The 60,948-nt window shown below is 43.5% G+C and overlaps 2 protein-coding genes and 1 non-coding gene across 5 annotated transcripts; 1 reads left to right on the top strand and 2 right to left on the bottom strand.

Annotated features, from left to right (window-relative positions):
- Positions 1-4,088: 4,088 nt before the first annotated feature.
- On the bottom strand, positions 4,089-16,646 carry ATP5F1A (ATP synthase F1 subunit alpha). The gene is made up of 12 exons (XM_033177850.1): positions 16,470-16,646; positions 13,324-13,402; positions 11,132-11,301; positions 8,952-9,125; positions 8,692-8,858; positions 8,354-8,502; positions 7,573-7,724; positions 7,240-7,464; positions 6,621-6,728; positions 6,347-6,491; positions 4,443-4,593; positions 4,089-4,305 (listed from the first exon to the last, which is right to left on the bottom strand). Exons 1-12 carry the CDS (start codon positions 16,527-16,529, stop codon positions 4,224-4,226), a joined length of 1,662 nt encoding a protein of 553 aa, XP_033033741.1. The 5' UTR covers positions 16,530-16,646; the 3' UTR covers positions 4,089-4,223.
- A 5,835-nt stretch (positions 16,647-22,481) lies between these two features.
- HAUS1 (HAUS augmin like complex subunit 1) lies at positions 22,482-47,618 on the top strand. 3 transcript variants are annotated; one of them, XM_033177848.1, is made up of 9 exons: positions 22,482-22,613; positions 23,359-23,533; positions 37,318-37,453; positions 39,392-39,499; positions 41,952-42,075; positions 42,472-42,537; positions 44,417-44,488; positions 45,054-45,101; positions 47,360-47,618. In XM_033177848.1, exons 1-9 carry the CDS (start codon positions 22,584-22,586, stop codon positions 47,408-47,410), a joined length of 810 nt encoding a protein of 269 aa, XP_033033739.1. In that variant the 5' UTR covers positions 22,482-22,583; the 3' UTR covers positions 47,411-47,618. The 3 variants fall into 3 exon arrangements, with proteins under 3 accessions (XP_033033739.1, XP_033033738.1, XP_033033740.1); XM_033177847.1 differs by having other exon boundaries at positions 39,392-39,526; XM_033177849.1 differs by lacking the exon at positions 39,392-39,499.
- LOC117064319 lies at positions 41,099-41,205 on the bottom strand. The gene has a single exon (XR_004429382.1). It is a non-coding gene; the product is annotated as a U6 spliceosomal RNA (small nuclear RNA).
- Positions 47,619-60,948: the final 13,330 nt, after the last annotated feature.

The raw sequence follows: 60,948 nt of genomic DNA, 5'->3' as shown, positions 1-60,948 counted from the left end.
AATCCTTTTAAAGTGTTCATCTCATAGGTAATGCTCAATTAATAGCTGAACTAAGTACTACTTTAGATATGCTTACCTTAATATTCTTGGAATCATAGATTATAGAGCTGAGCCGCTATAATCTAAAAGAGACTTTCAGGAGAGCAAAAAAGACAAGACCTTATAGTTAACAGTTTTTAAAAAACAAGTCTGAGGCCGGGCGCGGTGGCTCAAGCCTGTAATCCCAGCACTTTGGGAGGCCGAGACGGGTGGATCACGAGGTCAGGAGATCGAGACCATCCTGGCTAACACGGTGAAACCCCGTCTCTACTAAAAATACAAAAAACTAGCCGGGCGAGGTGGCGGGCGCCTGTAGTCCCAGCTACTCCGGAGGCTGAGGCAGGAGAATGGCGTGAACCCGGGAGGCGGAGCTTGTAGTGAGCTGAGATCCGGCCACTGCACTCCAGCCCGGGCGACAGAGCAAGACTCCGGCTCAAAAAAAAAAAAAAAAAAAAAAACAAGTCTGAAAGCCATAAAACTTCATATTTCAAAGGTTAAGAGCCTTCTCAAATGTTCACCACCCCCAGTGATAAGATAAATGCACACAGACACAATTTTATAACAGTCACTTGGCTGCCACATAGAAGGACCATTTGGCAGTGTATTTAGGCCTGCCTGGTAAAAACAGCCAGGTGCCTATGAGGTCTTCTATGTCATTAGTCTCTAAGTACTTAGTAAAAAGCAGTATTTGAATCTCACGGTTCGTTGCTGTAACAGAAAGGGCTGGATTCTATAGCTCAGCAAAGGCACCGGGGAAAGGACTATGCCGTTTTTTTGTTTTGTTTTTTGAGACGGAGTCTTGCTCTGTCACCCAGGCTGGAGTGCAGTGGCCGGATCTCAGCTCACTGCAAGCTCCGCCTCCCGGGTTTACACCATTCTCCTGCCTCAGCCTCCCGAGTAGCTGGGACTACAGGCGCCCGCCACCTCGCCCGGCTAGTTTTAGGGGAGATCTTGAAGTCTTCCAGCACAACTTTTTTTAAGAGTCAAGGTCTCACTCTGTCACCTAGGCTGGAATGCAGTGGTATGATCATAGCTCACTGCAACCTGTTTCAAACCCCTGGGCTCAAGTGATCCTCCCAAAGTGCTGAGATTACAGGAGCAAACCACTGCACCTGGGCTATCATATTTTTTTAAAATATCACATCGAGGCCAGGCGCAGTGGCTCACATCTGTAATCCCAGCACTTTGGGAGGCTGAGGCAGGTGGTTCATCTGAGGTCAGGACTTCGAAACCAGCCTGACCAATATGGTGAAACCCTGTCTCTACTAAAAATACAAAACTTAGCCAGGTATGGTGGTGCACACCTATAATCACAGCTACTCAGGAGGCTGAGGTAGGAGAATCGCTTGAACCCAGGAGGCGGAGGTTGCAGTGAACCAAGATCACGCCATTGCACTCCAGCCTGGGCGACAAAAAGCGAAACTCCGTCTCAAAAAAAAAAAAAAAAAAAAAAAAAAATCACATCAGACCGGACCAGTAGTTAACATTTGGAATTTGATTTATAATAGACAAACATGGTTATCTTCATTTGAGAAGTTTATTGAGCATTTACGTGCCAGGAGTGGGCTAGGAGATACAGTCAACAAACAATACATATTCCCAGTAATAATACATTAATTCCAATCCATTAGCCACTCAAAAGTATTTTTCTCCAAAGTAGTAATCACCACTGACACTAGGTATAAAATGCTCCAACAGGCTGGGCACGCTGGCTCACCCTTGTAATCCCAGCACTTTGGGAGGACAGTGGATCACCTGAGGTCGGGAGTTTGAGACCAGCCTGACCAACATGGAGAAACCCCATCTCTACTAAAAATACAAAATTAGCCAGGCATGGTGGCGCATGCCTGTAATCCCAGCTACTCGGGAGCCTGAGGCAGGAGAATCGTTTGAACCCAGGAGGCGGTGGTTGTGACGAGTCAAGATCATGCCGCTGCACTCCAGCCTGGGCAACAACAGTGAAACTCTCCAAAACAAACAGAAAAACAAAACAAAACAAAAAACACCTCGAAATGTGCAGAACCTTCTAACTAAAAGTAACTTCCTTATTCCAGAAAAGGCAAATCAGACCCAGAAGTTATTTCTCGAGTAGACAGCTAGAAAGCAAGAGTCAAGATCAGAAATGACCAATTGCTATCGAGTTCAGTGTTCCTCTAAGTACTGAAAAGGACTTACGAGTACTTTAAGAACTCTCCCTTTCCCACCAAAGATATTGGAGCCCATATATGTAAATATATTTTGAGTTACTGGAGACAGAGTGATGGATAAAAATGAGTTTCGGTATAGCAAATCTCCATCAACAAAATTAAATGGCAATGGAGGGGGAACCCTAGGAAAAATATTTTAGAACATGACCATGCATGACCCCTACAGACAAAAGCCTTTATAAATCCGTCTGGCCAATATGGTGAAACCCTGTCTCTACTAAAAATACAAAAATTAGCAGTGCATGGTGGTGGGCGCCTGCAGTTCCAGCTTCTCGAGAGGCTGAGGCAGGAGAATCGCTCGAACCTGGGAGGCACAGGTTGCAGTGAGCCAAGATTGGGCCACTGCACTCCAGCCTGGGTGACAGAGAGAAACTCCATCTCAAAATAAATTAAAAAAAAAAAAAGTTAACACAGTAAGAATGAGCAAAGGCTATGAAAAATTAAAAGTAAATAAATCAATCAATCAGTAGGCCGGGCGTGATGGCTCACACCTGTAACCCCAGTACTTTGGAAGGCCAAGGTGGGCAGATCACGAAGTCAGGAGCTCAAAAGCAGCCTGGCCAACATGGTGAAACTGTTTCTACTAAAAATACAAAAAATTAGCCGGGTGTATTGGCATGCGCCTGTAATCCTAGAGACTCCAGAGGCTGAGGCAGGAGAATCACTTGAACCCGGGAGGTGGAAGTTGCAGTGAGCTGAGATCACGCTGCTGAGATCGCACCACTGCTCTCCAGCCTAGATGACAGAGCGAGACTCTCTCAAAAAAATAAATATAAATCAGTTAAAAAAAAAAAAAAAACCACCCAGTACGGATGAGCAAAGGTTATGAAAAGTTAGTAATAGAATAAGTAGCTGTTAAAATATTAAAAGATGGTCGGGCGTGGTAGTTCACACCTGTAAATCCCAGCACTTTGGGAGACCAAGGCAGGAGGATCACTTGAGCCCAGGAGTTCATCATCAGCCAACATGGCAAGACCCTCTCTCTACAAAAAAATAGAAAAATTGGCTGGGTATGGTGGTATGTGCCTGTAACCCCAGCTACTCAGGAGGCTGAGGTGGAAGAATCGATTGAACCCAGGTGGCAGAAGCTGCAGTGAGCTGAGATCACACCACTGTACTCCAGCCTGGGTGAGGGATGGAGACCCTGTCTCAAAACAAATAAGAGACACTGACAAGTTTTCATAATCCTATGCATTCTATCTTCTCAGCTTTTGTTCTCAGCAGATTTTTTCATTTCCCTGAGAATTTTAACTGTCGTATTATTTTCCTGCCTACAGTACCTCTTTAAGCAGGTACATCCTCTGGGCAGAGAAGCCAGCTATGCTCTTCAGTATCGTCAGCCTGCCACATACATAAAGTTTAGGAATTTTTCTTAAACACAAAGCATTCTAGAAACTTACAAAGAACAGCCAGGTGCGGTGGCTCACACTTGTAATCCCAGCACTGTGGGAGGGCAAGGCAGGTGGATCACCTGAGGTTAGGAGTTTGAGATCAGCCTGGCCAACATGGTGAGACCCCGTCTCTACTAAAAATATTAAAAAACTAGCCAGGCATGGTGGCGGGCACCTGTAATCCCAGCTACTTGGGAGGCTGAGGCAGGAGAACTGCTTGAACCCAGGAGATGGAGGTTGCAGTGGGCCGACAGGGTGCCACTGTACTCCAGCCTTGGTGACAGAGACTCTGTTTCAAAAAAAAAAGAAAAAAGAAACTTAAAGAGCTCAGCCTTGAATTATCTAGCCCAGTTGACTGTACCAATATTCAAGTAAAATATATCAAGAAGCATGTTTACCAATTTCTCAATTTGATCTTGGTTTTAAAGAATAACAAATGACAGAAAACAACTACACATTATGGAACCTTTATTTTTCATGTGATTTCTGTACATAAGGAGTATGAGAGTAACCCTTTTACAAATGCAACTAATTTACTATAACAATGACAAAATTAAACTGGTATTTGATGTGAATCCACAGGAGTTTAAGCTTCAAATCCAGCCAAGAACTTTGTTACAATCTCTTTCAGCTTTGCATCTGATTCTTCTGAGATCTTTCCATCAGCCCTATTTGGAAATAAAAGCAGGTCATAAGTTCTGACCCGGACAAAATTTTAATGACTAGCCTAACTACAGATTTGAAAATAATTTTAACTTTATATCTTAAACATAACTTTACAAAAACAGGCCAATAGCATTCATACCTGATAGTGCCCAACAGGGCTTGGTGCTGGCTGACAACATGAGACAAGAAAGCATTTTCAAACTTTGTAATCTTGCTGGGCTCCAGTTTATCAAGATAGCCCCTTACACCCGCATAGATAACAGCCACTTGTTCTTCAATAGCCATGGGAGCTGGAAAGATACAAAAAGAATGCCAAGTGAGTTGCTCAAAGAAATGAATGCCATGTTACTAAAGTCAGGAAAACTTACTTTTTCTCCAATTCCTAACATGTCCTTGGAAATTATCTATTCTTCACAATCTCAGTGACCTAGAGCTCCACTTAATAATCCTTCCTCCCTCCCCCAACAGAAAACAGTTATTTCTTATATTTTCAAGGCTTGAAGTATAATCTTTCAGTATAGTCCATAAGCACTGTTTATAATCTGACAGTATTAATACTGTTTTGGGTATAAATATTTTGCTGAAATCACTTGACAAAATAAAAACATATTAACTTTCTTTTAAATCTGCCAAATTACACATTCATATAGCCAAGTGGGGGAGGGGAATCTAATAGGCCTTAATTCCTGAAAGACAGACATTAAATATACTTCAGTTTCCCTGGTTGTGAAGCCCCTATCATTTACATTCAAATGACAATAAGAAATGTAGTTTGGGCCTGGTGCGGTAACTCACACCTGTAATCACAGCACTTTGGGAATCTGAGGTGGGTGGATCACTTAAGGTCAGGGGTTCGACACCAGCCTGGCCAAAACAGTAGAGGTTTTACCATTTCTACTAAAAACATACTCCAGCCTGGGTGACAAAGGGAGACTCTGCATAAAAGAAAGGAAGCAAGGAAGGGAGGGAGGGAGGGAGGTAGGTAGTTTGGGGCTGGGAATGGTGGCTCACGCCTGTAATACCAGTACTCTGGGAGGTGGGAAGATGGCATGAGGTCAGGAGTTCAAGACCAGCCTAGGCAACATAGTGAGACCTTGTCTCTACAAAATATTAAAAAAATTAGCCAGACATGGTAGTGCATGCCCGTAGTCCTAGCTACTCAGGAAGCTAAGGCTGCAGGACTGCATGAGCCCAGGAGTTCAAGGCTGCAATAAGCTATGATGGCACCAATGCACTCAACCCTGGGTGACACAGCAAGACACTGTCTCTGTTTAAAAAACAAGGCTGGGCGCGGTGGCTCATGCCTGTAATCCCAGCACTTTGGGAGGCCGAAGCGGACGGATCACGAGGTCAGGAGATTGAGACCATCCTGGCTAACACGGTGAAACCCCATCTCTACTAAAAATACAAAAAATTAGCCGGGCGTAGTGGTGGACACCTGTAGTCCCAGCTACTCGGGAGGCTGAGGCAGGAGAATGGCATGAACCCGGGAGGCGGAGTTTGCAGTGAGCAGAGACCGTGCCACTGTACTCCAGCCTGGGTGACACAGCGAGACTCCGTCTCAAAAAAAAAAAAAAAAAAAAAAATACAGGGCCGCGCACGGTGGCTCATGCCTGTAATCCCAGCACTTTGGTAGGCTGAGACAGGGTAGACTGCTTGAGGTCAGGAATTCAAGACCAGCCTGGCCAATGTGGCAAAACCCCGTCTCTACTAAAAATACAAAAATAAGCCAGGCGTGGTGGCTCATGCCTGTAATCCAACCTGCTTGGGAGGCTGAGGCAGGAGAATCGCGTGAATCCGGGAGGTGGAGGTTGCAGTGAGCCAAGATCGCACCAGCCTGGGCCACAGGAATGAAACTTCACCTCAAAAAAAAAAAAAAATCAAAAGTCAAAAAACAAATGTAGTTTAAGTACAAGTGCCTTTGATGAAAGATAACAGATAACAACACATAGTAGAGGCTGTGATATGTGATGTAGCTCTGTGGCCTGGGAAGACCTTGATACACAATAGGAACCTGACCAAATGAAGAAAAGAACAACTCACAATACTGTCCTTGCTTCAGCAACTCAGTTAGACGCACGCCACGACTCAAAAGTTGTTGAGTGGCAGCATCGAGGTCAGAACCGAACTGGGCAAAAGCAGCAACCTCACGATACTGAGCCAATTCCAGCTTCATGGTACCTGCCACCTGAAATACAGAAATAACTGTACTGTAACTCAGTGACACAGAGCACTATACAAATATAGTTAATAAATGAATACTTTAAGATGCTAATCTAATGATAGCCCCCTTCCTGCCAAAGTGAGGCAAAATTACCTGCTTCATAGCCCTGGTTTGGGCAGCAGATCCGACACGAGACACAGACAGACCAACGTTAATGGCAGGGCGGATACCTTTGTAGAACAATTCTGTTTCCAAGAAGATCTATAATGTAAGGAAATACGCATGCTAGCAAGCTTAAAGTAAGAAATCAACTATCTTCAAATCTGTCATTATGCCAAAAAGCTGAAACTCAAAACCTAACAATGCAAAGCGTCAGTCCCCCAATCTTTCATGACCTGAACAGACCTGTATGTTTTACTGCTGCAATTAGATGTACATGAGATGAGAAAAAAACGTAATAGTCAACATATTTATACTGAAATATATACAAATGAAGAGATATAATTTCTATTTGATTCAAAATTATCTAGAACGGAGAACAGTAGTAGTTAAAAATGAAACAAGAATGAAACACACTACTCCATGAAATAACTGGGTGACAGATACGTGGGGTTTCACCATGCCATTCTGCTAACTTTTCTATGTATTTGAAATTTTCCATAATAAAAAGTAAAATGCATTTAGCAAATCAGTTAATATACCATTAGTCTCAACCAATGCCTTAGAATTATCCAAATTTTTTTTACATTTATTTTAATCATTAAAATAATACCTGTCCGTCAGTGATGGAAATGACATTCGTTGGAATGTAAGCAGACACATCACCAGCCTGTGTTTCTATGACTGGCAAAGCAGTCAAGGAGCCACCACCAAAAGCATCGTTCATTTTGGCTGCTCTCTCCAGCAATCGGGAGTGTAGGTAGAACACATCACCAGGATAGGCCTCACGACCAGGGGGTCGGCGCAGCAACAGAGACATCTGACGGTAAGCAACAGCCTATGGTACAGAATAGGTTTGTGAAGTTGACCTATTAAATAGAAGTTGCATATGTGAACTTTCACTGCAGTACAAATAAGTAGATTCTAAAAATGTATTTCCTTTGACCTGTTTGGATAAGTCATCATAGATGATCAAAGCATGTTTGCCATTGTCTCTAAAATACTCTCCCATGGAACAGCCAGAGTAAGGAGCCAGGTACTGAAGTGGGGCAGCATCCGAGGCTGTAGCTGACACCACAATGGTGTACTTCATGGCATCTGAGGAGAAAATACATTTTATGTTTTACAATTTTATCAATATTGTGATTTTAAATTGGAGGCTACTATAAAAATTACCCAAATGCTAAAAGTATTTACTATTAAGAGTTAATCATGCTGGGCGCGGTGGCTCACGCCTGTAATCCCAGCACTTTGGGAGGCCTAGGCGGGTGATCATCTGAGGTCAAGAGTTCGAGACCAGCCTGACCAATATGAGGAAACTCCGTCTCCACTAAAATTACAAAAGTTAGCCGGGGGTGGTGGCATGTGCCTGTAATCCCAGCTACTCGGGAGGCTGAGACAGGAGAATCGCTTGAACCCGGGAGGCAGAGGTTGCGGTGACCTGAGATCGTGCCATCGCACTCCAGTCTGGGCAACAAGAGTGAAACTCTGTCTCAAACAAACAAACAAAAAAGAGTTAATTAGAATCAAACAGCTTCCACTTTAAAGAAACCAACAAAACCCTTAAATATATTAGTGTTTTATATTATTTTACTTACTGATTTGTATTTAAAACTTCAGCTCATTAGGGAATAATTAAAATATGTCTTCATTAAGGAGAAGCTATTCTACAATTAGCCGTAATAGGACTTGAGATAATAGCAACAGGACTAAATTTCTTTTACTACCTGCATCTGTAAGTCTCTTCACCAACTGGGCAACAGTGGATCTCTTTTGACCAATAGCAACATAGATACAGTACAGCTTCTTCTTTTCATCAGATCCATCATTGAAACGTTTCTGGTTAATGATTGTGTCAATAGCAATTGAAGTTTTCCTTTAAAAAGATAAAGTAAACATAAATCTTCCTAAACTTAAAAGGACTTCCCAGGTAAAATTTTACTACTATTAATCCTCATATTACATTCTAATGTCCCCATTACCATTTACCATTCTAAGACTAAAATGTAATCCTTCCATTGAGCAAATTTTAGTTAGCACTTTTAATATGCTTTTGAGTCTTTACCCAGTCTGTCGGTCACCAATAATCAGCTCACGCTGACCACGACCAATTGGCACCAAGCTATCCACAGCCTTAATGCCAGTCTGCATTGGTTCCCGCACTGAAATTCGAGGAATGATACCGGGGGCTTTCAGACCAACTCGCCTACGGGTCTTGGAACCAATTGGACCCTGTTAAAAAAAAATGAAAAGAAAAACCCTAAGCATAATCAGTTTTGATGTTTGTTAAAAGCTGCAACTATATCTAATCAACATCAAACCTACCTTTCCATCAATAGCATTACCAAGAGCATCAACTACACGACCCAACAGCTCCTCACCAACTGGAACGTCCACAATGGCTCCTGTCCTCTTCACTATATCTCCTTCCTTAATCAGTTTATCATTTCCAAACACGACAACACCAACATTGTCAGGTTCCAAGTTCAAGGACATACCCTGCACAAAAGACACAACTGAACATCAACGAAGCCGAATGGGCACACCTCCCCATACACCAATACTACCTAAGAAAATAGTCGGGGGGAAAAGCAGTATTGCCCTTTTCACCTAGTTTATTCTTTAATACTTTTCCAACTAAATAACCCTCTCTGATTAAGACTTTTAAAATAGCAACATGTTCCCTTGAATAATCTTAGGACAGCACATTGATAAGCCTAATATGCTATCATATCCTCAAATAACTGTTAAAGAAGCAAAGAAATTGGACAGGTTAATAAGCTTTTTTCCACTGCATTTTCTTTGGCAATGACTCTTGGGCTGGGTGATCAGTATGAAATAAAGTGATGGAAATCTTAAGAAAAATGTGATTGGCCCGGCGCGGTGGCTCAAGCCTGTAATCCCAGCACTTTGGGAGGCCGAGACGGGCGGATCACGAGGTCAGGAGATCGAGACCATCCTGGCTAACACGGTGAAACCCCGTGTCTACTAAAAAATACAAAAAACTAGCCGGGTGAGGTGGTGGGCGCCTGTAGTCCCAGCTACTCGGGAGGCTGAGGCAGGAGAATGGCGTAAACCCGGGAGGCGGAGCTTGCAGTGAGCTGAGATCCAGCCACTGTACTCCAGCCTGGGCGACAGAGCGAGACTCCGTCTCAAAAAAAAAATAAAAAACAAAACAAAAAAAAAAAACAAAACAAAAAAAACAAAGAAAAATGTGATTATCATCTTTTTTATGTGTGAGAAGCTCCATAAACAGTTTCAAAAATTAATCAAAACTTGTACTCTTTGGGTTAGTAGAAAGTGAAATTAAAAGCTACCTAACTGAAACCAATCAAATACAAATTTTTCATAACCTAACAGCACCAAATCACCTCTCATCATTATAACTATATTTTAGATCCTTAAATCATGTCTGAAGCAAAAAGGCTATTCCAGGAATAGTCTGGTCAGTAATGAAAACTCTGGAGAAGTACTTGGAGTATCATGGAATATCATTACAGGTCCAAAAACTGTAATCTACATCTCTGATGTTCAATATAGCATCCACTGACCACATGTGGCTATTTAAATGTCAAATTTAAAAGATGAAAAATTCAATTCCTGTCACACTAGATGTATTTTACATGATTAATAGTGATAGTACAGTCGGTATCATATTAAACAGATACATTCTCATCACTGCAGAATACTATGTATGTCCAATACTATTGGACAGTATTGTTCTAGACACTTGGATTTTAAAAGCTAAAAGGGGAACTCGGAATTAATTTGTTTCGACCTCACCTTTCAAAGAAAATACTGTATACTGAAGATGTTACACTGGCCAATGTCTTACAGCTCATGATAACTTTGGGCTCTGTAATTAAGTCTTCCACATCAAGTGGCTCTTTTTCCATAGTAGACATTAGCAAGACTATCAAGACTATCTTCTCCCATATCTGTGTGCCTACTAGACAGTTCTACTCTCTAGTTTATCCAGATGTCATCCTCTGCTTTCCCTAACTCCTACAACTTATGTCTCATATCATTGACAGATAAGACTCAACCCAACAGAAAGTAGACCTACATCATTAGAGAGCTTCTGATAGCTACACCAAAACTCGCCTTTGAACAACAGGTCTACTCACTAGAAATACAAAGTCACGGACTTCCAACTTTCCACCAGAAAAATTCTGTTGAAGTTATCAAATGCTTTGCTTTTGTATAAAATAATCTTAACAGCAAGAAAGAACAGACTTGAACTTCTTGGATTTGCAGTTAAAGTTTACTCAATTTTATATTTTGGAGCCAGTGGCTACAAGTTATGTATAAATCAGTCCCTAGAGTAAAAAAAACCTGGCAAATTCAAACCCTTAAATTTATTCTCTTTACGATATATGATAATAACAAGAAAAAAAATCTGAGGCAAATTGAGACAAAGTTTTTTAAAAATCTGACACAATCTCTGATTCAGTAAATGAATAACTGAGAAGACTTAGATACCAAAATCTTATTTTATAATTTACCTTTAAGCCTGAAGAAAACTCTACCATTTCTTCTGCTTGAACATTCCTCAGCCCATGTACGCGGGCAATACCATCACCAATACTTAAGACACGCCCAGTTTCTTCAAGGTCAACAGAAGTATCAGCTCCAAGAATACGCTCTTCAAGAATAGAGGACATCTCAGCAGTCCCTATGGAAGACAATTCAATTCAATTACAAAAATTATCTGGGCCAGGCACAGTGGCTCACACCTGTAATGCTAGCACTTTGGGAGGCCGATGCGGGCAGATCACCTGGTCAATCTCAAAAAAACAAAAACAAAAAATAAAAACCAACTGTTAACAAAGCGTGTCTTTCTCTTTCAAGGCACACAGGGTAGTATAGGTGGTATTCTTCATCTTAGCATATAGGGGTCAGGTGCAGTTGCTCACGTCAGTAATACCAGTGCTTTGGGAGGCAGGAGGACCACTTGAGGCCAAGAGTTCGAGACCAGCCTGGCCAACATAGCGAAATCCCATCTCTACTTAAAAAAAAAAAAAAAAATTAGCCAGCTGTGGTGGTGCATGCTTGTAATACCAGCTACTCACGAGGCTGAAGCAGGAGAGAATCACTTGAACCCAGGAGGCGGCGGTTCCAGTGAACCAAGACTACGCCACTGCACTCCAGTCTGGGTAACAGAGCAAAACTCTGTCTCAAAACAAAACACAACAAACAAAAATATCCCAGCACTTTGACAGGCCAAGGTGGACAGATCACCTGAGGTCAGGGCTTTGAGACCAGCCAGGCCAACATGGTGAAACTCTCTACTAAAAATACAAATATTAGCCAGGTGTGCTGGTGCGCGCCTGTAATCCCAGCCACTAGGGAGGCTGAAGCAGGAGAATCACTTGAACCAGGGAGGTGGAGGTTGCAGTGAGCCGAGATCGCACAACTGCACTCCAGCCTGGGCAAGAGAGTCTCAAAAAAAAACAGAAGGCCGGGCACGGTGCCTCACACCTGTAATCCCACCACTTTGGAAGGCCAAGGCAGGCGGATCACCTGAAGTCAGGAGTTCGAGACCAGCCTGGCCAACATGGTGAAACTCCGTCTCTACTAAAAACACAAAAATTAGCGGGGTGTGGTGGCGGGCACCTATAATCCCAGCTACTCAGGAGGCTGAGGCAGGAGAATCACTCCAACCTGGGAGGCAGAGGTTACAGTGAGCCTAGATCGTGCCAATGCACTCCAGGCTGGACAACAAGAGCAAAACTCCATCTCAAAAAAAAAAAAAAGTAACATATATATGCTGAGTGTGTGGGTGTGTACACATACACATATATATACACACTCTCACACACACATATATATTTAACCTTTATTTTAAAAGTCCATATACTCATCTCCAAAGAAATTCCCCAACCTATAATGTCTTCCTATGCTCACCTCCCCATTTCCCTACCACATCTGTAATGTGCAAGTTCACAGATTGCCAAATATCTAGCAGCTACTGCCTTTGAAAAATAAAATGTATCATTAAGAACTTACATGTTTTCTGGCCGGGCGCGGTGGCTCAAGCCTGTAATCCCAGCACTTTGGGAGGCCGAGACGGTGGATCACGAGGTCAGGAGATCAAGACCATCCTGGCTAACATGGTGAAACCCCGTCTCTACTAAAAATACAAAAAAAACTAGCCGGCGTGGTGGCGGGCGCCTGTAGTCCAGCTACTCGGGAGGCTGAGGCAGGAGAATGGCGGGAACCGGGAGGCGGAGCTTGCAGTAAGCTGAGATCCGGCCACTGCACTCCAGCCTGGCGGACAGAGCGAGACTCCGTCTCAAAAAAAAAAAAAAAAAAAAAAAAAAGAACTTACATGTTTTCTAATGTTTTTTCAAAGAGGAAAAAAGAAGTCTTTCACAGGTCAGAAAGATTCCATTACCTAGTATATGGTCCTTCTGTTTCTACCCAAGGGCCATTATCAGAACAAAGAAGCTGTACTAACATCAAAAGAAAAACATGTAACTGTAGTTCATTTGATTATAACAAGAGAACCATGACAGGGCTAAATGGCACATAATGGTTTAAGAACCTGACAGTGTATACAAACTAGAGAAAAAACTAACAAATGAAAAACAACCCACAACAGTTACATGATGTATGTAATTTATATCTTCATCTAGTGTGATAATTTATATCTTCATCTAGTAAGTGCGGTGTACACTGAGAAATAGTGACTTACCAGTCTTCTGAAGATGAGTGTTAGAGATATGGAGGTTCCTTGCAGCAATGAAAGATGAACCCAAAGCATTTCTGGAGACCTAGTGCAAAAGTATTCTTAAAAATTTGATTTTTAACAGAGCCTTTATAAAACTGACAAGCTTAAACAAATGCCAGCTTAGTGTGATCAAAGTACTGGTGAAAATACTTATTATATATAAAGCATTTTGTTTAAAATGTTAAATGGGATAAAGTACCTTTTGATATATGTGAAAACCTTTTATACAGCTCCTAGTACACAGTAAACACTCACATATTTTTAAAATGCAGTCTGTACTTTATTATTATTTTTTTGAGACGGCTCACTGCATCCTCCACCTCCTGGGCTCAAGCAATTCTCCTGCCTCAGCTTCCTGAGCAGCTGGGATTACAGGGGCGCGCCACCACCACCCGTTCAATTTTTTGTATTTTTGGTAGAGATGGGGTTTCACCATGCTGGCCAGGCTGGTCTCCAATTCCTGACCTCCAGTGATCCACCCGCCTCAGCCTCCCAAAATGCTGGGATTACAGGCGTGAGCCACTCCCGACTTATTTTTATTTTTTGGGACAGGGTCTCACTCTGTCGCCCAGGCTGGAGTGCAATGGTGCAATCATGGCTCACTACAGCCTTGACTTCCTGGGCTCAGGTGATCCTCCCACCTCAGCCTTCCCAGTAGGTGGGACCACAGGAGTGCACCACCTGGCCAGGCTAATTTTTCTATTTTTTTTTTGTAGAAACAGGATTTCACTGTGTTGCCGAGACTGTACAATAAAAATATATATATATAAAATATAGATATAAAATATATATACATAAATATATATGAAATACATAAATATATATTATATATAAATATACACAAATATATAAATACAAATATACACACACGCACACACATAATATATACATATACATAATTTCCCCCCCCACCACGAGACGGAGTCTCACTCTGTCACTTAAGCTGGAGTGCAGCGGCAAGATCTCTGCTCACTGCAACCTCCACCTCCCAGGTTCAAGCGATTCTCGTGCCTCAAGCCTCCTGAGTAGCTGGGACTACCGGCGACCACCACCACACCCGGCTAATTTTTGTATTTTTAGTAGAGACAGGGTTTCGCCACGTTGGCCAGGCTGATCTCAAACTCCTGACCTCAGGTGATCCACCCACCTTGGCCTCCCAAAGTGCTGGAATTACAGGCCTGAACCACCGCGCCCGGCCTTGCAGTATTTTAAAAAGCAACTGTTGGCAGGGCGCGGTGGCTCACGCCTGTAATCCCAGCACTTTGGGAGGCCACCAAGGCGAGTGGATCACCTAAGGTCGGGAGTTCGAGACCAGCCTGACCAACATGGAGAAACTCCGTCTCTACTAGAAATACAAAATTAGGTGGGCGTGGTGACACATGCCTGTAATCCCAGCCACTCGGGAGGCTGAGGCAGGAGAATCGCTTGAACCTAGGAGGCGGAGGTTGCAGTGAGCCGAGATCCCCAGAAGTCCCAGCCTGGGCCACAAGAGGAAAACTACGTCTCAAAGGAAAAAAAAAAAAAAAGCCAACTGTTAACAAAACGTAAGTGTCTTTCCCTTTAAAGGTACCCAATTTTTATTATTTTGACTTTAGATGTCAATATATTTCCAATTTTACTTAAAAAAAAAAAAAACACAACAAGCGACCAGGCACGATGGCTCACGCCTGTAATCCCAGCACTTTGGGAGGCCGAGGCAGGCGGATCACCTGAGGTAAGGAGTTCAAGACCAGCCTGGCCAACATGGTGAAACCCCGTCTCTACGAAAAAATACAAAAAGTAGCAGGGCATGATGGCGGGTGCCTGCAATTCCAGCTACTCGGGAGGCTGAGGCGGGAGAACAGCCTGAACCCGGGAGGCGCGGGTTGCAGTGAGCCAAGATCAAGCCATTGCACTGCAGCCTGGGTGACTGAGCAACACTCCGTCTCAAAAAAAAAAAAAAAAAGCAAATAAAAACCTAATAAATGCTAGGGTTAGATTAGAAACTAAGAGTTATGGGATGTGGACTTATTTTACTCTCTCAACAAATCCTGCAGCCACCTGGAACTTCCTTTTGTTTCTCCTTCCTTCAAGTTTTAACGCTGCGACTGGTTACTGTCAATCCCGAAGCTACTTCCTTCCATAGGAGCCAGATGAAAACCGTTAAAAATGCTTTTTTGTTAACAGAAAACCATGATGCTACCAGCGGTTGTTAAGGCAGCAAAACAGCCAACATGTTTATTTCACCTTTCAAATTGAGATTACTTTTAACACACACAAAAAAAGGTGTCAGCGTCAATGCGTTTACACTGAAATCATGTTAATTTCAAGGGAAACAACACAGGACATTAACTCTTACAGCCATTTTCCAACTTTATTCTCTTTTACTTGAATTCTCAATCACTAAAAATTACTCAAAATCAGGTGGAAAACTCTAGGACAAATTATTTAAACACGTTCAAGTGCCACAAAGCACACTCTCTTGCCGGAGAGACAATTTAGAAACCAGCTTCACTGCTGCCATAGTGCTGGCCACATGAAATGGTTCTTTGCACCTGCACGATGTTTTCACGGTCGTTTCGTCCTCAGCACTAAGAGAAAGCCTACTTAAGTACTCCAAACATCACCTTCATTTATTCCTTTCCTCTAAACTGAACTCCAGGCAGAGGTGAAATGCTGCTGACCTTCACACAATGTCAGACTCCCATAACTAGCTTCAGCAAGGGCTGACAGCAGTTTCCTGACCTTCAGCAGGACTCGACCCTAAGAATCCGCCGAGAGGAACCTCACCGATTCTGAACAGGCCTCGGAGAGCTAGCGCCCAATCCCTGACCTTCACCCAAGACCCCACTTCTCGGGCCGCTCTCAGTCGAAGACGGGAATCTTGAGGCCTTCTATCTGGACACCGTCGAGTTCACTGTCTGCCCTGTACCATTCTGCCTCACTCTGCGCAGGTAGCGAGCAAAAGGGGACCTCTGTCGCCTGCTCTGTACAGCCCCAAAGCCACGGGTGCAAGATGGCGGCATCCGCCACAGCCCCTCGCCCTTTCGCAGAAAAAGCGCCCGAGCCGGCGCACCACCACCCTGCAGCCCCACCCGGCCGCCTCCACCATGCCGGCCCTCGGTGCTCACCAGTCCGGCCCGCCGAGGGAGGGCGCGGACCACGGCCGCAGCAACGCGTACGGACAGCATCTTTGCAGTTTCTCCGCAGGCGTTACTTCTGCAGCCGCAGCCTCCGGACTGACTGGGACAAAATGGCCGAGCCGCAAAGAAGGTCAAGACAGCCGGCCCACCTGACCCGGAAGTACTGCCCCTCGCGTTCACCACTGCTGTCTCCCGCCCCCCGGCGCCACTCTGCCTTTTTTGTCAGGTTACTTATTTTTTAAGTAACATTTTTAAGTTTAAACCTCAAAATGAATGATTAGATATATTCCAGCTTTGTCCTGGCATTCGTTGTACATTTATTTTTGTCTTTTGGGTCGACCTTGTGGTTGCCCCAGGTGACCACGTGGGTAGCGGAACCTGCCAAACAGCAGTTCCCAGGCCCCATCCGGTGCTAGATGATGAGGGCCTCACCCCGTCTGGGGCCCGGCAGTCTTGAGGACGAGGGCCATTAATAATGCCGGTAGTGTTAGACCGTGGTTTAGCACGAGTAGCAACAGTAAACAGCTAAACTCCGGGACGGGCCACCAGCAGGGCGTCTCCCACAGAGCCCTTTAATCTGCAGGTCGCTAGCCCCACCTCAGACCCTCTGAGTAGAAAATTTGGGGCAATCTTTATTTTTAACAAACACCTGCACCGTTCCAAGTGATCCGATCTGCACTCAGGTTAAAGATTCCCAGCTTTTTTAGATTCATTCTAAAAGAATCCTGTCAGTAAATTAGAGCAAACTGTTTAAAAATCCTGATAACTGGGGGAGGGAGAGCATCAAGATAAATAGCTAATAGATGCGGAGCTTAATACCTAGGTGATGGGATGATAGGTGCAGCAAACCACCATGGCACACGTTTACCTGTGTAACAAATCTGCACATCCTGCACATGTATCCCAGAACTTAAAAAAAAAAAAAATCACAAGGAGGCCTAGTAGAGCGATTGCCAATCCTACTGAGAATTGTCCAGAATCAGAAGTCTTACACCAGGACAGGACAAGGACTCACTTTTTCCTCTGCCAACATCTAGTTTCATGCCATTGGGAACTGTACTTCTTCATTTGGACTAAAAGGGAGATGATGAAAAAATGCTTTCTATGCTTACCCCGATGGGCTTTTTTTTTTTCTCCACAGAATTACTATACTGAGATTTTGGGGATATATGCAGGATTTGTGTGTATGTGTGATGCTGGTTATGTCATAGTGGAGACTTATTAACGTTGCCTTCACTTTTCTATTTTTTCATTTATTTTATTTTATTTAAGATGGGCTCTCACTCTGTTGCCCAGGATAGAGTGCAGTGGGTTCATTGCAGCCTCGAACTCCTGGGCTCAAGCAATTCTCCGACCTCAGCCTTCCAAGTAGCTGGGACCACAGCGGTGCACCACCATACCTGGCTAATTTTTTTTGTAAAGCTGGCAGGGGGTGGGGATGTCTCACTATGTTGCCCAGGCTGGTCTGAAACTCCTGGCTTCAAGTGATCCTCCCTCCTCAGCTGCCCAAAGTGCTGGGATTACAGGCATGAGTCACCATGCCTGGTCCACTTTTCACTGTTTGGAGAAGCATTTTCAGCTCCATCCCCCAAATCTTGGCTTACACCTAAAACCTGAATTTGGGTGAGGCAAATGAATATCCGGGCTACAAGGGTCATCTCCTGAAACATGGCTTGTAAGCACGTAATTGGCCATCCTTTTCTCTAGTATTCTACTAACTTTTCAAGGTAAGCCATGGGGGAAATAGAGCAACAATTCTCCTGGGAATCAGGAGTAGAAAAAGGCTGTCCAAGCTGGGCGCAGTGGCTCACACCTATAATTCCAGCACTTTGGGAGGCCAAGGTGGGTGGATCACCTGAGGTCAGGGCTTTAAGACCAGCCTGGCCAACATGGTGAAACCCCATCTCTACTAAAAATAGAAAAATTAGGCGTGGAGGTGGACACCTGTAATCCCAGTTACTGGGGAGGCTGAGGCAGGAGAATTACTTGAACCCGGGAGGCGGAGGTTGCAGTGAGCCGAGATCGCACCACTGTCCTCCAGCCTGGGCAATAAGAGTGAGACAAGCAAGAAGGAAGGAAGGAAGGAAGGAAGGGAGGGAGGGAGGGAGGGAGGAAGGCTGTCCAAGTAAAATAAAATACAGAGACGAATTCTCCAAATTTAAAATATTTAGGAAGCAGTAATTGCCATGGCATACACACAAACAGGGTGATCTTTGGTATGTCAGGAGAACTAAGAGATGGTTAGAGGTTTTATTTTTGCAAAAGAGAAATGTAGCCAGAAACAGTGGCTCATGCCTGTAATCCCAACACGTTGGGAAGCCAAGATGAGTGGTTCACTTGAGCCCAGGAGTTTGGGCTGCAGTGAGCTGTGATTCCACCAGTACACTCCAGCCTGGGCAACAAAGCAAGACCCTATATCAAAACAAAAAACAAAAAAAGAGAACTGTTACATATTGCTCTTTAAGAAAGTTCATTGTCACTAGTAAGGTTTTGGGGAGCTGGCAAGTTTTGACTGGCAAGTGATGGGAACTAGGTAAAACGATTCTTAGAGTCACTGCAGGTTGTTTTAGCAGCTAATTAGATAAAACTGGTTTAGGTTACAGCAGGCAGTTTCAGCAGTCAGGCTTGCAGATAATTACATTTTTGGAGCAATGTTATGTGCCCTGAGTACTTTTTTTCCCTTTACCTCTCGAAACTGTTTTAGTTGGGGATGACAAGAATGACCCAATCAACTTTCACAAGCTTACAGGAAAAAATATGGTTTATAAAAACAACAAGGCTGGGCATGGTGGCTCACACGTTATCCTAGCATGTTGGGAGGCTGAGGCGGGCAGATCGCCTCAGGTCAGGAGTTCAAGACCAGCCTGGCCAACATGGCAAAACCCCGTCTCTACTGAAAATTAAAAAATTAGCTGGGGGTGGTGGCGCACACCTGCAACACCAGCTCGGGAGGCTGAGGAAGGAGAATCGCTTGAACCGGGAAGTGGAGGTTGCCGTGAGCCAGGTGGAGGTTGCAATGAGCCGAGATCGCGTCATTGCACTTCAGCATGCACGATGGGAGTGAGACTCCATCTCAAGACAACAACAACAACAACAACAACATTAGCCGGCATGGTGGCTCACAGCTGTAATCCCAGCACTTTGGGAGGCTGAGGCAGGTTGATCACTTGAAGTCAAGAGCTCAAGACCAGTCTGGTCAACATAGCGAGATCCCCGCACCCCCAGCCCCATCTTTACTGAAAATACAAACATTAGCTGGGCATGGTGGCACATGCCTGTAATCCCAGCTATTTAGGAGGCTGAGGCATGAGAATCACTTAAACCTGGGAGGTGGCAGTTGCAGTGATCACTGCACTCCAGCCTGGAGAACACAGTGAGATTCTGTCTCAAAAAAAAAAAAAAAAAAAAAATACGGGGATATTTTGTAAAATTTGTAGTGATAAAAGTGAACACAAGACATAAAGATAACTTTTTTTGCCCCATACTGAAGGGCTGCACCAGTTTATCTGAAATTTGGTTACAGAGCAGAGATATATTTAGTTTTTGTTTTGTTTTGTTTTGTTTTTTGTTTTGAGGCAGGTTCTCACTTTGTTGCCCAGGCTGGAGTGCAGTGTCTCAATTTCTACTCACTGCAAACTCTACCTCCAGGGTTCAAGCGACTCTCTTGCCTCAGCATCCCGAGTAGCTGGGATTACAGGCATGGGCCAACATGCCTGGCTAATTTTTGTATTTTTAGTAGAGATGGGGTTTTGCCATGTTGGCCAGGCTGGTCTTGAACTCCTGACCTCAGGTGATCACCCACCTCAGCCTCCCAAAATTCTGAGAATATAGGCATGAGGCACTGCGCCCAGCCAGAGCAGAGATATATTTGAAGCAAAAAGAATAAGCAACATAGGTTGGGTGTGGTGCCTCATGCCTGTCATCCCAGCACGTTGAGAGGCCCAAATGGGAGCATCACTTGAGGCCAGGAGTTCAAAAACAGCCTGGGCAACATAGCAAGACCCTCTTTCTACAAAAAAATACAAAAAGTTAGCTGGGTGTAGTGGTGCACAACTGTAGTCCCAGCTACCCAGGAGGCTGATGCAGGAGGATTGCTTGAGCCCAGGAGTTCAAGGTTGCAGTGAACTGTGATCACCACTGTACTCCAGTCTGGGCGAAAGAGCAAGACCCTGTTTCTAAAAATAAAATTAACAGTAAGTAAGCTTGGCTTGCTAGTAAGTTTCCTTTAAAAAGAAAATCATTTTAGGCTGAGCGCGTTGGCTCACACCTGTAATCCCAGCACTTTGAGAGGCTGAGGCAGGCAGATCACTTGAGGTCAGGAGTTTGAGACCAGCCTGGTCAATATGGTGAAACCCCCCACTCTACTAAAAATAAAAAAATGGCCATGCGTGCTAGCACAAGCCTGTAATCCCAACTACTAGAGGGATTTGCTTGACAGGAGAATTGCTTGAACCCGGGGGGCAGAGGTCCCATTGAGCCAAGATCATGCCACTGTGCTCCAGCCTGGGCGACAGAGAAAGACTCCATCTCAAAAAGAAAAGAAAATGCCATGCACGGTGGCTTACACCTGTAATCCCAGCACTTTTTTGGGAGGCCGAAGCAGGCGGATCACGAGGTTGGGGGTTCAAGACCAGCCTGACCAATATGGTGAAACCCCATCTCTACTAAAAATACAAAAATTAGCCAGGTGTAGTAGCACTTGCCTGTAGTCCCAGCTACTTGAGAGGCTGAGACAGAAGAATCGCTTGAACCCAGAAGGCAGAGGTTGCAGTGAGCCGAGATCATGCCATTGCACTCCAGCCTGGGTGACAGAGCGAGACTCCATCTCCAAAATAAAAAAAAAGAAAAAAAGAAAATCATTTTAAATATGCAAATGACTTAGGAGGAAGATATTTGGTGCTAAACCTGATCCACAATTTGATATTAAATCACACTCGACAGAAAGTTGAATATATGATCCTTCCTTTAGCTATCCTCTTTTCCTATAACACAGTACACTATAGGAGGTTGCTGATAGCAGTGTGGAGACCCAAACACAACTGGAGCCAGAACATTTCGGTCACCTTCCAACTCTACTACCTAATCTTAATCAAGTCATTTAATCCTTGTGTATATGTTTTATGTAAAAATGGGTAAAATAATACGTGTCCATTTATTTTACAGAGACCCTGTAAAATATGAAACAAAAATATAAAAACATATTAAAAAGTTACCTTGCTATATAAATGTATATGAAGAACCTCTCATGCTGTTTAAATTACAGGGTGATGGAGGGAGGAGAGAAACTTAGGGAAGGCAAGAAATGAACTGAACAATCGCTGAGCAGCAGTGACAGTACCAGCAGATCGACGCCGCTAAAAAACATTTTCCTGGCCGGGCGCGGTGGCTCACGCCTGTAATCCCAGCACTTTGGGAGGCTGAGGCGGGCCGATCGCCTGAGGTCGGGAGTTCGAGACCAGCTTGGCCAGCATGGTGAAACCCCGTCGCTACTAAAAATACAAAAATTAGCCGGGCATGGTGGCACATGCCTGTAATCCCAGCAGCTATTCGGGAAGCTGAGGCAGGAGAATCGCTTGAACCTGGGAGGCAGCGGAGATCGCGCCATTGCACTCCAGCCTGGGCAACACAGAGAGACTCCATCTCAAAACAAAAAAAAATTTCCGTAGTTTTTAGGTAGGTTAAGATTGCCACAGCTCATATTGCCAAGGTAGAATATAAATTCTAAATGGATGCAATCAATGTGGAAGAAACACAAACATCTTGCTAACCAAGAACAAAACATCTCAAGTACTTTTTTAAACGACAAGTGATTCAAACGAGAAATAAAAATAAAAGAAAGAAAAAACAACCTGGTTCTAGGCTGCTCTATTTTTCGTAGTGGAGATTATACCGCGGAAGGCGGGAAGAGCTGGGAAGTGGCAAGGAAGCTAGGCTTGCGATGCCAGAGCCTTGGACCAGCCTTGTACAGGCGCTCAGCGGCCGGCAGCCCTAGGAAAAACCACAACTCCCAGAAATCCCGGACCCGGCGAGGGGCGGGTGCCAACGGCGTGTGGGCGGAGCCTAGGGAGTGAGCGGGGCGCTTCTCCAGCGGGAGCCGCAGCTATGGAGCCACTGGAGGAGAGAGAAACGCAGGTGCTGTGGCGGGAATGGGGATCGGTGGCCTCCCGGAAAACGCGTTTTTGACACCCCCGCGCCGCCGGCGGGTCTCCTGTGCGCGCCACGTCTGCTTTTCTCTCCCGTATTCCACACATCCGTCTTTCAGTGCTGCAGTTACTATCTGCAAGCCCCCCTGTGCTTAGACCCTCCTGAAAAATGCCTTTCCCTTCCTGCCCAGGCCTCCCCTTGTTTGGATCTGGCCTGGGAGAGGCGTTGAGCAGCCCCTGGCAACAGACTCTGGAGTGGGACTTAAGAAGCCAAACCCGCCTTCCGGTTCGCTGCTCACCCCATGCTTCCACATCTGAGCGGCTTCCGCGCCCTGCATCCCAACACTGGGAGCCTCCTGGCGCGGCGGGGCGTCTGGTGATCGAGGGACAGTTGCTTTTTTCAGGCTATGCACGGTCTAATAATGCTTTCTCACTGTTCTATTAAGCTTTAAGGTTTTTCAAGCGGGGCAAATTGTTAGTCTGTACTGCTTTTGTAGATTTGGGAAAGAATGGATTGTTCTCTGGTAATTTTTAGTCTTATTCGTTGTGTAGTTGCTCACTTTTTGTTTTACTGATATCTAGTATCTCCCTAAAGACAGGTGAGGTTGTGAAGTAAGCCTCCAAAATAGTCACAGAAAGCATTTAGTTTGCTTTTGATCACTTCTTTGTCATAATCTCATCGAGCCATTACAGTAAACAAGGCTTATAATATTTGTCTTTCTTTTAATGGTTAGGTTGCTGCGTGGTTAAAAAAAATATTCGGAGATCATCCCATTCCACAGTATGAAGTGAACCCACGGACCACAGAGATTTTACATCACCTCTCAGAACGCAACAGGGTCCGCGACAGGGATGTCTGCCTGGTAGTAGAGGACTTGAAGCAGAAAGCAAGTGAATACGAATCAGAAGGTGAGATTAAGTCCAGAGTTTTGAACAAGAATAAATAGAGGTAACCAAATTTTATAACTCTAAAGTATACAGGATTAATTTACTGTAGACTACTTGTTTTGCTGCTTTATTTTTCCCGGATTTTTCATCCACTGTGTTAAAGTAGTAACTTTCTTTTTTATTATTGTTTTATGTTTTATATATATATTTTTGTGTGTGTGTTGGGGGGGTACAATCTTGCTCTGTCACCCAGGCTGGAGTGCAGTGGCGTGATCTCAGCCTAATGCAGCCTCCACCTCTTGGGTTCAAGTGATTCTTGTGCCTCAGCCTCCCAAGTAGCTGGGACTACAGGCCTGCACCATCACGCCCAGCTAATTTTTGTATTTTAGTAGAGACACGGTTTCACCATATTGGCCAGGCTGTTCTTGAACTCCTGACCTCAGGTAATCTGCCTACCTCAGCCTCCCAAAGTGGTGGGACTACAGGCATGAGCCACCCTGCCCAGCCAGTAGTAATTCTCTAAATAATAAATGTTGTTATACTAAATACCTTATTGGTACTCCGATAGAAAAATAGTAAGCCTTAAAAGAGTCTAAACTTGTTAGCCTGACACATATGATGCCTTGTGGTGTTTTACTTACCTATCTGTTTGGTCCGTTTCCGGTCTCCGTGATTTAGTCATATGAACCTATCAGCACACCTGAGGAGGTGGCCATGAAATATGAGACTTGGACAAAATTACCCTATGACTACGTATCAGGAGATTGCATTCAAATTTTCTGCTGGGTGTATACAGTTTGAAAAAGTGCATTCAAGACGCCTATTGTTTTTATAATACAAACCACAAAAGTAAAGATTGACGAAAATCTTTTTAGATACGAGAATATACCAAAGAGAAAGGAAGTGAGGCCTGCATCTGCCCTATATTTAACCAGATGTATGGTATTTGTTACATATGATATTTTAAATATAGTGCAGTTTATATTTGATTCTATTGCATATGTGCATTTTTCCAGTTTTCTTTTAAAAATCAATATACAGCAGGACCAGGTACAGTGGCTCACACCTGTAATCTCAGCACTTTGGGAGGCCAGGGTGGGTGGATCACTTGAGGCCAGGAGTTTGAGAGCAGCCTGCCAAGATGGTAAAACCCCATCTCTACTAAAAATACAAAAATTATCCAGGTGTGTGGATAATTTTTGTGTGCTTGTAATCCCAGCTACTTGGGATGCTGAGGTGGGAGAAATGCTTGAACCCGGGAGGTGGAGGCTGAAGTGAGCAGATATCACACCACTGCACTCCAGTCTGGGCAACAGAGTGAGACTCTGTCTCATAACAAGCAAACAAACAAACAATTAATTAAAAATTAACATATGGCAAAATTGACTTTTTGTTTTTGTGTACCATTTTAATACACTTAGAGTGTAGAACCACTCCCACAATCTGAAATCACACACACAATCAGGATGCAGAACAGTTCTATCACCCCAAAAACCTCCCCTGTGCCACTCCTTTATAGCTATATTCTCCCATATATGTGCTTTTAAAATTGTCTTATTTTTAAATGATTTTATTTTTATAATTATTAAAATACAGTACAGAGAAAGGGACTTGGAGCCCAGAAAAATCTCATTTTATAAGAGCTTTCTTTTTTGTCTATCATATACTGTAACCAAAAATCTAAGCATTTCAAAGTAAAATTATTTATGTCTGTCCTTAAATACCTTTCAGGGTGATACATATTAAATAACAAATGTTCTAACTAATGTAAGCAAAATTTTAACAGTTTTTTCTGTTTAGGTATCTAGAAAAGCATTGCCACCATTGATATCTGATAACTCTATGCATCATTACTTCTCTTTTCTAAGTTTTTCCTTCTTTTATACAGTGAAAGTGTTAAGCAGAAAATGAAAAATATGGCCGGGCGCGGTGGCTCAAGCCTGTAATCCCAGCACTTTGGGAGGCCGAGACGGGCGGATCACGAGGTCAGGAGATCGAGACCATCCTGGCTAACACGGTGAAACCCCGTCTCTACTAAAATATACAAAAAATTAGCGGGCGAGATGGCGGGCGCCTGTAGTCCCAGCTACTAGGGAGGCTGAGGCGAGAGAATGGCGTAAACCCGGGAGGCGGAGCTTGCAGTGAGCTGAGATCGGCCACGGCACTCCAGCCTGGGCGACAGAGCGAGACTCCGTCTCAAAAAAAAAAAAAAAAAAAAAAAAGAAAATGAAAAATATGTGGAACTTTATAACAAGTGTACATTCATGTGTATTGGTAAAGAGTCAGTTTCTTCTGTTTGCAATTCTAAAAACTGAGTAGTAATGCTATATATAGCTCTCTGGACTTGAATGACCTTTGAGTTAAAAATAATCCAAACCATTTTTTAGGTGCAGTTTTTATTTCTGCAAAGCACAGTTCTTTACAGCACATGAGATTGGAACATTTTGGAAATATTTGCAGGAATTGGGAAAGGACATAAAACTTTTAGATGAAGTTTTTTGTTGTTGTTTTTATTTTTTATAGTGGAGAGACAGAGTCTTCCTATTTTGCTCAGGTTGGTCTTGAACTACTGGGGTTTAAGTGATCCTCCTACTTCAGCCTACCAAGTAGCTGGGATTATAGGTGCACACCACGTGCCTGGCTGTATGAAGATTTTTAATCATGAGGAATACAGATGAAACTATTGAAACTATTTATTCTTCATGCCACCGATTTGTCAGTTGAGGAGGCAAATGAGAAGAAATTACCTTGGCTAAAACCTCCAATATGGTGTTGGACAGAATTGGCAAGTGCTCTGTCGCTCTGTCACCTGGGCTGGAGTGCAGTGGTGCAATCTCCACTCACTGCAACCTGCACCATCCGGGTTCGTTTGATTCTCCTGCCTCAGCCTCCCAAGTAGCTGGAATTACAGGCAGGCGCCTACCACACCTGGCTAATTTTTTTATTTTTGATAGAGGCGGGGTATCATCATATTGACCAGGCTGGTCTCAAACTCCTGACCTCAAATGATCCACCCACCTTGGCCTCCCAAAGTGCAGGGATTACAAGCGAGGAAATTTACTTCTATTCCTAGTTTGTTGAGTACATTTATCAAGAAAGGGTATTGGATTTTGTCATTTGCTTTTTTTGTGTCTTTTGACATGATCATGTGATTTTTGTTTTTTATTCTCTTGATGTGATGTATTACATTAATTAACTTTCAGACATTGAACCAACATTTATCCCTAGGAAAAATCTCAATTGCTCCTGGTATAATATATATTTTTTTAATTTCTTTTTTTTTTTTTTTTTTTTTCTGATGGAATCTTGCTCTGTCACACCCAGGCTGGAATGCAGTGGCATGATCTCAGTTCACTGCAACCTCTGCCTCCTGGGTTCAAGCAATTCTCCTGCCTCAGCTTCCCAGAGTAGCTGGGATTACAGGCACCCACTACCACGCCCGGCTAATTTTTGTATTTTTAGTAGAGATGGCGTTTTGCCTTGTTGGTCAAGCTGGTCTTGAATTCCTGACCTCAGGTGATCCACCCTTCTTGGCCTCCCAAAGTGTTAAGATTACAAGCGTGAGCCACCATGCCCGGCCAGTTTTCTTTTCTTATAATGTCTTTATCTGGTTTTGGTATCAGGATAATACCAGTCTGATGGAAAGAGTTGGGAATTACTTTTTTTTCCTGTTTTTTGGAAGAGTTGGTGAAAAATTGGTGTTAATTTTTCTTTAAATTATTTGGTAGAATTCAGTGGTGAAGTCATCTGGACCCGGACTTTTCTTTGTGAGAAGGTTTTTTGTTACTAGTTCAATCTGTTCACTTGTTGTAGGCCTATTCAAATCATCTGTTCTTGAGTCAGTTTGGTTCATTTCATCTAAGTTTCCTAAGTTGTTGATATACAATTGTTTTTAGTATTTCTTTATAATTCTTTTTATAAAATAGGTTGGTAGGACTGTCCTCGCTCTCATTTCTAATTTGTCTTCTCTCTTTTCTTCTTAGACAATTTATTTATTTATTTATTTTTTGAGACAGTCTCATTCTGTCGCCCAGCTGGAGTGCAGTGGTGCAATCTCGGCTCACTGCAACCTCTGCCTCCTGGGTTCAAGTGATTCTTCTGCCTCAGCTTCCCAAGTAGCTGGGATTACAGTTGTGTGCCACCATGCCCGGCTAATTTTTGTATTTTTTTCAGTAGTGTTGGGGTTTATCCGTGTTATTCAGGCTGGTCTAGAACTCTTGACCTCGTGATCCGCCTGCCTCAGCCTCCCAAAGTGCTGGGATTAAAGGCGTTAGCCACCACTCCTGGCCTTATTTATTTATTTATTTTTGAGACAGGGTCTCACTCTGTCTCCCAGTCTGGAGTGCAGTGGCGCCATCACGTGAGCCTTAACTTCTAGGACTCAGGGGTTTTCCTGCCTCAGCCACACCCCACACTCCTCATGCCCGGACCCCCTTCCCACCCCATCTCATGAGCTTAAGCCATCCACTCATTTCTGCCCCACAGAGTGCTGGGATTACAGACTTGAGCCACTGCCAGGCCTCTCCATTTTGTTGATCTTTCTAAAGAGCCAGCTTTTAGTTTCACTTTTTTTCCCTATTGTTTTTCTATTCTCTATACTATTAATTTCCACTCTATTTTTTTTCTTTCCTTTTTTTTTTTTTTTTTGAGACAGAGTCTCACTCCGTCACCCAGGCTGGAATGCAGTGGCATGATCTCATCTCACTGCAACCTCTGCCTCCCAGGTTCAAGCAATTTTCCTGCCTCAGCCCCGTGAGTAGCTGGGATTCAGGCGCAGGCCACCATAGCCAGCGAATTTTTGTATTTTTACTAGAGATAGTGTTTCACCATGTTGCTCAGGCTGGTCTTAAACTTCTGACCCTACCTCAGCCTCCCAAAGTGCTATGATTTATAGGTGTGAGCAACCACTCCTGGCCCACTCTGATTTTTAGTATTTCGTTACTTCGGCTTGCTTTAGGTTTAGTCTGCTCTTCTTTTTTCAGTGTCTTAAAATGGAAAGTTAGGCTATTGATTTGAGATCTTTCTTCTTTGTTAAAATAGGAATTTACAAGTATAAATTTCCCTCCACATGCCGTTTGCAATATATTTCATAAGTTTTGTCGCATTGTATCTTTATTTTCATTCTTTTCAAAGTATTTTCTAATGTGTTTGAGTTAATCTTTACCTGTTGGTTATTAGGAGTGTGTTGTTTAATTCGACTTTGTGTTAGTCCGTTCTCACATTGCTATAACGAACTACCTGAGACTAGGTATAAAGAAAAGAGGTTTAATTGACTCACAGTTCCACATGGCTGAGGAGGCCTCAGCAAAGTTACAATCATGGTGGAAGGCGAAGGGGAAGCAAGGCACGTCTTACTCACTATGCCAGAGCAGGAGAGAGAGAGAGAGCGCAAAGCTGGAAGTGCCACACTTTTAAACCATCAGATCCGGTGAGAACTTACTATCACGAGAACAGTAAGGGGGGCGTCCGCCCCCATGATCCAGTCACCTCCCACCAGTCCCCTCCCCGACACGCGGGGAGTATGATTCAACATGAGATTTAGGTGGGGACATGGAGCCAAACTATATATTTGTGAGTTTCCTAAATTTCTTTCTGTTATTGATTTCTAATTTCATTTCATTTTGACCAAAGAATACCTTGCATTATTTTGATCCTTTTAAATGTATTGACATTTGTTTTATGGCCCAGCATAAAGCTATTCTTTCCTGAAGAATGTTCCATATGCCCTTGAGAAGTATGTATATTCTCTCGTTGGGTGGAGTATTCTTTTTCTTTTCTTTCTTTTTTTTTTTTTTCCTGAGACAGAGTCATGCTCTGTCGCCCAGGCTGGAGTGCAGTGGCGTGATCTCGGCTCACTGCAACCTCCGCCTCTCAGGTTCAAGCAATTCTCCTGAGTCAGCCTCCTGAATAGCTACGATTACAGGCACATGCCACCACGCTCAGGTAATTTGTGTGTTCCTAGTACAGACAGGGTTTCAGCATGTTGGCCAGGCTGGTCTCGAACTCCTGACCTCATGATCCGCCCACCTCGGCCTCCCAAAGTGCGGGGAGTGAGCCACCATGCCCTGCCTCAGTTGCTTTTTTAAACAGTTAAGAGAAGAAAGTAGAAAAAATATGCATGTATGTTCTCTTTATAATTCCATAGTTACCATTACTTATAGTCTTTGTTTTTTCATATGCATTCAGATTACTATTTGAGGCTACTTGATTTCAGCCTACAAAACTTCCCTTAGTTCTTGTACATTGATTCTGCTAGCAACAGATTCTCTCAGTTTTTTTCTATCTAGCAGACTTTATTTTGTCCTTTTTTTTTTTTTTTTTTTTTACGCAGAGCCTTGCTCTGTCACCCAGGCTGGTGTGCAGTGGCATGATCATAGCTCACTGTAGCCTCAAACTCCTGGGCTCAAGTGATCCCCCTGCCTTAGCCTCCCAAGTAGATAGGACTACAGGTGTGAATCACCATGCCCAGCTTATTTTTTTAATTTTTTTTTTTTAGATGGAGTTTTGCTCTTGTTGCCCAGACTTGAGTGCAGTGGAATAATCTCAGCTCACTGCAACCTCTGCCTCCTGGGTTCCAGTGATTCTTTTGCCTCAGCTTCCTAGTAGCTGGGATTATAGGCATGAGCCACCACACCTGGCTAATTTTGTATTTTTAGTAGAGGCAGGGTTTCATCAGGTTGGCCAGGCTGGTCTTGAACTCCTAACCTCATGTGATCCACCTATCTGACCTCTTAAAGTGTGGGATTACAGGCATGAGTCACCAACCTGGCCTTTAAAATTTTTTTGTAGAGGTGGGATCTTGCTATTTTGCCTAGGCTGTGCCTTCATTTTTTTTTTTTTTTTTTTTTTTTTTTGAGACGGAGTCTCGCTCTGTCACCTGGGCTGGAGTGCAGTGGCTGGATCTCAGCTCACTGCAAGCTCCGCCTCTTGGGTTCACGCCATTCTCCTGCCTCAGCCTCCCGAGTAGCTGGGACTACAGGTGCCCGCCACCTCACCCAGCTAGTTTTTTTGTATTTTTTAGTAGAGACGGGGTTTCACCATGTTAGCCAGGATGGTCTCGATCTCCTGACCTCGTGATCCGCCCGTCTCAGCCTCCCAAAGTGCTGGGATTACAGGCTTGAGCCACTGCGCCCGGCCTGTGCCTTCATTTTTTAAAGGTAGTTTTGCTAGGTATAGGATTCTTGGTTGAAGATTTTTTTCTGTTTGAGCACTTTGAATGTGTTATTTCACTGTCTTCTGGCCTACATTATTTCACCAAGAAGTCAGCTATTAATCTTGCTGGGGTTTCTTTGTAAGTAACAGGTAGTTTTTCTCTTGCTGCTTTCAACATTTTCTTTTTTTTTTTTTTTTGAGACGAAGTCGCCCAGGGTGGAGTGCAGTGGTGCATTCTCGGCTCACTGCAACTTCCACCTTCTGGGTTCAAGCGATTCTCCTGCCTCAGCCTCCTGGGTAGCTGGGACTACAGGCGCGTTCCACCACGCCTGGCTAATTTTTTATATTTTTAGTAGAGACAGGGTTTCACCATGTTAGCCAGGATGGTCTTGATCTCCTGATCTATTCAACTCGGCCTCCCAAAATGGGATTACACGCATGAACCAATGCACTCGGCCTCAAGATTTTCTTTTACTTCAGCATTTTTTACTTTGATATGTCTGTTTGTAGTTCTCTTTACATTTATTTTACTTGCATTTGTTGAGCTTCCTGAATGTGTATATTATTGCAGACCATGGTAAATTTTCAGCATTGTTTCTTGTTATATTATTAATGTTATTATTTTTGAGACAGAGTCTCACTCTGTCGTCCAGGCTGGAGTGCAGGAGCGTGATCTCGGCTCACTGCCACCTCTGCCTCCCCAGCTCAAGCAGTTCTGTCTCAGCCTCCTGAGTAGCTGGGATTATAGGCATCTGTCACCACACCTGGCTAATTTTTGTATTTTTATTAGAGACCGGTTTTTGCCATGTTGGACAGGCTGGTTTTGAACTCCTGGCCTCAAGGGATCCTCCCACCTCAGCTTTCCAAAGTGCTAGGATTACAGGTGTGAGCCACAGGGCCCGGCCTAATTTTTGTATTTTTAATAGAGATAGGGTTTCATCATGTTGGCCAGGCTGATCTTGAACGCCTGACCTCAAGTGATCTGCCTGCCTCGGCCTCCCAAAGTGCTGGGATTACAGGCATGAACCACTGCACCTTGCCTTTCATTTTCCTTTATTCTTTTTTCTCTGTTCTTTGGCTTCCATATTTTTATTTATTTATTTTTTCCTTTGAGACAGGGTCTCACTCTTGTTGCCCAGGCTAGAGCAGTGGCACAATCTCAGCTCACTGCAGCCTTCACCTTCTGGGTTCAAGTGATTCTCACGCTGCAGTCTCCCATGTAGCTGGGACTACAGGCGTGCACCACTATGCCTGGTTAAGTTTTGTATTTTTAGTAAAGATGGGATTTCACCGTGTTGCCCAGGCTGGTCTCAAACTCCTGACCTTGAGTGATCTGCCTGCCTCGGCCTCCCAAAGTGCTGGGATTAGAGGCGTGAGCCACCATGCCCAGCCCACAATATCTTTTGATCTATCTTCAAGTTCACTTATTCTTTCTTCTGCCACTGCAAATCTAGTGTTAATTCTCTCTAATGAATTTTTCAGTTCAGTTATTTCACTCTAGAATTCTCATTTAGTTCTTTTCTTACAATTTCTTTCTCTTCATTGATATTCTTTATTTGATGCAACATTTTCATCTTACCTCATGTTCCTTCTTTAATTGGTTTCCTTTAATTCTGTGAACATGCTTATTATGGATATTTGAAGTTTTTCCTGATAAAGCCAACATCTGGTCATTCTCACAGGCAGCTTGTGTTGCTTGCTTTTTTCCATTACAGTTCCTTTCTTGTTCTTTGCATTCCTTGTTTTTTTTTTTTTTTTTTTTTTGAGACAGAATCTCACTCTATTGCCCAGGCTGGAGTGCAGTGGCGCAATCTGGGCTCACTGCAAGCTCCGCCTCCCGGGTTTACACCATTCTCCTGCCTCAGCTTCTCGTGTAGCTGGGACTACAGGTGCCCGCCACCATGCCCAGCTAATTTTTTGTATTTTTAATAGAGATGGGGTTTCACCGTGTTAACCAGAATGGTCTTGATCTCCTGACCTTGTGATCCGCCTGCCTCGGCCTCCCAAAGTGCTGGGATTACACGCGTGAGCCACGGCGCCCGGCCACATTCCTCTTTTTTGTTGTTGTTGTTGTTCTTGAAAACTGGACATTTCCGACAACATATTGTATCCTTGCTGGGTACTAATCTTACTTCCTCCTGTTATTGTTATTTACTTACCTGTCTGCTGGCTGGACTATTTTAGTGAAGTCTGTTTATCCCCTACAGTGTTAAACTCCTGATGTTGCTCCTCAGGGAGACACATACTTGAGTATCCCCAAGGTCACTCTGAGTTGACAGTGTTTGGGTCACGCTGACTTCGTCTCTTTCACTGAGCGCACCTAACTGTAAAATTCCACTAATTGACAGCTGTTGTTTTCCACGAGGCCCTGGGCATAAACTACTCTACAAGTAATTCCAATCAAATTCTAGCTCCCTTAGAGGTGTAGTTTCTGAGGTCAGTTAGATATTTGTTTTATCTTCTGGATGGCTCCTCCTAGATGTCTTACTCACTGGTTCTCCCCTGCAAACTAACTGCCCTGCAGTTGAGCCTGTATCTTGAGTCTGCTCCCAATTCCTTTGACCACAACTTCTACTCTTTTTGAGATTGCCGTTAGGCTTGAACCTCTCCAAGCTCTGTTGCAAATGTAGTCAGTTCCTTTGGGAAGAGATGGGGAGCCATCTGTTTTATGACTTGCTTTTCCCCCGAGGCAAAATCGCTGAGCCCAGGCTCTAGAGTTGGAGTTGGGGCTGAGTAGGGAAAATGTCAAGTTTCTCACTGAGTGATATGCCAGCTATAGTAACTGCTTGGTAGAGAGGGAGTGCGGCAGCCTTAGGTCTTCTTGGCTTGCCTCTCCTGGTGTGGAACCACCACCTCACTGGCCAGAGCAGGGGCCACTGGGACTCCAGTATTCTCAGCTTGCCGTACTCCAGGAGCTTCCATTCCAAGAGCAGTGGCTGGACAGACACCTCTCGACCACATCCCCCTGGGACTTGGATGCAGTAGCAGATAGCTAGTGGCAGGATAAAAAACACTAAAGTCTTGCTTCTCCCAGGAAGAAAGCCTTCTAGCTGGGAGCTGGGAGCAAAGAAAACCCTGTGTTGACTGTAGCAGTCTGGAATGAAGTCTCTGCCTCAGTGAGCTGAAAGGGAGGAGGGAGGGAGGAGTCTTGGTTCAAATACCACAAATTCTCAGTGTCCTTACTGAGTTTTTTATAGATTTTATTTTATTATTTGTTTGTTTGTTTGTTTGTTTGTTTGTTTTTTGAGATGGAGTCTCGCTTTGTCGCCCAGGCTGGAGTGCAGTGGCCGGATCTCAGCTCACTGCAAGCTCCGCCTCCCGGGTTTACGCCATTCTCCTGCCTCAGCCTCCCGAGTAGCTGAGACTACAGGCGCCCGCCACCTCGCCTGGCTAGTTTTTTGTATTTTTTAGTAGAGACGGGGTTTCACCGTGTTAGCCAGGATGGTCTCGATCTCCTGACCTTGTGATCAGCCCGTCTCGGCCTCCCAAAGTGCTGGGATTACAGGCTTGAGCCACTGCGCCTGGCCAGATTTTATTGAATAGTTGTTTCTTCATTTGCTGTTTACCCTTAGGACCATTTTTAGAGGCTTTAAATGGTTGGGTTTGTTTTCTTTCTTATAATTTTCACCAGTTTCACTGAAGAGCAGGTCAGGCCAACTCCTGCACTACTATGCTGCAAGTTGATCTCCTGATCAACTGATTTTTGACAAGGGTGTAACAAGACAATTCAACTGAGGAAACAATAGCGTTTTCAACAAAAGGGACAACTGGATATCCACATGCTCGAGAATGAAGTTGGACTCGAACTCACACGAAATAGAAGAATTATCTCAAAATGAATAAAAAGCCTAAAAAGGCCAGGTGCAGTGTAATCCCAGCACTTTGGGAGGCCGAGGCGGGTGGATCACCTGAGGTTAGGAGTTTGAGACCAGCTTGGCCAACGGGGCGAAACCCTGTCTCTACTAAAAATGCAACAGTTAGCCAGGCATGGTGGCATGTGCCTGTAGTCCCAGCTACTTGGGAGGCTGAGGTGGGAGGATTGCTTGAGCCCGGGAAGCAGAGGTTGCAATGAGCCAATATCGTGCCACTGCACTCCAGCTCGAGTGATAGAGTGACACCCTGCCTCAAAAAAAAAAAAAAAAAAAATGCCTAAAAAATATAGAGCTAAACCTAAAATGCATAGAAGGCAACAAAGGTATATACCCTTGTAACCTTGGATTTGGCATTGGTTTCTTGGATATGATACCAAAAGCACAAGCAACAAAAGAAAAAGTACTTAAATTAGACATCATCAAAATGTAAAACTTTTGTTCTCAAAGGACACCATCAAGAATATGAAGACAGGCCGGGCGTCATGGCTCACACCTATAATCTCAGCACTTTGGGAGGCTGAGGCAGGTGGATCACCTGAGTCCCGAGTTCAAGACCAGCCTGGCCAACATGAAACTCTGTCTCTACTAAAAATACAAAAATTAGCTGAGTGTGGTGGCACGCACCTGTAATCTCATCTATTTGGGAGGCTGAGGCATGAGAATCACTTGAACCTGGGAGGCAGAGGTTGCAGTGAGCCGAGATTGTGCCACTGCACTCCAGCCTGAGCAACAGAGTGAGACTGTCTCAAAAAAAAAAAAGAATATGAAAAGAGACAGTCCTCAGAATGGGAGAAAATATTTATAAATATATCTGATATGGGACTTGTATCTACAACATGTAAAGAACTCTTACAACTCAATAATAAAGGTTGGGCACAGTGGCTCACACTTGTAATCCCACCACTTTGGGAGGCTGAGGCGGACAGACTGCTTAAGCCCAGGCGTTTGAGGTCAGCCTAGGCAACATGGCGAAACCACATCTCTTAAAAAATCACCAAAATTAGCCAGGCATGGTGGTGGACACCTGTAGTCTCAGCTACTTGGGAGGCTGAGGTAGGAGGATCACTTGAGCCCAAGAGGTGGAGGTTGCAGTGAGCTGAGATTGTGCCACTGTACTCCAGCCTGGATGACAGAGTGAGACCCTGTCTCAAAAACAACAACAACAACAACAACAACAAAGAAAACCTCAATAATAAAAAGACAGCCCAATTTTAAAACGGGCAAGGGGTATACATAGACATTTCTCCTACAAAGATACACAAATAGTCCAGCATCATTAGTCATCAGAGAAATTCAAATCAAAACCACAGTGCTAGGCTGGGCATAGTGGCTCACGCCTGTAATCCCAACACTTTGGGAGGCCAAGGCAGGCAGATCGCTTGAGTCCAGGAGTTCGAGACCAGCCTGGGCAACATGGCAAAACACCATCTCTACAAAAAAATACAAAAATTAGCCAGGCATAGTGGTCCACAGCTACCTGGGAGGCCGAGGTGGGAGGATCATCTGAGATCGTGCCACTGTTCTCCATTCTGGATGACAGAGGGAGACCCTGTCTCAAGAAAATAAACAAATACCACAGTGCTACTTCATACTCACTAGGATGGCTATAATCAAAAAGACAGATATTACAACTGTTGGAGAAGATGTGGAAAATTGGAGCCTTCATCACTTCTAGTGGGAATATAAAATCATCCAATCACTTTGGAAAACAATCTGACTGTTCCTAAAATGTTTAAACATAGAGTTAACATATGACCAGCAATTCCATTTATACCCAAGAGAAATGAAAACGTGTTCATATCAAAACCTGACATGTACTGAATGAGTGTTTTTAGCAGCATTTATAATAGCCAAAATGTGGAAACAACCCAAATGTCCATCAGTGGTTAAGTGGATAAATAAAATGTGATATGTCCATATAATGGAATATTATACTGCCATAAACAGGAATGAAGTACTGGTACATGCTGTGGCATGGATGAACCTTGAAACTATTGTGAAAGAAACTAGTCACAGAGGACCACACATCTTATGATGCCATTCATATGAAATGTCCCAAATAGGCAAATGAATAAAGACAGGAAGTAGTTGCTAGGGTTTCATGGGTTGGGAGATTAGAAAGTGATGACTAAATGGGGCTGGGCATGGTAACTCACACCTGTAATCCTAGCACTTTGGGAGGCCAAGGCTGGCGGATCACCTGAGGTCAGCCTGGGCAACCTAGCAAGATCTGGTCTCTAGAAGAAAAAATAAGCCGGGGCGATGGCTCACACTTGTAATCCAAGCACTTTGGGAGGCTGAGGTGGGCAGATCACAAGGTCAGGAGTTCAAGACCAGCCTGGCCAACACAGTGAAACCCTGTCTCTACTAAAACTACAAAAAACATTGGCTGGGCGTGGTGTTGGGCACCTGTAATCCCAGCTACTCAGGAGGCTGAGGCAGGAGAATCACTTGAACCCAGGAGATGGAGATGGCAGTGAGCTGAGATTGCACCACTGCACTCCAGCCTAGGTGGCAGCGAGACTCCATTTCAAAAAGAAAAAAAAAAAGAAAAAAGAAATAAAGTGATGACTAAGGGATGTAGAGTTTCTTTTTGGAGTGATGAAAATGTTTTTAAGAATAGGTCGTACCGATGGGCATACAACTCTGAATACACTAAAAGCCACTGAATTACATACCTTAGGTGGGTGGCTTATATGGTATGTGAAGTATGTCTTGATAAAGCTGTTAAAAATGTTTTAAAAAGCAAACAGTCACCATGGAACTCTTTCATGTTTTTAGCCAAGTATCTTCAAGACCTTCTCACGGAGAGTGTGAATTTTTCCCCTGCCAACCTCTCTAGCACTGGTTCCAGGTATCTGAATGCTTTGGTTGACAGTTCGGTGGCCCTTGAAACAAAGGATACCTCACTAGCTAGGTAATTCTTGCTTCAGTTTTAATTTCCGTGATCATATCTGCTATAAGGTCTTAAAGACTTTTTGTTCTCAGCATAATTCTATATGAAAAATTGGCAGTAAATACAAAGTGCTGAATTTAGTTACTTCATGTCTTTGCCAGTAAGTATAATTAATTTGGATAAACTTGGTATTGGTTACTTTTTAGTGTTTTCTTCTTCCAGGATTAGGTTTATGAAGGGTGGTTCTCATGTATATTTGGAAAGGAGTTACTATCACATTGTTTCCTGTGTATAATAAGAAAGATAGTATGCTAAATGATTTGGTTGAGCATAGTAAATTTTGGTTATGTCTGCCTTTTTGTTGAGTAGGTAAGGAATTTTCATTCTTTTTAACAGGCATTTTACTTATATAATAACATGATTCTTCCAACAACCTTTAGAGGAAACTGAGGGTCAGGAGGTGTGGGTTAAATAATTTCTCCGAGCTACTAAATGGCAGAGCTGAGATTCAAAACCAGTCTTATAAAGTTCATATGACTATCACTTTTGGCCATATCTTAGCTAGCACTACTAATATTTTGTTTTTGTTTTTGTTTTTGAGACAGAGTCTTGTTCTGTCGCCCAGGCTGGAGTGCAGTGGCGTGATTTGGGCTCACTACAACCTCCACCTCCCGGGGTAAAGCGATTCTCCTACCTCAGCCTCCCGAATACCTGGGATTACAGGCGCTTGCCACCATGCCTGACTAATTTTTTTGTATTTTTAGTAGAGATGGGGTTTCACCATGCTGGCCAGGCTGGTCTCAAACTCCTGACTTTGTGATCTACCCACCTCTGCCTCCCAAAATACTGGGATTACAGGCGTGAGCCACTGTGCCCGGTAGGACTATGAATATTAATACAACCTATAATCAAAGAACAACGCAGCAGAACAGCTTACCTGTCAACTTAAAGGCAATTTGTATATAAACTCAAAGAGTAGTGTTTTAGGTATAAGAACATGCCTACTGTATGGCAGCAGAAATCTAGACTTGAATTAAGTAAGTTCAGCAGATAACAAATACCAGTTGTATATTAGTTGCATAAGCATTGGGGAAGCAAGGATGAATCATATAATTTCTTGCCTTTTTTTTTTTTTTAACAAATACAGTGTGTTTTAGAATTATTATTATTATTATTATTATTATTATTTTGAGACGGAGTCTCGCTCTGTCGCCCGGGCTGGAGTGCAGTGGCCGGGTCTCAGCTCACTGCAAGCTCCGCCTCCCGGGTTTATGCAATTCTCCTGCCTCAGCCTCCGGAGTAGCTGGGACTACAGGCGCCCGCCACCTCGCCCGGCTAGTTTTTTTTATTTTTTTAGTAGAGACGGGGTTTCAGCGTGTTAGCCAGGATGGTCTCGATCTCCTGACCTCGTGGTCCGCCCGTCTTGGCCTCCCAAAGTGCTGGGATTACAGGCTTGAGCCACCGCGCCCGGCCTAGAATTTTTAAAACTTTTTCTTGTACTTACATACTATCATACAACTTAAAGTCACATTATGTTTTGTGCCGTCTTACTATAGCTCTGGTATAACACTGGGGAAGCAAGATGAATACGATAGTAACTGCCTTCAAGAACAGTCTCTGCTTACAGTCAAATAAGGGAGATGGAAATGTAACTATAACATAGTGTGACAGTTGTAACAGTAAAAGTATGTATAAGGTACAGCTGGGTAGCACAGAGAAGGCGGTAGTTAATGCCAGGATGACAGTGATGCTCATCTGAGTTTTGAAGGAACAAATGGAACTTTGCCAAATGAAGAAGGGCATTCCAGGCAATGGGAACAGTGTGTAAAAAAACGCATAAAGGTATGAACAGCATGGTTATATAAAAATCTACATAGCAGTAAAGTCATTTTTAGCAATAAGGGGTAATTATAATTATTGCCCATTAAGCCCATGTATATGACCAGATTCTTCTTTTAGTTTTATCCCTGCAGTGAATGATTTGACCTCTAATCTCTTTCGTACCAAATCAAAAAGTGAAGAAATCAAGATTGAACTGGAAAAACTTGAAAAAAATCTAACTGCAACGTTAGTATTAGAAAAATGTCTACAAGAGTAAGTAATTGAGTTCTAAGTGGTGACAATTTATAAATAAGGGAGTAATAGGACATTGTCAAATTTAGTTTTGGCAGTAGGTGTGATTTTAAAAACATTAGGAAATAGGGTCCATAAAACACTTTTTTAAGTAGAATGATTAGTGAAGCTGGAGATCATTGGATATGACTTTTTCAGCTTTTTTTTTTTTTTGAGACGGAGTCTTACTCTGTCACCCAGGCTGGAGTACAATGGCGCAATCTCAGCTCACCGCAACCTCCACCTCCGAGGTTCAAGTGATTCTCCTGCCTCAGCCTCCTAAGTAGCTGGGATTACAGGCATGAGCCATCATGCCCAGCTAATTTTGTATTTTTTGTATTTTTAGTAGAGACGGGGTTTCTCCATGTTGGTCAGGCTGGTCTCGAACTCCCGACCTCAGGTGATCCACCCACTTCGGCCTCCCACAGTACTGGGATTACAGGCGTGAGCCATTGCGCCCAGCCTGACTTTTTCAGCTTTTATTCATACAATTTCTTACCTTGTTTTTTTTCTTTTCTTTTTTTTTTTTTTTGAGATGGAGTCTCGCTGTAACATCCAGGCTAGAGTGGTGCAATGGTGCAATCTCAGCTCACTGCAACCTCCACTTCCCAGGTTTAAGCGATTCTTCTGCCTCAGCCTCCCCAGTAGCTGGGAGCACAGATGCGCACCACCACACCCAGCTGATTTTTGTGTTTTTAGTAGAGATAGGGTTCATCATATTGGCCAGGCTGGTCTCGAACTGCTGACCTCAAGTGGTCCACCTGCCTCGGTTTCCCAAAATGCTGGGATTGCAGGCATGAGCCACCATGCCCAGCCTCTTGCCTTTTTTTTTTTTTTAAAACAAATAATGTGGGTTTTAGAATTTTTGAACTGTATGTGATTTTTTTTTATACTTATAAACTACCATACAACTTAAAGTCACATTATGTTTTGTTGTGCATTCTTGCTATAGCTGTGGTATCCCTCTTATGATACTTTAGGCCTTTTTCAGGTCCTTTTTGCCCCAGAGATTAGGGCCTATAGATCAGGGATATGTGTATATATGCACAAGTAATTTGGCGGTTTGTAAATTTATTCAACAAATACTGACTACATAGGTGCAAGGCACTGTCTTGTCACATTTATCTTTATTTATTTATTTGTTTGTTTTTTTGAGACAGTTTCTCTCTTGTCACCCAGGCTAGAGTGCAGTGGCATGATCTCAGCTCACTGCAGCCTCTGCTTTCCAGGTTCGAGTGTTTCTCCTGCCTCAGCCTTTCAAGTAGCTGGGATTACAGGCACCTGCCACCACACCCAGCTAATTTTTTTGTATCTTTAGCAGAGATGGTGTTTCACCATGTTGGCCAGGCTGGTCTCGAACTTCATGTCACATTTAGTAAAGAGGTTTTTAGGACCTCCTATTTCAAATTGACTTCAGGATATGTTAAATTATTATTATTTTTATTTAAACAAAATTCACAGTTTATTTAGGTTGAAATAAACTATACAAAATTGACTTTCTTTGCCAAAAATAACAGCAATATTTTCCATATTATTTCTAGATAAGCTACAAAACAAAATATGGAACGCTTCACAAATTTGCACGTCTTCCTTGCACAGAGGCCATTCTAATTTTCTCTGTATTGTTCTAATTTTAATATATGAGCTGCCGAAGTGAGCACCAATTTTTTTTTGAATGGCTGATTTACTTTCTTCAAGAATAATTGGCTGACATTAATTGTAAAATTGTTGTAAACCTGGGCAGCATAGTGAGACTGTCTCTACAAAAAAATTATTTATTTTATTATTTTTTAAAATTTGAGATGGAGCGTTACTCTACCGTCCAAGCTGGAGTGCAGTGGTACAATCTCAGCTCATTGCAACCTCCACCTCCCAGGTTCAAGTGATTTTCCTGCCTCAGCCTCCCCAGTAGCCAGGATTATAGGCGCATGCCACCATGTCTGGCTAATTTTTGTATTTTTAGTAAAAACAGGGTTTCACCATGTTGGCCAGGCTGGTCTCGAACTCCTGACCCCAGGTGATCTGCCCACCTTGGTCTCCCAAAGTGCTGGGATTATAGATGTAAGCCACTGTGGCTGGCCATCTACAAAAATTTTAAAAATTAGCCAGGTATAGTGGCATGTGTCTGTAGCCCTAGCTATATGAGAGACTGAGGTGGGAGGATCACTTGAGCCAAGGAGCTTGAGGCTGCAGTGATCACACCACTGCATTCAAGCCTGAGTGACAGACTAAGACCTCATCTCTTAAAACAAAAAAAAAGCCCAGAGTGCAATATGGAGGGAAAGATGACCTGGTTACCAACTCTTGGCCAAGCCAGCATTGAATCCAAAAGTAGTAGAGTTTCTATTGTACAATACTTTTACTGAGGAGAAGAAGAAGAAAATGTTTTTAATTTTGCTTTTTAAAGGGATGTCAAGAAAGCAGAGTTGCATCTGTCTATAGAAAGGGCCAAAGTTGATAATCGTCGTCAGAACGTGGACTTTCTAAAAGCAAAGTCAGAGGAATTCAGATTTGGAATCAAGGCTGCAGAGGTTTGTATGAAGGACTGAATATAGTTAGCTCTCTTCATCCTTATTTTTTACCATCACCCTCACAGCTAGGCATTATTATTCCCTTTTTACAGATGAGAGGACTACGGAGAAGTTGGTAACTTGCCTAAGATTACATAGCCAGCATAGTAAGCAGATCTAGATTCAAACTCAGGCATTCAGGCTCTGAAACTCAGGCCTTACACATTGTACCCATCTTGTCACAAATGCATGAATGTGGAAAGGATTCACATGTAAGGTACAAATGCTTGGATACATGTACAGTTTTTCATTTATACTTTGTAGCTCCTCTTTTACTGTGTTATGTGTTAAAAATATTTGATGGTGGTCACTTTTGAAGTAATTTTTTAACTGAACTCCTTTTTTTGATAATTGTAGGAGCAACTTTCAGCCAGAGGCATGGATGCTTCTCTGTCTCATCAGTCCCTAGTGGCACTATCGGAGGTGAGCTTATTTTAACTTAATTTAACTTCTTTAAAATTTTACTCCACGATCTGCTTTTTCATTTGTTTATTTTTATTCGGCTTTTATTCACTGTGGACCTGATTTCTTTTCCTTTACCTTTGTACTCTATATTCACTGGTATTTATAGCTTTTATTCCATGTTTAGCTGTATATGCCCTCACATTTCCATGGTTTCCTTTTTATTATAAGTTAGAAACTCTGCTGGAGTCACTTATGTATTATGCATGTATTTACTAGACAAATTTATTAAAGGACCATAAGCTAATCATCTGGGTGCTCCCCTTTCTTCTCTTTCAGTAGACAGTAAAATGCAGGTCTCCAAACTCCTGTAGTTACCAAATGCAATTCTGGGATTTTAGGTTATATAAAGGTTTTACCTGTTTTGGTGGGAAGAGAGAGAAATAGCGGGTTTTGTTTTGTTTTATTATTCTTAACTTTTTCATACTTCGTTCTTGGAATCTAGTGTTGACAATTCATAAATATGTATTTGGGACTCTAGTTCTTCCTTTACATTTTTTTCCCTTGTTTTCATAAATAGAGATGGGGGTCTTGCTATGTTGCCCAAACTGGTCTCAAACTCCTTGGCTCAAGTGATCCTCCCACCTTGGCCTCCCAAAGTGCTGGGGTTAGAAGTGTGAGCCACCACACCCAGCTCCTTTAGGTTTTGATTCCTCTTAATCACATTCTTTTGTAGTCTTAGACAGCATACTTCAATCCTATTGTTAATAAATGGGAGTAAAGACCAGGCATGGTGGCTCACACCTGTAATCCTAGTACTTTGGGAGGCAGAGGCAGGAAGATTACTTAAGCCCAAGAGTTTGAGACCAGCCTGGGCAACACATCAAGACTCTAGCTCTACAAAAAGTTAAAAAAATTAGGCCAGGCGCGGTGGCTCACTCCTGTAATCCCAGCACTTTGGGAGGCCAAGGCGGGCAAATAACATGAGGTTGGGAGTTTGAGACCAGCCTGGCCAAAATGGCAAAACCTTGTCTCTACTAAAAATACTAAAATTAGGTGTGCTTGGTGGGACATACCTGTAATCCCAGCTACTCAGGAGGCTGAGACAGGAGAAAGGAGAATCGCTGGAACCCGGGAGGCAAAGGTTGCGGTGACCCGAGATCGTGCCACTGCACTCCAGCCTGAGTGACAGAGCAAGACTCCATCTCAAAAAAAAAAGGGCTGGGCATGGCATGGTGGCTCATGCCTGTAATTTTAGCATTTTGGGAGGCCGAGGTGGGTGGGTCACAAGGTCAGGAGAACGAGACCATCCTGGCTAACACGGTGAAACCCCATCTCTACTAAAAATACAAAAAATTAGCTGGGGTGGTGGCATGTGCCTGTAGTCCTAGCTACTTGAGAGGCTGAGGCAGGAGAATTGCTTGAACCCAGGAGGCAGAGGTTGCAGTGAGCCGAGATTGCGCCACCTCACTCCAGCCTAGGCGACAGCAAGACTCCATCTCAAAAAAAAAAAAAAAATTAGCCAGGCATGGTGGTGCATGCCTGTGTTCCCAGCTACCTGGGAGGCTGAGGCGGGAAGGTTGGTTGAGCCCAGGCGTTTGAGGCTACCGTAAGCCGTGATTGTACCACTGCACTCCAGCCTGGGCAACACAGAGAGATTCCGTCTCAAATAATAAAAATAATAATTAAATAAGAATATCACTTTCCTATTTTAAGCATCTAACAGGTGCTGTTTCATTTGGAGTGAGTTTGTGTATTTATCTTAGAAGCTCTTTATTTGATAACATTATTTAAAATATACTAATGTTAATGCTTTGTTGTGTTTTATTTCAGAAATGGGCAGTATTAGTTGCATTGTGAATGTTTCTGTTACTCTGTGACTGTGTTCTTTTACCCCCAGAAACTGGCAAGATTAAAGCAACAGACTATACCTTTGAAGAAAAAATTGGAATCCTATTTAGACTTAATGCCGGTAATAATTTTCATGTATTAAAAAAAAATTGTTTCCTCCAACCTTCCCTAAGGGTACTATATGACCATGAAAATAGTGTGTTTAGGCCAGGTGTGGTGGCTCACGCCTGTAATCCCAGCACTTTTGGAGGCTGAGGCAGGCTGATCACCTGAGGTCAGGAGTTTGAGACCAGCCTGACCAACACGGTGAAACCCCGTCTCTACTAAAAATACAAAAATTAGCCGGGCATGGTGGTGGGCATCTATAATCGCAGCTACTGAGGAGGCTGAGGCAGGAGAATCTCTTGAACCCGGGAGACAGAGGCTGCAGTGAGCCAAGATTGCGCCATTGCACTCCAGCCGGAGCAACAGAGTGAGACTCCGTCTCAAAAAAAAAAAGAAAGAAAGAAAATAATGTGTCAATTTTTAAGGGTTTAAAGTCAGTGGTCAATTTCAGTGTTATATGTACGTTAGGTCTTCCCTCTGGGAGGCTTTTTGCCTTTTGAAAAGGATTGTGGCATTATTTTTCTCCTTAAGTCTGAATTGAGGCAATATAACCTTTCCTTGTTTTATTTTTTTTTTTAAAGAATCCATCTCTTGCTCAAGTGAAAATTGAAGAAGCAAAGCGTGAATTAGTAAGTAGTTCCTGTAATTTTTTCAGATTTTTTTAAAATAAAATAAATGCTAATATAGCTAAAGTCCTCTTCATCCTTCTTTCCTTTCTCCTTAGCAGTAAGCAGTCCTAAAGTTCCTGTGTATCATTCTCCTGCAGCTTTTAATACTTTTTTGGTTGTGTATGTGTGTATATATTTTTTCCATTAAAAAACATATAGTAACTGGGCACGGTGGCTCACATCTGTAATCTCAGCACTTTGGGAGGCTGAGGCGGGCAGATCACCAGAGGTCAGGAGTTCAAGACCAGCCTGGCCAACATGGGGAAACCCTGTCTCTACTAAAAATACAGAAATAAGCTGGGCGTGGTGATGTGTGCCTGTAATCCCAGCTATTCGGGAGGCTGAGGCAGGAGAATCGCTCGAACCTGGGAGGTGGAGGTTGCAGTGAACCAAGATCGCGCCACTGCACTCAGCCTGGGGGACAGAGCAAGACTTCGTCTCAAAAACAAACAAACAAAACACATAGTAGTATTTTAGCCTTTTAAAATTTTGTGTAGATTTCCCTAGTGAAAAAAGGGGGATATATTGAGACATACAGAATATTCTAGGCAAAAAGAATTTGCGAAGTCATATAAGCTGAAAAATGGAGGACTTATTCAAGCTGTAGCAAGTGATAAGTTCCAGCTGCTTAGAAGCATGAAATGTAAGATAGAGTTGGAAAAAGTTCATTGGTTTATGATGTAGAGGGCCTTAGTATATAAAGAGTGCTGAACTTAGAGGATGTAGAGACCATGGAAAGCTGCTGTGTGTTTCCTTGTTTTTTAAACTCAAGAGAAATATGATCAAAGCTATGCTTCTTATTTTTTTTTTTTTGAGAAAGAGTCTTGCTCTATCTTCCAGACTAGAGTGCAGTGATGTTAGCTCACTGCAACCTCCGTCTCACAGATTCAAGCAATTCTCATGCCTCAGCCTCCCGAGTAGCTGGGATTACAGGTGCATACCACCATGCCCGGCTAATTTTTGTATTTTTATTTATTTATTTTTTTTTTTTTGAGATGGAGTCTTGCTCTGTTGCCCAGGCTGGAGTACGATGGCATGATCTCAGATCACTGCAACCTCCACCTCCCAGGTTCAAACGATTCTCTTGTCTCAGCCTCCTGAATAGCTGGAACTACAGGTACCTGCCACCACGCCCGGCTAATTTTTGTATTTTTAGTAGAGATGGGGTTTCGCCACATCAGCTAGACTGGTCTCGAACTCTTGACTTCAGGTGATCCACCCACCTTGGCCTCCCAAAGTGGTGGGATTACAGGCGTGAGCTACCGCATTCGGCCAAATTTCTGTATTTTTAGTAGAGATGGGGTTTCACCGTGTTGGCCAAGCTAGTCTCCAACTCCTGACCTCAAGTGATCCACCAGCTTTGGCCTTCCAAAGTGCTGGCATTATAGGCGTGAGCCACCACGCCTGGCCAAAGCTATGCTTTTTGATCAGGTTAGTGCGTTAGGAAGATTATTCTGTAGCCAGTGTTTAGGGTAGATTGGGGAGGGAGAAAGAACATTGCAGAAACCAATTTGCCTATTTGGGCCAGAGAAGAAGTAAAGAGGACAGTGGCAATGAAAATGGAAAAGAGGCTGGGCGCAGTGGCTCACACCTGTAATCCCAGCACTTTGGGAGGCCAAGGTGGGTGGATCACAAGGTCAAGAGTTCAAGACCAACCAGGCCAAGATGGTGAAACCCCATCTCTACTAAAAATACAAAAAAATTAGCCAGGGGTAGTGTTGAGCGCCTGTAATCTCAGCTACTCAGGAGGCTGAGGCAGAGAATTGCTTGAACCCAGGAGGCAGAGGTTGCAGAGGGGGCCGAGATCGTCCCACTGCACTCCAGCCTGGGTAACAAAGTGACACTGCGTCTCAAAAAGAAAAAAAAAAAAGTGGAAAAGAGGTGATGTGAGTGACATTGTGGAAGCATATTGTTTTAGTAGCAAAGGCCAGAAAAATTTATTCATGTGTCATTACAGATTTCTCTCTCTAAAGGTTTTTTTCCCCTTCCCTTCACATGTTTCTTAGAATCACTTAGGACTCTGAGTGCTTTTGCAGTGGAAGAGAAGGGAGATGTAAAAGCAAGGAAGTGTCTAAAAGCATATTAGTTATTCATAATGGTATTTTTAAAATTTTTTGTTTTAATATTTCCTTTTTTGCTTCCCTTATTTTAAATAACATTAAATAAAAGTTAGAGCATTTTTTTATGTCCTTATTTATGGTATGTCTTTCTTCCTGTAGGATAGCATTGAAGCTGAACTTACAAGAAGAGTAGACATGATGGAACTGTGACAAGAGCCAAATAAACATCCTTTTCCCTAGCAAAGTAAATCAAATAGGACTTTACAGAGTTCTTTTTCCTCTTGGCATTTCTTAATAACAAAATTTTGTGTATTCTTAGATTACAGAATGTCATATTTGATAGAATATGGTTTCTTACTGTGTATTGCATTTTTGTGCCCAAATACATAGTTTTCATATTAAAAAGCCTTTTCTCTTACTTCGTTTCTATGTGGTTGGTGGTTAAGAATCCTTCAGTAGCTCTACAAGGCAAACGTTACAACAGTTGTGCATGTGTTCATTAGGTCAGCTAAAGTGAAAAGGAAAGGTTCCACAGCTCCCCAGTATGTTTCTCCCACGCTCTTCTTTCTCCAGGGGTTTGCTTTCATTCTTTTTGATCAGCTGTCTGCCTGCCTCCAAATGTTAATATATGCAGGAATTTAGTTTATGAAAAAGATGACCTTTTAAATCAGTAGTAGAAAGATGGATAATTCAACACTTGGCATTAGGTCCATACTTCACACCTTATGTCAGGATAATCCAAATAATCAAATATTTAAATATAAAAAATTTAAAAATAAAGGTACTAGAAGAAATTGAAGGGATGTTTTAACGTTTTGACCTCTTTTTAAGAGATAGGCTCTTGCTATATTGCCCAGGCTGGCCTCAAAATCCTGGACTCAAGCAATCCTCCCACCTCAGCCTGTTGAGTACCTGACACCACAGGTATGTGCCCCTGCACCCAGCCTAATGTTTGATTTTTAAATAATTGTGAGTCAGAAATGTATGACCAGAACTCAAGTGCCATAAATAAGTGCTTAAAATATTTAAATGTTTTGTTTTAAGACAGAGTCTTGTGCTGTCTCCCAGGCTGGAGTGCAATGGTATGATCTTGGCTCACTGCAGCCTCCACCTCCCAAATTCAAGGGATTTTCATGCCTCAGCTTCCCAAGTAGCTGGGACTACAGGCGTGCACCACCACATCGGCTAATTTTTGTGTTTTTATTAGAGATGGGGTTTCACCATGTTGACCAGGCTGGTCTCGAACTCCTGACCTTAAGTGATCTGCTTGCCTTGGCCTCCCAGAATGCTGAGCCGCGGCACCTGGCCTATTTACATATTTTGAAATAATAAAAATACCTGCGTGACAAAATCTATTGTAAGTAAAATCAAAGGACATGATAAATGTAGTACAGGAGGAGATTTTTCACTGTACCTTTTTGTGCCTTTTAAAGTTTTATACCATGCAATTAAAAAAAATCAGCTTTAAAAAAATTATTTCAATGTCTTTAAAGCTTTTTTCTTCTTTCCTTTCCCTTGCTGCCAGCCAGAAAAAGACACTTGTATTTTCTTTTGGAAACTGTCCATATCCTTTTGCCATTTGTGTATTAGCTTTTGGTCTTTTTTTTTTTTGAGTCGGAGTCTCGCTCTGTCGCCCAGGCTGGAGTGCAGTGGCCGGATCTCAGCTCACTGCAAGCTCCGCCTCCCGGGTTCATGCCATTCTCCTGCCTCAGCCTCCCAAGTAGCTGGGACTACAGGTGCCCGCCACCTCGCCGGGCTAGTTTTTTTGTATTTTTTAGTAGAGACAGGGTTTCACTGTGTTAGCCAGGATGGTCTTGATCTCCTGACCTTGTGATCCGCCCGTCTCGGCCTCCCAAAATGCTGGGATTACAGGCTTGAGCCACCGCGCCCCGCCTGCTTTTGGTCTTTTTGTTAACAATTTATGTATTATCTAAGTTAATCTTTTGTGATTTGACTTGCAAATATTTTCCAAGTTTGTCATTTGACTTAATTGCAGTGCTTTTTTTTTTTTTTTTTTTTTTTGAGACGGAGTCTCGCTGTGTCGCCCAGGCTGGAGTGCAGTGGCCGGATCTCAGCTCACTGCAAGCTCCGCCTCCGGGTTCACGCCATTCTCCTGCCTTAGCCTCCCGAGTAGCTGGGACGACAGGCACCCGCCACCTCGCCCGGCTAGTTTTTTGTAGTTTTTAGTAGAGACGGGGTTTCACAGTGTTAGCCAGGATGGTCTCGATCTCCTGACCTCGTGATCCGCCCGTCTCGGCCTCCCAAAGTGCTGGGATTACAGGCTTGAGCCACCGCGCCCGGCCAATTGCAGTGCTTTTTATAAGGCAATTTGATAGATTGATTTTGGAAATGACCACAATAATTCTTTTTTTTTTTTTTCTTTTTTTTTTTTTTTTTGAGACGGAGTCTCGCTCTGTCGCCCAGGCTGGAGTGCAGTGGCCGGATCTTGGCTCACTGCAAGCTCCGCCTGCTGGGTTCACGCCATTCTCCTGCCTCAGCCTCCCCAGCAGCTGGGACTACAGGCGCCTGCCACCTCACCCGGCTAGTTTTTTTGTATTTTTTAGTAGAGACGGGGTTTCACCGTGTTAGCCAGGATGGTCTCGATCTCCTGACCTCGTGATCCACCCGTCTTGGCCTCCCAAAGTGCTGGGATTACAGGCTTGAGCCACCGCGCCCGGCCCAATAATTCTTATTATCTCTATGCACTCACCCCTTTGTAACATGACTTGGCTATTCCTCCCATCAAAGGAGAGTCTATACTCCACCTGCTGTATCTGGCTTGGGCCCTATGACTTGTTTTGACCAATGAGACAACAGCAGACATGACAAAAGCAAAGGAATATAAACTATGCATTGGGGCCGGGCGCGGTGGCTCAAGCCTGTAATCCCAGCACTTTGGGAGGCCGAGACGGGCGGATCACGAGGTCAGGAGATCGAGACCATCCTGGCTAACACAGTGAAACCCCGTCTCTACTAAAAATACAAAAACTAGCCGGGCGAGGTGGCGGGCGCCTGTAGTCCCAGCTACTCGGGAGGCTGAGGCAGGAGAATGGCGTGAACCCGGGAGGCGGAGCTTGCAGTGAGCTGAGATCCCGCCACTGCACTCCAGTCCGGGCGACAGAGCTAGACTCCGCCTCAAAAAAACAACAACAACAACAAAAAAAAACTATGCACTGGGGCTTGCTCTCTCTTACTTCTCTTTGGAATTCCAAAACCACCATTTAAAGAAGCCTGGACAGGCCTGTTGGAGGAGAATAAACTATATGAACAGCCTGGCATGGTGGCTCATGCCTGTAATCCCAGCACTTTGGGAGGCCAAGGTGGCCTATTATTTGAGGTCAGGAGTTCGAGATCAGCCTGGGCAACATGGTGAAACCCCGTCTCTACTAAAAATGCAAAAATTAGCTGGGTGTGGTGGTGCACACATGTAGTCCAAGCTACTTGAAAGGGTGAGGCGGGAGAATCACCTGAACTCTGGAGATGGAGGTTGCAGTGAGCTGAGATTGCACGACTTGGGCGAGAGAGCAAAACTCTGTCTCACAAAAAAGAAACTACATGAAGCACAGACAGTAATTCCAACTGAACCTTGCCTCCAACCCTTAAGACCAAACTGGCTGCCAATTGCTAGATATGTGAATGAGGTCTTCTTAGACTGTCTAGTTCCAATTAAGCCACCAACAAACTGCAGAGATCAACCAAGCAAGCCCAAGCCAGAAGCTCAACTGATTTGAAACATTCATTATATTTTAGAATTCCTCTGCCGGGCACGATGACTCAAGCCTGTAATCCCAGCACTTTGGGAGGCTGAGGCAGGTGGATTACAAGGTCAGGAGTTCGAGACCAGACTGGCCAACATAGTGAAACCCCATCTCTACTAAAAATACAAAAAAATTTAGCTGGGTATGGTGGCAGGCGCCTGTAATCCCAGCTACTCGGGAGGCTGAGGCAGGAGAATCACTTGAACCTGGGAGGCAGAGGTTGCAGTGAGCCGAGATTGTGCCATTGCACTCCAGCCCGGGCAATAGTGTGAGACTCTGTCTCAAAAAACAAATAAAAATTTAAAAATTCCTTGTACAGCAACACCTGACTAATGTATGATTGAGTAACTGGGAGAAGGTATATGTATGCTACAAAGTGTCTTCTGCTATCCTTCCACTCTCCAAGCCTCATGAATCTCCCTTGTAACCTAGCCTAACTGGAAACATGCTAGGAAGAGAAATCTATAAACTGTAGTTTACCCAAGTTGACATATCACAAAGCCATTTCCCACAGATTCAGAGAGTCTATCAAATTCTAGGTAGGATAAGTGTGCAAAGAAAAGTGTACAAAACAGGACTGGGCGTGGTGGCTCACGCCTGTAGTCCCAGCAGTTTGGAAGGCCGAGGTGGGCAGATAACCTGAGGTCAGGAGTTCCAGACCAACCTGGCCAATATGGTGAAACCTGTCTCTACTAAACATACAATAATTAAGGCCGGGCACAGTGGCTCATTCCTGTAATCCTAGCACTTTAGGAGACTGAGGAGGGTGGATCACCTGAGGTCAGGAATTCGAGACCAGCCTGGCCGGCATGGCAAAACCCTGTCTCTACTAAAAATACAAAAAAATTAGCCAGGAGTGGTGGCAAGCGCCTGTAATCCCAGCTGTTCAGGAGGCTGAGGGAGGAGAATCACTCGAACCCCAGGGGGCGGTGGTTGCAGTGAGCCGAGATTGAGTCACTTCACTCCAGCCTGGGCGAAAGAGTGAAACTGTCTTAAAAAATAGTAATAATAATATTTAAAAAATAAGAATTAGCCAGGCATGGTGGTGGGTGCCTGTAATCCCAGCTACTGGGGAGGCTGAGGCAGGAGAATCGCTTGAACCCGGGAGACAGAGGTTGCAGTGAGTCAACATCATGCCATTGCACTCCAGCCTGGGCAACAGCAAGACCCTGTCTCATTAAAAAACAACAACAGCAACAAAAACAAAAAAATAGGCACTCTGGGAGGCCGAGGTAGGCAGATCACAGGGTCAGGAGTTTGAGACCATCCTGGCCAACATGGTGAAACCCCGTCTCTACTAAAAATACAAAAATTAGCCAGGTGTGGTAATACGTGCCTGTAATCCCAGCTACTCTGGAGGCTGAGGCTGTAGAATCGCTTGAACCCAGGAGGCAGAGGTTGCAGTGAGCCAAGATCCTGCCACTGCACTCCAGCCTGGGCGACAGAGCAAGATTCTGTTTCCAAAAAAAGAAGAAGAGAAAAAAAGAATGCAAGTAAAATGACATCAAACAAGCAGACAGTTTATTTTTTTTTTATTTTTTTATTTTTATTTTTTTTGAGACGGAGTCTCGCAGTCGCCCAGGCTGGAGTGCAGTGGCCGGATCTCAGCTCACTGCAAGCTCCGCCTCCCGGGTTTACGCCATTCTCCTGCCTCAGCCTCCCGAGTAGCTGGGACTACAGGCGCCCGCCAACTCGCCCGGCTAGTTTTTTCTATTTTTTAGTAGAGACGGGGTTTCGCCGTCTTAGCCAGGATGGTCTCGATCTCCTGACCTCGCGATCCACCCATCTCGGCCTCCCAAAGTGCTGGGATTACAGGCTTGAGCCACCGCGCCCGGCCAAGCAGACAGTTTATTAACAGCAGATCTAAATTAGCTGGGCATGCAGGTACCTTCCTATAGTCCTAGCTACTCGATTGCTTGAGCCCAGGAGGTTGAGGCTGCAACTCCAGCCTGGGCAACAGAGCAAGACCTTGTCTCTGAAACAAACAAAAAGGCCAGGCTTGGTGGATCACTGCTGTAATCTCAACACTTCGGGAGGCCAAGATGGGTGGATCACCTGAGGTCAGGAGTTCAAGATCAATCTGGCCAACATGGTGATACCCTGTCTCTACTAAAAATAGAAAAATTGGTTGGGGATTGTGGCACGTGCCCGTAGTCCTAGCTACTTGGGATGCTGAGGCAAGAGAATTGCTTGAACCTGCGAGGACAAGGTTGCAGTGAGCCAGGATTGCACCACTGCACTCTAGCCTGGGTGACAGAGTGAGACTGTCTCAAAAAAAAAAAAAAACCAACTAACTAAATAAATAAATTTTAAAAATTAAAAAACACCCAGCAGACCTACATTAATGGAAATTCTAAAATATATATCTATATATCAGAAGGAAAATGATTCCAGATTGAAGGCCTGGAACACAATGGAGAATTAACTGCAAAGAATGTGGCAAATACATGTATGTGGGTGAATATAAAAAACATTGACCAGACCAGGCCCAGTGGCTCATACCTATGAGCCCAGCACTTTGGGAGACCAAGACGGGCAGATCACCTGAGGTCAGGAGTTTGAGACCAGCCTGATCAATATGATGAAACCCTGTCTCTACTAAAAATACAAAAATTAGCCAGGTGTGGTGGCATGAGTCTATAATCCCAGCTACTCAAGAGGCTGAGACAGGAGAATTGCTTAAACCCAGGAGGCAGAGGTTGCAGTGAGCTGAGATCGCACCATTGCACTCCAGCCTGGGCAACAAAAGTGAAACTCTGTCTCAAAAAAAAAAAAAAAAACAAAATACAAAAACCAAACAAACAAAAAACATTGACCAAGAAACAGTAACAAAATGATTAATAGGGGCTGGGTGCAGTGGCTCACACCTGTAATCCCAGCACTCTGGGAGGCTGAGGCAGGAGGATTGCTTGAGCTTAGGAATTCGAGACCAGCCTGAACTACATGAGGAAACCCTGCCTTTACCAAAATACCAAAAATTAGCTGTGTGTGGTAGCTGGTGCCTTTAGTCTCAGCTACTCAGGAGGCTGAGGTGGGAGGATCATGAGCCCAGGAGGAGGAGGTTGCAGTGAGCAGAGACTGTGCCATTGCACTTCAGCCTGGGTGATAGAGTGAGACCCTGACTCAAAAAATAATAATAATGACATGGAAAATAAATACAAAGGAGAGGATAAATAAACCAAAAGTTGATTCTTTGAAAAGATTAGGAAATTTGCCATGTTATATAAATTTTTAAATGAATAGAGATAGCATTATTCATAATATTTTCTTGCCTCCAGCATCTAAAGTGAATCTCCTTTGCTTCCTTGTTCCAATAACATTTGGAGTTATAAAAAAGGTGGTGGGATAGGGAGTACAGCTGGTCAGGAAGCCAGGAAAGCTGGGTCCAGAGAGCACAGAGGAGTGGAGTAGATCCTGGAGGAGTCAGGGGCAGCTGCTCCGAGGACCTTCTGTCTCTTTGCCTTGATGTACCAGGAGGGATGTGGGGTGTGGACAAGCAAATATTTAAGGCAGTCCAAAATTAAAACTTTTGCTATAATTCCATTTCTAGGTATCTAACCTGCATATATCTTGCAAACATCAAATACACACACATTTATGGGGAGATGGTGGCGTAAGAGGGAGGAGCCTCCATATTTTTGTCTCTACTTCTGGTCCCTGCACTGCATGTCTGACTGTAGAGAACCACCATGTTACTCCTAAATACTTCTCCACTTGTCTCCTAAGAACAGAGACATTCTGAGATAACCACTGTGAAGTGACCAAAAACAGGGAATTTAACATTGATACAATATTATTAAATGTTATCAAGTTGGGGGCTGGGCATGGCGGCTCACACCTGTATTTCCAGCACTTTGGGAGGCCGAGGAGGGTGGATCACCTGAGGTCAGGAGCTCGAGACCAGCCTGGCCAACATGGTGAAACCCTGTCTCTACTACAAACACAAAAGCTAGCCAGGCGTGGTGGCAAGCGCCTGTAGTCCTAGCTACTTGGGCGGTTGAGGCAGGAGAATTGCTTGAACCTGGGAGGCAGAGGTTGCAGTGAGCTGACATTGCACTCTAGCCTGGGCAACAAGAGTGAGACTTTGTCTCAAAAAAAAAAAAGTATCAAGTTAACATTGATAAAATATATAATCCATACTCAAATTTCTCCACTGTCTCTGTAATGCACTTTATTATTATTATTATTATCATTATTTTGGGACAGAGTTTTGCTCTTATCATCCAGGCTGGAGTACAGTGACACAATCTTGGCTCGCTGCAACCTCTGCCTCCAAGGTTCAAGCAATTCTCCTGCCTCAGCCTCCCGAGTAGCTGGGATTACAGGTGCCCGCCACCATGCCTGGCTAAATTTTTTTTGTATTTGTAATAAACATGGAGATTCATCGTGTTGACCAGGCTGGTCTCGAACTCCTAACCTCAGGTGATCTCCCTGCCTCGGCCTCCCAAAGTGCTGGGATTACAGGCATGAGCCACTGTGCCTGGCCTGTAATGCACTTTATAATAGTTGTTTTCCCAGTCCAGGATTGTATATTGTGTGTAGTTATGTCTGTCTTAGGCCAGCTTTAGAGACCTCGTTTTGACCATTCTGCTTCATTGGGCCCCTATGTCTAAGTCTACAAAACTTTCTTTCCCAAATTCCGTTTTCTGAGCAGGTCAGACAGGATGGTACAAATCTAGGAATCATTGCATATTGAAGCACAAGACTTTCCTTTGCCCCAGTGTTCTGCCAGTGGGAGGGGCAATACAATCAAGAGATTTGTGTTTGCTGCTACTTAATTAAGAACTCATGACCTAGGCAAGGGGTAAAGTTACCATCAGAATGGAATAAATTGAGACAGCCTGCGTTCCATGGGAAGCATGCAAAGCTCAATATTGGATAAGACGTGCATCATGAATGAAAAGATGTTCCTTGTGAAAATGTGTCTGCAGCTATTTTTAGAGTGGACTGAGGATTGTGTGTGAATGTCCTTGGAACTTGTTTGATTGCCAGGAGAACTTTTTCTTGTGGATTGTCACAGGAGCACGTGACAGATGGCTCACTGCAAGACTGGCTGTGACCCTATGCCTGGATTGCTGATGTGGGTTAGGTGAGATGCCACCTAAAGAGGGCAGCCTGTCAGCTTTATTTAGTACCATGATGCATGGACGTCCTTCTGATCCTAGCGCAGCTTCCTCTCACGTTGTGCAGGTGTATATTTTTAGGCTTATTTTGCAGTACCCTGCTCTCACATTTTCGGTTTTCTTTAAATTCTGCAGCAGCAGTTGTGGGCTGACAGGCTGCCTCCACAGTGTTGGGAGAGAGAATTGTTCTCTCTACTTTTCCAGGATCCAGATTTTCTGCAGCATAGTCAGACTCTGAACAGGAAACCTAGATCTTATGCTACTTAGCGATATGATCTTTAAAGACTTCACGTAAATTCTGTGATGTCAAAACGGATATCACAGCTGCCCTACCATCCTCCCACATCACTCACTCACTCACTTATTTCTTAACAAGTATTAATAAGCACTATGTGTTAGGAGAGGAGTTACAAAGATAAATAAGAATTCCCCCTCAATCTCAGAGAGGCAGTTTATAAATTTACAGAATGTCAGGCTGGAAGGGACTGTCCAGTGCAAATTTTAGTCTTATAGACAAGGAAACTAAGGCCCAAAGAAGTAAAGTGACAGCCCAGATGTCACCCCTAGTCAAGATCAGAACCCAAATTGCTTATTTCCCGTCCCAAAGATTTTTCCTCCACATCACTTACCTTTGGCTAAATGCTAATTAAAATCTCAATCCCTATAGCTAGCTTTTAGCTACTTTAGAAATCCAGATGGGAGATACCCAAGCTCCTCAAATGTAAAACAATAAATTTCTTTAAAAAAAAAAAAAGCTCGAAACAACTTTTAACCACAAAAATACCTGCTTATTGTAAACATTTCCAATAATTCTAAAACATATAAAACTTAAAAGTCTAAGATCAGGCCGGGCACAGTGGCTCACGCCTGTAATCCCAGCACTTTGGGAGGCCGAGGCAGGTGGATCACGAGGTCAGGAGTTCAAGACCAGCCTGTCCAAAATGGTGAAACTCTGTCTCTACTAAAAATACAAAGAGTTAGCTGGCCGTGGTCGTGGGCACCTGTAATCCCAGCTACTTGGGAGGCTGAGGCAGGAGAATCGCTTGAACCCAGGAGGTGGAGGTTGCAGTGAGCCAAGATCACACCACTGTATTCCAGCCTGGGCGACAGAGTGAGACTCCGTCTCAAAAAAAAAAAAAAAAAAAAAGTCTATTTCTACTCCTATCTCAAATTCTACTCCCTAAGGGTAACTACTCTCATTGGAGTGTATCCCTCTAGACTTTTATCTATGCAAATCCAAAATGTACACTGTTTTTTTTTTTGAGATGGTGTTTTGCTTTTGTTGCTTAGGCTGGTATACAATGGCACAGTCTCGGCTCACTGCAACCTCTGCCTCCCTGGTTCAAGCGATTCTCCTGTCTCAGCCTCCCAGTAGCTGAGATTACAGGTGCCCACCACCACACCCGGCTAATTTTTGTATTTTTAGTAGAGACAGGGTTTCACCACATTGGCCAGGCTGGTCTGGAACTCCTGACCTCAGGTAATCTGCCCACCTTGGCCTCCTAAAGTACTGGGATTACAGGCTTGAGCCACTGTGCCCGCCTAATGCATTTTTAATACATGGTACACATTCAGTCTCCATGTTTTCCTCCTATGTGTATAAAGTTTCCAGATTCTTCTTGATATTTTGTTGTCTCTGTCCCATCCCCTGTGCTGTGCTGTGTTGGGAACTATGGTTCTATTGCTGCCAAGGATCATCAGCTCAGGTTTATAATTCCCAATGCTCTCTCTTGGCCAGACTTCTACAAGCAACATTATAGACAAATGTTTTTGTGTTTTTGAAACATTTCCTGTCATCTGCAGGTAAATGCAATTATGTAAAAGAGAAATACACCTCTCTTTTGTTTAAACCATGTTTTTGTGTTTTCTGTCACATGCAGCTCTGGGTCACTGTGTCAGTTTTGAATGGCATTTGGCTGCATATGACAGAAAACACAAAAACATGGTTTAAGCAAAAGAGAGGTTTATTTCTCTTTTATGTAAAATATCAGAAGCAGGCAGTCCAGGGTGGAGGTGGCAGCCTCTACAGGCATCAGGGATTCAAAGTTTCTTCTTTGTGCTCCACTACATTTCCATCCTCAAGGTCACCTTAGGGTTATACGGATGGCTGCCGCAGCATCTGCATTCACGTCCACATCACTTTGAACAAGGTTACTTGTGCAAGAAGAGCTGGAAAATGCAGTGCGTTAGTGGTCAAATTGTTGCATAGAATAAATTTGCGGTTCTGTTAGTTAAGAAGAATGAGAGGAAGGATTAACATGAGTAACTAGCAGTTTCTACCAGAGTAGAAATCCTTTTTTACCTTCTAGTCCTGGGTTGAATTTTCTGCATTAGCTCACTTTCTATTCTTTGGAGAAATAAGATTTCTTTTCTTTCTTTCTTTTTTTTTTGAGACAGAGTCGTGCTGTCTCCCAGGCTGGAGTGCAGTGGTGCGATCCTGGCTCACTGCAATCTCCGCCTCCCAGGTTCATGCCATTCTCCTGCCTTAGCCACCCAAGTAGCTGGGACTATAGGCACCCTCCACCATGCCCGGCTAATTTTTTTTTTTGTATTTTTAGTAGAGACGGGGTTTCACCGTGTTAGCCAGGATGGTCTCAATCTCCTGACCTCGTGATCCTCCTGTCTCAGCCTCCCAAAGTGCTGGGATTACAGGCGTGAGCCACCACGCCCGGCCTTTTCTTTCTTTTCACTTGGCTTTGCCACTTCTTTTCCTGCCACCTGTTGTTCTAACAAAGCTCAGTTTTTCTTTCTCTTCCAAATTGAGGTGTCAGATTCCCTTCTGTTTGTATTTTTTAAAGTAACATTTTAACATTTGCTTCATATTCTAGAATTATGTCTCTCCTCATCTCCAGATTCACAGACATATATTCTTGAATAACCTTTCTTTAAAGCAGAGTATATATAGCAAAACCAGAAGGATATGGCTTGATAAACTTTCACAAAGGAACAGACCCCTGGAAATATTACCCAGATTAGGGTCCATATAGAGTATCATCAGGAAACCGCCTTTCTTTCTTTTTCTTTTTCTTTTTTTTTGAGACAGAGTCTTATTCTGTTGGCCAGACTGGAGTGCAGCAGTGCCAAGATCTCGGCTCACTGTAACCTCCGTCTCCAGGCTCAAGCAATTCTGTCTCAGCCCAAGTAGGTGGGATTACAGGCGTGTGCCACCACATCTAGCTAATTTTTGTATTTTTAGTAGAGACAGGGTTTCACCATGTTGGCCAGACTGGTCTCGAACTCCTGAACTCAGGTAATCCGCCCACTTTGGCCTCCCAAAGTGCTAGGATTACAGGCATGAGCCACCGAGTCCGACTGGAGACCACCTTTCTTATGTCCCTTCCCAGTCAATACCTTCCCCCAAAGTCATGAAGATCCCAAGTTGTATTACATTGATTAATATTTCCAGTTTTAGAACTTTATTTAAATGAAATCAGACAGCATGTACTTTTGTGCCTAGCCACTTTCACATGTTACATATTTGACGTTTGTCTATAATGTTGCATGTAGCCGAAATTTTTTATTTCTGTTGACTTTAGAGCAGTGATTCTTGGGGATGGGAATTGGTGGTGATTTAATCTCCCTAGGGGACATTCGACAATCTCTGGGGACATTTTTGGTTGTCACAACTAGGGTAGTGCTACTTGTACTGCAGTCTAGTGGGTAGAGGCCAGTGGTGCTCCTAAATCGTATGTGATATACACAGGTTAGCCCCTCACAGCAAAAAGTTATCTCGCCCAAAATGGCAATAGTGCCCTACTTTAGAATACTTCATTGTTTTATTTACCCATTCTACTGTTGATGGACATTTGTGTTGCTTCTACTTGGGGTTCTTATGAATAAAACCGCTATGTACATTCTCATACATGTTATTTGGTATGCATATGTGTATTTATGTAAAGTGGATACCTAAGACTAAAATTGCTAGTATGTTCAACTTTAGAAAAATCTACAACACATTTTCCAAAATTAATGTTTTAATTTACACTCTCACCAGCTATGTGTGTGAGAGTTCCAGTTGCTCCACCTTCTCATAAATCCTTGGTATTGCTATTAAAAATTTTTCTAGGCTGGGTACAGTGGCTCATGCCTGTAATCCTGACACTTTGGGAGGCTGAGGCAAATGGATCACTTGAAGTCAAGAGTTTAAGACCAGCCTCGCCAACATAGTAAAACCCTGTCTCTACTAAAAATACAAAAATTAGCCGGGCATGGTGGCAGGTGCCTGTAATCCCAGCTGAGGAAAGAATCACTTGAACATGGGAGGTGGAGGTTGCAGTGAGCTGAGATCACGCCACTGCACTCCAGCCTGGGTGAAAGAACAAGACTGCATCTCAAAAAAAAAAACCTAAACTATTTTTTGAGTGTTAGTAGTATACAATTCTAGTTTTAGTTTGACATTTCTATATGATTAACAAGGTTAAGAACATTTTCACATACTTGTTGGCTATTTAGATACTCTGTTTTGTGAATTGCCCGTTTAGTCTTTTGCCCATTTTTCTATTAGACTGTGCCTTTTTCTTATTGATTTGTGGCAGTTCTTTATATATTCTGGATATTAACTCTTTACCTGCTAAAATATTGCAAATGTCTTATCTTATTCTGTGGCTTGCCTTTTGCTCTTTTAATAGCATCTTTCAATGAACAGATTTTTTTTTTTTTGAAATGGAGTCTCTTTCTGTCGCCTAGGCTGGAGTGCAATGGTGCGATCTCCGCTCACTGCAAACTCTGCCTCCCCGGTTCAAGCGATTCTCCTGCCTCAGCCTCCTGAGTAGCTGGGATTACAGGCGTGCACCACCATGCTCAGCTAATTTTCGTATTTTTAATAGAGACGGAGTTTCACCATGTTGTCCAGGTTGGTCTCAAACTC

Source organism: Trachypithecus francoisi, unplaced genomic scaffold (genome assembly GCF_009764315.1).
Source record: "Trachypithecus francoisi isolate TF-2019V2 unplaced genomic scaffold, Tfra_2.0 Lachesis_group19, whole genome shotgun sequence".
In the NCBI taxonomy this organism is placed as follows: Eukaryota; Metazoa; Chordata; class Mammalia; order Primates; family Cercopithecidae; genus Trachypithecus; species Trachypithecus francoisi.
Note: the sequence above shows the minus strand (reverse complement) of the source record. Positions and strands in the feature narration are given on the sequence as shown.

What these genes read in the sequence shown, in the direction of transcription:
- ATP5F1A (XM_033177850.1), bottom strand. Translation starts at nt 16,529, where the DNA reads ATGCTGTCCGTACGCGTTGCTGCGGCCGTGGTCCGCGCCCTCCCTCGG. An exon ending in GCTGAAGCAAGGACAGTATT is followed by an intron (nt 4,594 to 6,346) that starts GTGAGTTGTTCT and finishes GTATCTTTCCAG; the next exon opens with CTCCCATGGCTATTGAAGAA. An exon ending in GCCCTGTTGGGCACTATCAG is followed by an intron (nt 4,306 to 4,442) that starts GTATGAATGCTA and finishes ATTTCCAAATAG; the next exon opens with GGCTGATGGAAAGATCTCAG.
- HAUS1 (XM_033177847.1), top strand. Translation starts at nt 22,584, where the DNA reads ATGGAGCCACTGGAGGAGAGAGAAACGCAG. An exon ending in AAGTGAATACGAATCAGAAG is followed by an intron (nt 23,534 to 37,317) that starts GTGAGATTAAGT and finishes TCATGTTTTTAG; the next exon opens with CCAAGTATCTTCAAGACCTT. An exon ending in AAGAAGCAAAGCGTGAATTA is followed by an intron (nt 45,102 to 47,359) that starts GTAAGTAGTTCC and finishes TTCTTCCTGTAG; the next exon opens with GATAGCATTGAAGCTGAACT.